The 70898-nt window shown below is 41.6% G+C and overlaps 3 protein-coding genes across 5 annotated transcripts in view; 2 read left to right on the plus strand and 1 right to left on the minus strand.

Moving 5' to 3' along the window:
* The first annotated feature begins 11903 nt into the window (after positions 1-11903).
* LRRC31 (leucine rich repeat containing 31) lies at positions 11904-36534 on the plus strand. Of its 2 annotated transcripts, XM_021702655.1 has the most exons (9): positions 11904-12093; positions 17290-17433; positions 19160-19327; positions 21967-22134; positions 22372-22539; positions 23317-23484; positions 25803-25970; positions 29884-30051; positions 36203-36534. In XM_021702655.1, the coding sequence occupies exons 1-9, from the start codon at positions 11904-11906 to the stop codon at positions 36532-36534; spliced, it is 1674 nt and encodes a 557-aa protein (XP_021558330.1). The 2 variants fall into 2 exon arrangements, with proteins under 2 accessions (XP_021558330.1, XP_021558331.1); XM_021702656.1 differs by lacking the exon at positions 19160-19327.
* Positions 36535-37449: 915 nt separating this feature from the next.
* On the minus strand, positions 37450-51576 carry LRRIQ4 (leucine rich repeats and IQ motif containing 4). The gene is made up of 6 exons (XM_021702637.1): positions 50554-51576; positions 46439-46612; positions 45059-45197; positions 43940-44136; positions 38799-38915; positions 37450-37503 (listed from the first exon to the last, which is right to left on the minus strand). Exons 1-6 carry the CDS (start codon positions 51574-51576, stop codon positions 37450-37452), a joined length of 1704 nt encoding a protein of 567 aa, XP_021558312.1.
* A 10545-nt stretch (positions 51577-62121) lies between these two features.
* Positions 62122-70898, plus strand: part of LRRC34 (leucine rich repeat containing 34) — a 9816-nt gene continuing 1039 nt past the window's right edge. Inside the window, exons 1-6 of one of the 2 annotated variants that reach the window (XM_021702636.2) lie at positions 62122-62216; positions 62908-63026; positions 63127-63191; positions 64232-64315; positions 66675-66803; positions 68521-68616. In XM_021702636.2, coding sequence (XP_021558311.2) covers positions 62143-62216; positions 62908-63026; positions 63127-63191; positions 64232-64315; positions 66675-66803; positions 68521-68616 — 567 coding nt within the window. In that variant the 5' untranslated portion in view covers positions 62122-62142. Of the gene's footprint in view, positions 62217-62907; positions 63027-63126; positions 63192-64231; positions 64316-66569; positions 66594-66674; positions 66804-68520; positions 68617-70898 lie in introns of those variants that run through there. The other variant, XR_006540070.1, reaches the window with a different exon arrangement.

A 70898-nucleotide genomic window follows, 5' to 3' on the forward strand; every position in this document is an offset into this window, starting at 1 on the left:
CTACTTACAGACTAATCAGTTCTTCTCCCTATCCCAGCCTTAATGTTTGGGTTAGCCTCTTGGGTGGGGAGCTGCAACAGGCCAATATTTGCAGTTCTCTTCCCATTCTTGATCACCCTTTTGAATGTAGATGGCCTCGTGACTTGCTTTGGCCAATGAAATGTTAGTGGGAAGGGATGCATGTCACTCCCACGCAGAAGCATTTAGGAACCTGTGGCCGATCCTGCAGGCTATCTTCCCTTGCTGCAGCAATCTGGGGGCAGGTATTCAGATAGGGATACAACAAAATTGAACCAGGAAGATGGAGCGCGTTCACTCAAACTACACTTATTGAGTACCAGCCATGTGCAAAGCATTGTTAGACACTTTGAATATGCTAGCCCACAATGTGTCTATTTTTAACTTCCATAAATCAGTCTTTAATTCTGGCTGTGACTTATTATGAAGGGAGATAGAACATGTCAAGAGAACACATAACATGAACATGCCAAGGTCTGAGATTTGATGGGAGGATTGACTTAAGAACAAGTAGGAGTTATCAGTTAAGAATGTCCCAGGCTGGGGTTCTGAGGCAGAGAAGGGCATAGTGAATCTGAAAAAGAAAAGGCCGGCATGGCTGGGCAAGAAAAAGTGGGGGAACAGTCCACCAGGCTTGTGAAACACAGAGAAACCACACTGGATGGGCCTTGTGGGCTTTGTTAAAGATCTCAATATCTTATTCTAAATTCATTTGGGTTTTCTTGAAACAAACAGTGGTCATGCATCACCCTTCTATAATCCTTCTCTTTACCCCAGCAGCCCCTGTGGAGCGGCACTGAGTTCCTCCTTGTTGGGAGGCACAGAACCAAGTTGAGAGATTGAGCATGTCCCCCTGTCCTGAGTTCAGCGAGTGGTGTCTCCCACTCCTTCAGAAGTTACCATCACCTCCTACCATCGGAGGTATCCAGCCTGATCCAATCTGGCTAGATTGGTAGAAAGGCATCTGTTACAGGTATTAAATGGCTTATGGAATCATGGAGAAATGGGTTCTACACTGTGTTTCCAGGAAGAACCTAGAGCCACCCCGCATGACTGGCCCAGCAAGAACGCCACTGCCCTGGAGCCATGAGGATGCTGCTTGTGAAACTGGAAGCAGCTGTCCCAGCTGCTGGCTTGAAATCACACAATCAGGAAATTGGGCATCACGTGACCTGCCCCTGTCCCCAAGTACCTCACTTGTAGAGTCAACGCTTGCACAAATGAGAGGGATCAGCAAGACCTAGATCACATCCAGAACCTCACTTCAGGGGAGGCTGGGAAAAGTCCTTTAATGTTTGTAGTCTCAGGGCTCCTGGGTGGCTCAGTTGGTTAAGCGTCTGACTCTTGCTTTCGGCTCAGGTCATGATCTCAGGGTCGTGAGCCCCGAGTGGGGCTCCACGCTCAGCATGGAGTCTGTGTGAGATTCTCTTGCTCCCTCTCCCCCTCCCCCCAGCTTGCATGTGCTCGCTCTCTCTCTCTAAAAAATAAATAAATAAATAAATCTTTTTTAAAAAAGAAAAAAAAAGCTTGTAGTCTCTGCAATATGGAAAAGCTGCTGGAAGAGGGTTGAAGGAGATTCTGAATGTGCAAATCATGGTGCTCATCACACCATGTCTCAGAGGAACCAAGTTTAAATAAGAGCCCTGCTTTCGAAAGCCTTCCCAGCCCTCACTTTAGCTTTTGCAAACCCTATACTGATCTGCATTTATTTTATGCAGAATTGACTCCCAGGCCATAAGTTTTTGTTTCTTCAGTTTCTTCTGGGATATCTTGTTCTTCTGTGCGACCTCCTCTTCTGGTTTAGGAACAACCTGCTCTTTTTCAGTAAGGATCATCATCTTGATGTGGCAGGGAGAGCTCATGCACAGGTTAATCTGACCAGGAGCCCCGTAAGTTCTACACTGCCTCGTAGGGGCTTTGTTTTCCTGGATGTGCTTGATGACCAGAGAATCTACATCTAAACCCTGAAGTTCAACATTACTCTCTGCATTTTTTAAGCATGCTCAGTACAAATTCAGCACTCCTTTTGAGCCCACAAGCCTGTGTCCAGTCCCACTGTTTGGCCCAGGCACACCTACTAGGTCCACCACTGTAGGGATGGAATGGCACACGTGGCTTCAGATACCTGGTGGCTTCTCGGATCTGCATACCCTTGATGGCCTGGGCAGTTTCACGTGTGTTCTTAAAGTGAACACGAAGATTTGAAACTCTTGCATGATTTTGTAAGGTTTTCTGGGTCAAGCGAATAGCGAACCATTTTCAGAGATCACCTCAGGCCACTTAGGGGAAGCTGAAAACCCTGTAAGGATCTAGTGCTGCACTTGTTGTCTTTCGTCTTTTCTCTGCCAAGAGTGAAACCACTGTCTTTCTCCATTTCTCCTGCATTTCATTAAAGCATGTACCCTTCTGTTTTTCGGTTCCTTATGTTAGGAATGTTAGAAGCTATAAGAGGACAAGTTCATCAAGGGTGAGCTTTGTCAGAACTCAGCGCTGTGTAGTGTACATACACATGCTTATCATACAAATGTTGTTTGTCTCATTAAGTTCCTCTGTAAGGGAGTCACTACTCCAGACTGCTTGGAGAAGGTTTAAAAGGGAGTATAAGGAATACAGTTGGGATGAGCTACACTGAGCATCTAGCTTAAGGACCAGAGGGGAGTAGATGTTTCAAACCTCTCTGGACCTATATAATTTTCTGTGACTAACCGGGCAGTGTTTTTACAGCTTTCTAATTCTCTTAAAGCATTTTCTTTACCTTAAGCTGATTTCACGATCAGGATTTGTCTAGATAGACCTTTGATGTTTGGGATTTTGTCTGAGTTTTAATGTTTTCCTGGCACTGAGCACAGGGGAACTGCTAGTTCATTGTCTAAAGTGATTGTGCCCCCCCCCCCAAGAAAACAAACAAAAACAACAAACAACAAAAAAAACCAAACAAAAACAAAAAAAGCGAACAAAGTGGTTGTGCCATTTTCTGTTCCCACCAGCAGTGTATGAGGGTTTTGAATTCTCCACATCCTTGTTATTATATGACTTTTTGATTCTAACCATCCTAGTGAATGTGAAGTGGTATCTCATTGTAGTCTAGGTTTGCATTTCTCTGGTGACTAATGATGTTGAGTGTCTTTTCATGAGCTTATTGGCCATCTGTCTGTTTTCTTAGGAAAAATGTATATTCAGATCATTTGCCCATTTTAAGTTACCAATTGGGTTAGTCTTTTTATTATTGAGTTGTAATAGTTCTTTATATGTTCTAGATACCAGTTTCTTATCACATAAATGATTTACAAGTATTTTTTCCTATTCTGTGAGTTTTTTCACTTTCTTGATAATATCCCCCCAAACTAAAAAGTTTTAAATTTTGATAAAGCCCAACTGATCTATTTCTTCCCTTTGTTGCTTTTGTTACTTGTGTTTTTGGTATCATATCTACGAATTGGCAAGTCAAAGTTTACAAAGATTTACTCCTATGTTACCTCTTAAGAATTTTATAGTTTTGCCTCTTACATTTTTTTTAAAAAGATTTTATTTTTAAGTAATCTCTACACCCAATATGGGGCTCAAACTTACAAACCCAACATCAAGAGTCACATGCTCTACTGACTGAGCCAGCCATGCGCCCCACCTCTTACATTTTAGGTCTTTGATGTGGATGGAACTAGAGGGTATTATGGTAAGTGAAATAAGTCTGTCAGAGAAAGACAGTTATCATATGATCTCACTCATATGTGGAATTTAAGAAACAAAACAGAGGAGCATAGGGGAAGGGACAAACTTAGTACTTCTAATAGTTTCTAATAATTGTTGCAGTTAATTTTTTAAAAAATGTTTCAAGTTTTTATTTAAATTCTAGTTAGTTAACAGATAGTGTAATATTAGTTTCAGGAGTGGGATTTCATGATTCATCACTTACATATAACACCTAGTGCTCATCACAAGTGCCCTCCTTAATACCCATCACCCATTTAGCCCATCCCCTTACCCCCCTCCCCTTCAACAACCCTCAGTGTGTTCTCTATAGTTAAGAATCGCTGCAGTTTAAGATTTGCTTTCTGTTGTACTTATTACTAATTCATGCACAGACTCTGGAAGAGCTTCAAAACTTCCTCCAATATGGCCAGATAAATCAGAAATCACTCCTGCCTGTTTTTTTGTTTTTTTTTTTTAACTGAAAAATCCCTCTTAAAATCCTCTGTTTTTGACCACTAATGGACTGATTGACCCTAAACCTAGGGCCTGTCATTCTGGGATTTCCCTTTGTAAACATCTTGGGACTTTTTCCTTTCTGGATCCTATGTTTTTTCTTTATCTTGGCTAATTGCCTCATTTTCATGGAGCACATAATCCATTGGCTTCCTGAGAAAGTATACATGAGAGGGAAATTTTTTTGAGACTTAATTTGTTTGAAAAGCTCTATCCCTTACCTTCCACAAAACAGGTTACTTGGGAATGTAGACTTCTACGTTGGAAATAACTTTCCATAGAGTTTTGAAGACACTATTCTATAGTCTTTTAGCTTTTTTAAAAAAAAAAGATTTTATTTATTTATTTGTCAGAGAGGAAGAGAGAGACAGAGAGAGAGAGAGAGAGAGAGCAAAAGCAGGGGGAACGGCAAGCAGAGGGAGAAGCAGGCTCTCCGCTGAGCAGGGAGCCCGATGCGGGACTCGATCCCAGGAGCCTGGGATCATGACTTGAGCTGAAGGCAGACGCTTCACTGACTGAGCCACCCAGGCATCCCTATAGTCTTCTAGCTTTTAAAGTTAATGCTAAAAGTCCAATGCCAGTTTGAGTCCTAATCTTTATGGACCTAAGTTTTTCCTCTATAGCAGCTTCTAGGATCCTCTATTAGTCATTGTTTAGAAATGCCAGGAACAAGTGCTTTGATACAAGTATTTTCTTCTTCATTCTTTTTTTTTTTTTTAAAGATTTTATTTATTTATTTGACAGAGAGAGACACAGCGAGAGAGGGAACACAAGCAGGGGGAGTGGGAGAGGCAGAAGCAGGCTTCCCGCCGACCAGGGAGCCTGATGCGGGGCTCGATCCCAGGACCCTGGGATCATGACCTGAGCCGAAGGCAGACGCTTAACGACTGAGCCACCCAGGCGCCCCATCTTCTTCATTCTTTTAATGACTACTCGGGAGGCTATTTCAATGTAGAAACTCATACTTTCCAGTTCTGGGAAATTTTCTTAAAAAATTTCTTTGCTTTTTTTCTCTTTCTGGAGAGAATAGACTATTATTGATAGTTTTACTTGCAGCTATTTCTTTTTAGCTTTTTCTGTAATACAGAAACCATATTCTGTTATACTATAGTTGCTATTTCTTTTTCATAGTTTTCATAATTTAATATTCATAATGTCAGAGCACACAACCATTAAATACTTGGTCTCCCTTAAATGTATCAATTATTCCTAGACCCACACATAAGTATACATTCAGTGATCAACATCAGTTAGTCCTTATGCTGATGTCATTTCAATTACTTTTGTTGTCTAAAGATCATTCTTTAGATTAAGATTCCCCCAGGAGGAGTTCATGGCAACAGTATTTCCTTATTCTTAAATGTTCATAGCAGAGTTCAACTTGGCTAATTATAAAATCCTTGGCTCATTTTCTTCCTTGAGTATTTTAAATATGTATCCCACTATCTGGAAAAAATAGTAAACTATTGTTGAAAAGTCTGCTGACAGTCTGATTACTTTCCTTTACAAATGACCTCATCTTTTTGCCTATTCTTTATTTCTTTTTTTAAAGTTCATTTGTCTTACTCGAATATGTCTTGGTGTTATCCATTCCCGGTAGATTGTCCTAGGTATGCTCTATGCCATTTAAATATGCCAGTTTAAGTCTTCGTTGAGAAGTAGTTTCATGAATTAAAGGTTTTAGTATTAGCTTTGGGTTTCTTCAGGGAATCCTCTTATGCAGATATTGGTTTGTCTTTGCCTATCATCTATTTATATCTCTCACTTTCTAATTTTTTTTAATATTGTAGGACAGTTTCTAATGTCCAAAAATTCTTTTATACTCCTTCCTTGAAGGGGTAGAACCTAATTTCCCTTATCTTGTGTGAGGGCAGGACTTAGTGACTTACTTTTAATGAATAGAATATGATGGAATGGATGGTGAGTTACTAGGGCACCAGAGGCCTCACAGCTTTCTCCTAGTTCTCACTCATGAATCATGTGCTCTTTTTGTGAGCTGCCATTTTGTAAGAACACATCAAACAGCCCTATGAAGAGGCCTGCAAGGTGTACCTTAGGAGAGGAGAGTGGGCCAGGACTGCTTCCCTAGCTCAATGGCTATTCTGTTGTTATTAGAAAGAGTCAAACCTGGGTGCCTGGATGGCTCAGTCAGTGAAGTGTCTGCCTTTGGCTCAGGTCATGATCCCGGGGCCCTGGGATCAAGTCCCACATCAGGCTCCCTGCTCAGCAGCGGGTCTGCTTCTCCCTCTCCCTCTGCCGCTCTCTCTCTCTGACAAATAAATAAATAAAATCTTAAAAAAATATTGCCTTGTGCTTTTTGAAACTACCTTTTCTGCCTCCTCCCCCACTTTATCTGGATCTTCTCTTGCCTTTGCCCACAGTGTCTCTGTGCTGCTCTATTTAGATTCTACTCAGCAGACTCTCCTCTGAGAGGGACTTTGTTCTGCAAAGGAGATTCCATTGGTTAGTGCTGAGACTTAAGAGGGCCTAGACCATCCCATACAATGTAACCTTTCTTTTGCCTTCACCCTCAGGAATCCCTTTCCAGCTCTGGCACCGCTCCCCAAAAAGTTCAATTAGCTTTCAATGCCGAGTGGGAACATTTACATTTTGGGATAAATACCTTTGGCAGTTTGATTATGAGTTTGCTGGCCCTCAGTGCCACCAGAAATCCTTTCTTTGCCTGCTTTCTACTGTCTCCTTCCACTTGATGATAGCATGTGGGTCTTGCTGCTGCCAGTTAATCAGCCCTCTCCTTGTACTTGGAAACTCACAGGATACCTTATTGCTTTTATAGTAGGTCACCGTTGTGCATTTGTGGTGGTGATGGCTATTGTTGGAGGATTAGGTAGATTCAAAACAATACCACTTGACTCTTATACAGAAAATATCACATTTTTCATTTCTAGAAGTCCTTCTGTTCTCTGGATTTTCCCTTTCTTACATCTTCTGGTTCTTGGTTTATGGACCCTCCATCAACTCTTAACTCTCTAATAGTGATTTTTTAAAAATCTTTTAGTCTCCCTACATTGTCCTTATTTTCTCTAAGTTCCCTTTCTCTTCTTGTTTCTGCATCTCATTTGCATGTCAGTCTTCCCTCCACTATCTTGAGATTTTTGGCCCTCCAAGCATATACAGAATTTAGGCATTTTTTCAGGAGCTCTGTGTATATATTTGGAACTTCTCAATCAGTGAGCATCTCTGTAATTGCTTGGCAGAGACAGATTTATGTAGTTGAGGGATGCTGCACAGTCAGTATTCGTTTCCCCAGATTGGTGTCCTCCCATATGCCGCTTTGGGTTGGGGAAGTGGGGGATCAAGCTTGGTTGCCAGTGTATTCTTAGTGGAACTGAAGGGGGAGTAGGGAGGAGTCTCATGGTTCAATATACAGACCTTACTTAACTTCCCTATCCAATAAGGTACTCAAAACATGACCAGTGTTTGAGTCCAGATCCTCTATGTTTCAACCTGTCCTGAAAATAAACTTTCTATCTTTTGCCAGGGTGGGGGAGAGGCCATCTCTTGTCTGCCCTGGTGTGAGAAATAAAATTTAATTGTTTAACCTCTCACAGATTGGGGCACCTGGCTGCTCAGGTGGCAGAGCGTGTAACTCTTGATCTCGGGTTTGTGGGTTTGGGCCCCATGTTGGGTGTAGAGATAACTTAAAAATAAAATCTTAAAAAAATAAAAACCAAAAAAAGGTCTTACAAATTTTTAACTAATCACTCTGTTTTCAGTCCACCCATACTCACCTCTTCCTTCAGAGTTACCTGGTACAGTTATTGGTTCATTTACCAGTCTTTCGGGATACTGAATTTTTAAAAATTTGTTCCCCAACTCTTGCACACACTTAACTATAAAGTCAGTTCAATTCTTCTTATGCTCTCTAGATTCCAAAACTTTGCTGGCATCTATCCAGTTCTCTTTATCCTTAGAGATTTATGAAGTGGGTTTTTTTTTAACCCCTTAATTATTATTTAAGTGGGGTTCAAAAGGATGCAGGCAAATACATGTTTACCTCTGCCATCCTCTTAATAAATTCTTTTTCTGCTTAAACTGAGAATAGTAATATTAACAATAATGCTAGAAATATATCTACAAATAGTGTGTTTTCTAGAGAAGAGTTCTGAATAGGGCTGAACTAAGTCCATCAGATATATAACTCAAGACACCATAATACTTTTTTAAACAATTACCTAGGATTTTTACTTTGTACTCAATAAAATATATTTTAAAAAATCATATCACTTTTGTACATACATAAGGAAAATAAAAGCAGAAATTAAGGTATTTCTAAAACTTCCTTGCATTTAGTGTTCTAGTCCTCTGAGTCATATATAAAATGTGTAATTGTGGTAAAAAACCCACATTACATAAAAGTTACCATCTTCACATTTTTTTTAAAGATTTTATTTTAAAGCAATCTCTACACCCAACATGGGGCTTGAACCCACAACCCCAAGATTTGCATGCTCCACTCACTGAGTCAGCCAGGTGCCCCCCATCTTAACCATTTTTAAGGGTACAGTTCAGTAGTTTTAAATATATTCACATTGTTGTGCAACCCATCTCCAGAACTTTGTCATCTCATAAAACTGAAACTCTGTACCCATTAAACAACTCCCCATTTTCCCCTCCCCTCTACCTCTGGTAACCACCATTCTATTTTCTGTTTCTATGAATTTGACTAGGTTAGATCCCTCAAGTAAGTGGAATCATACTGCATTTGTCTTTTTGCGACTGGCTTATTTCACTTAGTATAATGTCTTCAAGGTTCATTCATGCTGTAACACGTGTCAGGACTTCCCCTTTAATGAAGCACATTTTGTGGAGAAAGAAAAATGCAATTCCCTTTAACAAGCCACAGTGGAAATATGATTCACTCTGCAACACTGGATCAGAAATGTTAAGTAAGTGTTAAGCCCAAACCTGAGGATGGAAAAGAAAGAAAAGGCATTTCTCACTTTTGCAAAAATAAATAAAAACAGCTTAGATGCAAGAGAAACAACATGCCAAATATGTATTATCCTTGGGGTTTCATGGCAAATAACCTTATCTAGTGATAATATAGTAAATATAAAAAAATAACCGATCAATTAATGTTGTTAAGTTGACTTGGAGTACCAGCCCTTAGTTTTCCCAAAGGGCTCTTAAATGAATATGTCTGATCCTAGGAGAAGAGACAAAGCCCAGTTTTTAGCTGCTGTAGTCTGGTTGTTATGTTGTGATCTGCAAATTTCCCAATTCTGTTTCCAGGCTTTGCCTTCACACAGTAAAACCCAGCGCAGGGACAAGGGGAAAATGGAAGGTCTGTGTAAGCCTGAATTGGTACCGGAAGCTGGAGTACTTGTTCAAGTTTGTATACAGAGAGAAATTTCCTGAACACATATTGGAAAAAAAAAAAAAGATGTTTTTAGAGTGAGCATGGTAACCTACTACTCACCCACTGTAAGTTAAGCAACGTGCAAATGCTTTCTGCTTGACATTGACATGTCTGCCTTCCTTATACTTGGTCCTTTTCTATCTCTCTGGCTTCCTGTCTGTTGTTTCTTACCCTTGCCTTTCTCTTCTTTCTGCCTTCCCCCACCGAACTTCTGTTTGCTCTTCTGTCCCCTGAGTCCTGAGTCCTGCATCCTGGGTTGTGTCTTGCCTCCCCCGCCCCCCTGGCCCTTCCCATTCTGCCTGCAAGGGCTCTCCTCTGCAGAGGACCTGGAGGGGCCTCCCAAGCTGGGTGGGGTTTCACTTGGCTAAATTACCACATCCTGGAGCACTATCCAGCAGTGTTTTCTTAAGACTTGGAAATTGAAGTCAGCGCAGTTAGTGGGAGGGAAAAGTGAAACCATTTCGTGGGATGACACTCCAGAGAATGGCTCTGTGTTCATCTCTAAAAGGTGCAGTTGCATGACAATGACCATGGAGGTAAATCTTTGTTGTGGGGGAGGGCAGAGGACCAGCCAAAGGACAAAGGCCCCTGAGGTGAGGCTGGAATCAGGATGGGACAGCCAGTGCTGCTGGTTGTGGCTAGGTTCATGGCCAGTGGTCTTTTTTTCTTTCCCACCTAACCCACTGACCTTGGTCAGCTGTGGGGCTGTAGGGGGGGGCTACTGTCTGGTTCCATTGCTGTCTGTTCCTGGGTAAACCTGGGCCACACCCTGCTCTAATTTGAAAAGAAAATGCAAAAAGAAAAAGATGCCCAATTGTGACTTCTAAAATAGTACTCCAGGTATTTTGAATATTCCATCTCCCTGGAATGGAGGTGGGCTCTCCAAGGTCATTTTTAGGAGCTCCTATGCAAAGGTTCTTGAGTCATTCTAGAACACAGTATTACAGAAAGACCTATTTTATAGGGAAGAAGCCATGAACAATGTAATTTCAAGAATACCTATTAGGCTCTGTCCCAAGGACAGGATCTAAATTTTATTAACAAAATCTAAAATTCCAGGAGGGAGTGGGGGATGGAGTAACTGGGTGATGGACATTAAGAGGGCACGAGATGTAATGAGCACTGGGTGTTGTATAAGACTGATGAATCATTGAACTCTACCTCTGAAACTAATAATACACTACATGTTAATTAATTGGATTTTAATTTTTTTTAAATGCCAAAAAAAAATCTAAAATTCCATTGATGGTTTTAACCCCAGTTTAAGCATTCAACCCTCCCTTAAAATGTAAGCAAATCCCAGGGGGGACAATAGACTGACCCTTATAAATCTTTAGCCTCAAATCACACAGACCCATTCCTTACCTCCATCCCCTACATCTTTTGCGCCAGGTAAACCAGAATTCACTGCTGGAGCCAACCCTAGGCTTTTTCCAGCCTTCATTCCTGGAGACTTTTGAGCTTGTTTTTTCTACCTGGGACACTCTTCCCTCTCCTCTTTTTTTACCTAACTCCCCAGGCTAAAAATCCAGGCTCCAAATTTGTTCTCCAAGGCAGGCATAGTCCATTGGAGCCTTCCCTGACTATCTGGGTCCCTCCTCCCTGGCGGCCCTTACCCCGGGGTGTTCTCTGGCTTACAGGTTAAGCCTCCATCAAAGACAGGAGCTGTGTCTTGCTCCTCTTCGAATCTCCCATCTGGAACAGTATCCGACCCGGAGTAGGCTCTGCTTATGGAGTGAGTGAACGTTTTACTGCCAGTGTGTTTTTTGTGGGGTGGCAGAGAAGGGCTGGAGTGGAAAAGGGAAGATGCCAGGAGAAAAAGCAGCAATACGTGAAGAGAGGAGGCCGGGCTCACTGAAGTCAGACTCTTCTGGGCGACAGTTTTGCAAAGGGCCAGATAGTTGAGAGACATGCTAAAATCCTCCTTTACTGTCGTCCCTTAGAAGGTAACTGTAATTGACTGTTGAAATAGCAAATGTATTGACATATTTGATGCATTTGCCGGAGTGGTTTTAAATGACCTGTATCTCACACAATAAAATAGGGCAAAGTTAAAAACCAAGTTTGCTTTAGATTTGTATCTGCCACCATCTGTTGGTTCCCAGATCCTGGCTTACGTCATTCTTATTTTTACATTAAACATTACCAGTAATAAAAACAAAGGAAGGGGGGAAATAAAAACTCATGTAGGGAAATTCTGATTTCACACAGGCTTGACAGTCATTTTCTTCTCAGTAATCCTAGAAACAGAAAACAACAGGAAGATGTCTTACTGAGAAAGACCCCCTTTAACTTCACCATGAGTCAAACACGGAAGAAAAATTCTTCAGATGGAGAAACTAAACCCGGGACTTCATTTGTCAACAAATTCCTCAGGGGCTCAAAACTTATGTCCTCCAAAGCTGAAAGCAGAAAAGAGAGCAATGACCTTGCAACAACTGATTTCCAACCCAGCTACGACGCACAGAAAACAGCCACTTTAGATACGGGTAAACTGACTGCTGTTATTTCTTTACTTTTTTAGAGTAATGTTTTTCCCTACAGAGATCATATGGGTTAAACTAAACCTAATCTGAGTCTCTATTCTAAGCATTTACTGTGTGACTTAAATGCTTTAAATACTTGCCTAATTTGACTTTTAAATTATCAAAAGTAACACTACAGGAAGGTATAGAGAAAATACCTTGTTTCCTTTCATTCTAACACAAATGATCATTTCTTCAAGATTCTTTTCAGTCTTTTGTTCATATGCATGCATTTACGGTCAGTCAGCCAGTCAACACTGACTGAGTACCTACTGTATGTCAGCTACTGTTGTAAGTGTTAGAAATGCAGCCACGAAAAACAGGACCTCATGTACACAAAGAACCGAATGCAGACATAATTTCAGTGTGATAAGTGATAGGAAGAAAAATAAAGCAGGCTAAGGAGACAGAGGATGGATGGGGTCCTACTCTAGGTGGGGTTGCAGGGAAGGAGTCTCTGATTTGGTGGCATTTGAGCAGAGATCTGAATAAAGTAAGCCAAGTAGAATGAATGAATCAAGCCAGTCCCATGGATATCTATGGCAATGGCTTCCCAGGCAAAGGGAACTGTAAATGCAAAGGTCCAAGGTGGGACTGGGCCTGGCATGCTTGAGAGTGAGCCCAAGGTCAGGGGTGCTGAAGCAAGATGAGAGAGGAGAGAGGACAAGAGCAGTAGAACAGTCACCCACCCCCCCAGGGGTTCCTGGGGGCCAGAGCGGGCATCTTTTGTAGTTATAATAGCTTACAAATCCCTCTTGAGCTTACATGGAGCTGATATCCTACTTCTGGAACATATGATTATATTGCTCAATCCCCACATGGCAGACATACATAAAATGATGTTCGTATGCCTAATTTTAACAGCTGCATAATATTCTATTCCATGCATATGCCATAATTACTTAAGTTCCTTTTTTGCCCTTCAGTGAATATTTTTATCTTTCCCTCTTGCTTATTCCCAGCTTCATTGTATTTCAGCCTTTTTCTTAGAACAGAGATTAAAAATTCAAGGGTTATGAAAATAAATATTGGCAGGTCTCTCCCTAAAGCTATGTGTCATACACAATGCCATTAATATAGTATCTATTAGATTAAATGTATTTTTTAAACATCTATATACACAGAAGTAGAGAGAACAGTCTAAGAACTCCCCATGATCACTTCCCTCTAACAATTATCAACCCGTGGCCAATCTTGATTTATTTATACCTACCCTCAATTCTATCAGATTATTTGTATCAAATACCAAAAATAGTATTATTTTATGTGAAAGCAGATTAAGTATCTTTTTAAATCTATTTTGGAAATAGGAAGTTAAAGTCTACTTTTTAAAAAAAGGACAACCTCTATCAGAAAATTGTTGATACTTGTTCTAAAGTAGGAATCGAACCTTCAGGAACATGGTTCATGAATACCTGTAACCATGATGAAATTAACAGTGCAAGGCTAGGCACTGGTTATCCCGGCTGGGCAACACTGGCCCCTCAACCTTGCATGGCTTCTCCATTTCCATAATTCAGTGGCTCCTGGAGTCATGTCAATTCTGCCCCCAAAATGGCTCTCAGACCTGGTTCCTCTTCTCCGTTGCTGTTCTGGCTTTCATTGTTTTTTGACCGGACCACTGGGCCAGCTTCCTAATTGGTTTCTCTACTTCTAGTCTGGCTTTCTTTCCAACTTGTCCTCCACAGTGCCATGGGGTGCTCTGTCTAAATCACAGACATGATGTCTCTCCCCTGCTTAAAATCTTTCCCTGAGTCTTTCTTGCCTTGAAAAGAAAGTCTACACTCCCAAGCATGGTCTTCAAGGTATTTGTGATCAGATGGATCTCTCTTCATGACCTCTGCCTTCCCCCAACCTCATGTTCATCCTCGACTCCTGAAATTCAGATTCACTTGCAGTTTCCTGAGCTGGCCATATTCTTCCAAAAGGGTTCCCTGGGCTTATAAAGACCTTCCCTTGTGTCACCATGCTCCTTCTGCACCCCTCCCCCATTTATTCCTCCTTCCTGTCCACCCACCTGCCTGACTATTGCTCACCCTTAAGGTGCAATTCATGTACCCCTTTCTCTTGAAAGCTTGCCAAGACCTGCCCATGGGACCTGAGGTACTTATTGTCACTACCGTGTGTTCTCATGCACCCTCCACATGCCTCCATCGTTGCACGTCTCCTCTGTACTGTAAGCATGGCTTTCGTGTCTGTCTCTTCCATTAGACAGGTAGCTCCTTGAAAACAGGAACTTGTTATCTTGGTTCCCTGTACAGCTCCACCCATGTTACAAACATGTAATCATGTTTTATGAAACCACTGGGATTCTTGGTTGTTTATAACCAAGAAACCAACCCTTAGAGCTTTAGGTTAGAAAAGAACTTAATGTGAAGATACTGCTTAGCTCACAGAATCCCGTGGAGAAGGCAGAAGCTCAGTTCAGCAGTAAAGCAGCCAGGAAAAGGCCCTGAGTCACTCCACAGAACTGCTCACGTGTGATAACTTTGTCCTCTTCATGATGTGCCCATCATCCTACCTCAGCCAACGGGTAGCAACTCTGACTCAACCGTTTTATGTCTTGAGCTGTGATATAAGCTATCCTTTGAAGAAAGGGTTTTATGTATTTAAAAAAATTGAAATATGTGGTCTGTAAGGACATGTCCAGGGATCTCATAAATTGGTACTCATATTTATACTTAGGCGTTTGATAAAGATTTACCATGTTGATTTATTTTGGTCATTAAGGAGCTTTAAAGCTAATATTCCTTCCTTCCTTCCTTCCTTCCTTCCTTCCTTCCTTCCTTCCTTCAATTATCTGTGCATTCAACAAATATTTACAGAATACCTCTCATATAAAAGGCACTGCAGAGTCCCATCTCCCTGGGAAGCCCCAATAAATGAGAAGTGAACCAGGCAGGAATTATAATCTCTACTTTATAGATGAGTAAACCAAGGCTCAAAGAAGTTCAGTGACTTGCTCACCTGAGGGACCCGTGATTTGAACCAGGTCTTCCACTTATGCTGTCTTAGTCTTGCCAGTCCTATCAAACATTACGGAGTGCCCAAGTAGGATGCGGTCTGAGAAGAGATTCCTTGATCTGTCAATTGGTAGGTCACTGCTGGTGACCTTTGAGAATGTGAATGTGGTCACCAGAACATAGAGGGTTAATTGGCAAATGTGGTGAATTGGGACCAGCAAGTACAAACCACCCTTTCCAAACATATGACAGTAATCATTTCCTAATGATAGACAAAACAGTGGCTTGAGAAAACAAAGAAGCTTTTGTGAGGCTGGAACTTGAGCATGATTGTAAGTTGAGCCTATGGAGATAAAAAGTTCAAAAAGAGAAGGGAGAAAGCATCAGGTAGCATGCAGAGAGATTTTTTTAACACAAAAATTCAAAAACACACACATATATATAATGGGCTTTGGAGCAGACTATTCTGGGTTCAAATTCTGACTCTGCTACTTACTAATTGACAGTCTCTCTGTGTCTCAGGTTCCAAACTTATGAAATAGTGCGATTGTGTCTCCTTGCATGAAGTTTACACAAAATGTCCTGGCACATAAGAGTTAGTCCCTCTGCATCCCCCACCCACCATTCTCTTCTGCTCCACCCAAAATTAGAGTTGCCAGATAAAATACATGCAATATTTGGGATATAGTTTTACTAAGCAATGATTCCTTGTTTACTTGAAGTTTAAATTTAATTGGACAGGCTGTTTTTGTTTTTCCTAAATCTGGCAACCCTACCCAAAATGAAATACGTTTTATTTACCAGTGCATGATACAAGTGGAAGACCAGAATGAAGAGGTAAAATGGTGGTTGGTGCTGTCTCCTACTGGCGGAATGTGGCAACACCAGCCATCCCTGCAAAGATGTACACCCTACGGGCGTCTGGGCGTGTTTTCTTAAAAATAGCCAGCCACCAGACACACCGCGGAGGAGAGGTTGAGTTTGTATTACTCTCCTAATATTTAAGTCTAAGTTGATTACTACTGAAATCCTACTATTAATTTTCACTGGTACCAGTATATTTCTTTTTAGTGATGTGGTTTTATACTTTGGAAGGTATAGTAGAATATCACTGCATATTTGGAACTTAACACTTTCATATTGGATTCCAGTATACTCTTTTTATATGTTTTAAATTGTACATTTTCATCTACAAAACCTCCTTAAAGTCACTGTCAGTACCTGCATATTCGTTTCTCCTTACAAAAGTATGATGTGTGTGTTTTTTTTTTTAAGATCTTATTTATTTATTTGAGAGAGAGAGAATGAGAGAGAGAGAACACCTGAGAGGGGATAGGGTCTGAGGACGAAGCAGACTCCCTGCCGAGCAGGAAGCCCGATGCGGGACTCGATCCAGGGACTCCAGGATCATGACCTGAGCCAAAGGCAGTCGCTTAACCAACTGAGCCACCCAGGTGCCCAAGTATGATGTGTTTTATATGTGTCTTAAATGCTGGCACATACTGGGACATAATAGGTGTTCAATAAAAGTAAAGCTTTTCTTATTTTAGTGTTCGCATGTTAGCACAGCGTTAGTACAGAGGAACTTGATGAGGGTGCCATGTAAGTGGTCTCTAATAACAAGAAGGATAAACCGGGCTTTCTGAGCATATTCTCTGGCAGGGGTGGAGACAAGCTCTCCCGGGCACTCCCCTCTCTGGATCTGTCAACTGAATGGTCTAGGAGACGAGCAGTGTTTCATTAGCTCCCAGTAGGCAACTGAAGCTCCCAGCCGGGTGACAACGCTTCCCCTTCTTCACCTGTTTGGTCAAATACCTGTGCTCCCCACCTGGCGTGCACCCGGCTGTGTGTCCCTCAGCAGCGCTCGGCTTAAACGCTGTGCTAACAAGTTCGCCACTTCGTTCAGGAAGACACTTTCTAAACGCTGAGAACCCTCTCAGGCCGTGAAAGAAAAGCCCCTGAGTGCCTCAGTTTCATCGCTAAGAAGAGGGTCACTGGAGAGATCAGTGTCCAGCACCTGGAGGCAGGACAGCGGTCAAGTTCTGTCTCTGGTAAATGTTTCCCCTTCAGGGTTGAGGCTTCACAAAGGACCTACTCAGGATTGTTGTTAGTCTGTTGACTTGTCTTACTGCGATCACTGTGCATCTTTAACACGATCTGTCATTCACGCAAGTTCTTCTTTATTCTTATAATATAGCTCAGCCTCTCACTTCAGACGAGGAATGGGGATCCAGGATGGAGAAAAATGAGCAGTTCCTGCAGAAGCTGGGCAGAACGGCTGTGGACAAGTGTCTAGATCTGAATAACTGCAGACTAACGGCGGCGGACGTGAGGGAAGTGGGTCTGTATGCAGTTGACTTCGCGCAGAGGGCCACGGGAGCCCTCAGGTTGAGATGAGCAGGCAAAACACGCTCATTACTCACCTGGCAACTCAAGGTCTCAGGGTGGCCCCAGACAACTCAGGAATAGCAGCTGTACCACTAAAACAAACAAACAAACAAAAAAACAAAAAACAAGTTAATTGATCCTTCTTCAAACTTCAAAGATTTGAGCTGAGTTTAGGAGGAAGTTTCATTTGTCTGTTTGTTCTTCCTGAGCATTTTACCTCCCTACTGATGACTCCTTACTCCCTGAAAAACATTTGTCTTGCACACAATATGAGATATAAACTCGTGCAACTCATCCATTAAGCTGAGCCCCGCTGGGAATGTAACGGGGTGTTGTGCTCAGTTGTCTGTGGAATGAAAGAGGAACTACCAGCAATTATTGCTTACAACTTGTGTACTCAACAGCGTAATTACCACTTGTCACACGTAAGCGGGCGTCTGGTTGTGAAGACGCCCCTCCCCACACAACTATTACCACCTTTCTTTTCTCTTTTTCTCAGAGACCTTAAGTCGAGTCTTTCATCAAACTAGATGTGTCTACCAGCACAGAGGTATCAAAAAAACTGAATCGTGAGTGAGGGGTCCTTGACTATTTTAATTAAAATCCATGCCACTGTATTTTGGACAATTCTCTGAAGAGAGAACCCTAACCGTGTCTGTGTTTCCAGGTGCCTGTGTGTCAGAATCACTAGCAGAGCTCGTGTTCACTGCAGCTCAACCCAAGCCCACCAACTTGGAGTCTCTGAGAGCGGGCCCCAGCAATCTTGTTTTTAATTTTTTTTTTCCTTCTTAATGTGTTCAAAAGACTTTCAGGCTTGATAAAGTTAGGATTTTGGCGAACAAGTTGAAATTGAAGGCTAGTAAAAAACCAAAAAGCAAAAACAATTTCACTCCTAATCATGGGCTCAGAATTTTGGACGCAGCTGTGTCTGTAACTGTAAAAGCTCAGCTTGCTACTTCTGATGGCTGCCCTTAACCTTCAAGACAGAGATTTAAAAGCAAACAAAGAGTTTTCATCCACTCTTCGTTGGCATTTCCACTCTTGAGTCTCGTTGCTTCAGGAGATAAAGATGGCCTTAGCAAATCTTTTTTCACAGACAGTAAGGTCACTTAATGGGCGATGGCAGATACTCAGAGAAGGTTCCGGCCAGGCTTTGTGCCTGTCTAAACCTCTACATGTTGGTCTATTTAAATATAATGGGAGCTTTTTAAGGTGATGATACCCAGGTAATCAAGATATAAAAGAAAGGGTAACAGGTACCCTCAATCTCAGCAATCCTGGCCAACAGAGAGTCCTCTGGCTTTCAGCCCGAGGGTCCAATAGGATGAAGGGGTGAGGAATTATTTTTGCAAAATAAAGGACTAGTATACATATCACAGTGGCAGTGGTAGTAACAGTAGAATTACCATTTCTGCTACAATAAAGGAGCTCCTATGAAATCTTATGAAGATACCACTCCATTTTTGGAGTACATTTATTTGGCAGAAATAGAAAATATCCTAGGAAATAGGAAATATAAAGGTCACATTCTCCCCAGTTGCCTGGCTGAGGGATCCCTGCTTTGCTGAAAGCCAATACATCCACCCCTCCCTTCTTACAGTGCAATAGGCATTGGATCCTATTTACTACCAGTCGCACATTACATATGCAAATCTGTATATCCTCTTGTTCTTTTCCAGTTGCTTTGCTGCCTTTTCTCCCAGACTTGGAAAAACTGGATATTTCCTGGAATGATTCTGTAGGTGGAAACCTCCATTCAATCACCCAGCAAATGCATCTCGTCAGCAAGTTAAAAATCCTGAGGCTGGGAAGTTGCAGACTTACCACGGATGATGTTCGAGCCCTGGGTATGATGAATGCTTCACTGGAAGCAGCTTTGAAGTGTCAAGGGCAAACTATCTGGGTCACAGCCCCTCGGGTGCTCATGGATGAGAGCACATGGATGATGGAATGCCATGCTGAGCACTTGCGTAACTTCTAAAAGGCTACACAGCCTGTACCTACTAGCACTGTGGTAAGCCCCGGGATAGAGAAGGGAACAAGGCTGGCCAGATAGATACCTGCTCTCATGGAATTGAAATGGAGATAATTTGTCAAATTTGCTTACTCTCGGTCTGTTACTCGTCTGTAAAATTGAGGAGTTGGGGTAGGTAATGATTATTTTCCAATTCCAAAATAATCTCTTCTATTTTTCCACTCCCATTTTAAAAAATGGATCAAAACAAGATATTTAAATTAAAAGCAATGGTTTAAATAGAACTAGAACCTCAATTAATTTATATACTGAACATAGAATTTAGGATAAAATTTGTCATGCTACTAATCCAACTCTTTACTATGATCCTTGATGGTTTTAGATGCCATTCATATTTTTAAAAGTCCTTTTGGTCTGAAGTTTCTTATTTCAGTGATTATTTTGATCATTTACATCTTGGCAAACATTTCTGTAAAAACAACACAACTCATGTCAAATGTCTTCTCTCTGATGCCTCTGTAGAAAATCAGGATCCGTTTATGCCCCCTGGCCCACACTTCCTGTAGCTGAGGAGAAACACCATACATCTCAGAGCCAGGTCTCAGTTCAAATTCTATCCTCACTTCTAACTAGCTTTGTGACAATGGACAATTATTTAAACTTCCTAAGCCTCAGCTTTCTTATCTCTGAAATAAGTTTGATATCCACCTCAAAAAACTACTGTGAGGATTAAATAATTTCTGTGACGCACTTACTACATGCCTGGCACATAGTACGTGCTCAGTAATTGAGCACAGTTCCTCCTTTCACTGCTCCCACTGAAATTAACTTTCAGTGGTTTTATGTGACCAGTTGAGCCCCACTGGTTAGCAGCTGGTTATTGTGCAGTGGAGTTGCAAATTTAACTCACTGCTACTCAGGGGTGAAAAGAAAATGTAGTTTCTTTATTTCCTATGATTAATCTAAATTTTGTTCATGGTCTTCCATCCTTAAAAAATGGGGAAATGGGGACGCCTGGTTGGCTCAGTCGTTAAGTCCTGGGATGGAGCCCCGCATCGGGCTCCCTGCTCTGCGGGAAGCCTGCTTCTCCCTCTCCCACTCCCCCTGCTTGTGTTCCCTCTCTCGCTGTCTCTCTCTGTCTGTCAAATAAATAAATAAATAAAAATCTTTAAAAAAGAAGAAGAAATGGGGAAATGGAATTTCTCTCCTGGGACTCACTCCAAACTTATCCGGTTCAGGAGAGAGTCTGCATCTTCGTTGCTGTGATGTTTTGTAACCTGCTCCCTCTCCCAGACTCCCTCTCCACTCTGGAAGGGCTTCTGCATCTTCTCCATCAGAAGGGACTTTCCTTAACATTGATGGCAGATGGGGTACAGGGAGAATAAATGGTTTAATGAAAAGAGACCATAAATCAGGAGGCATTCCAACATTATTATACCTGTTACAACTGCTGAGTGTGGGATGACAGAAGCATGGCTCCCCAGTACCATGTGCACTGCAGACATGGCTGATCAGTCATGTACTCTCTGTCCCTAATGCTGAGGAGTGCTTCAGGGCTATCGAAAGCCACCCCAACTGACTGGTGATGGCACACAAAATGGCACCTGTGCTGGGAGAACATGCATTTTAACGTGAGGCTCCTGGACTCCCGAAACCTCAGTCCTCACAATGAATAGCCAATGGCAGAAGTCCACGTCCAGTAGTGGACCATGGAGGAGAGGCTTCTAGACACAGGGGACTTTCCAGTACTCTTAACTCTTCGGTGTTGAGATCGACCCTGCACATTGCGTAAGTGCATTTTCCATGTGTGTGCCTCTCCGCCCTGTTCTCCCCAAGGCAGTGGAAGTCATTCCTAAGGCTGATTTCCCTGGTGACTTCCCTGTTCTCACCCAGCCTCCATTCTAGCCCTTGGTTGCTTTCCTCTGCTGAAGGGTTTCAGAAATGTGAAGTTCCACCCCTTTCTCACTGCATCCTCCTCTACCCTCCAAGGCTGCATGGCTGTTATGAGCTGCTAGTGCCTTATGCTTTATTACTAGTTCTCTGGAGGGCTCGGTTCAGTTGTACGTGATATTCTTGATGTCAAAGTGAGCTTTACCCCCGTGGCGGCCAGGGCTCTGCGTGGCCTCACCTCGTCCTCTGGTCCAGCTTCCCAGTGATGCTGACCCCAGACAAGGTGGGCGAGAGAAAGGAGTTGGAATAGTACATGTATTTACTACCATAAAAACAACTCTGTGAAACCACCCTACTGACAGGTGGGGTTTTCTTGACAATAATTTTTGTACAGAGGCATGGCTTCTGAACCTTGGAGGGTCTAGAATTGCTGTGCCTGTAAATATAGGGGCTTAGCCTGCTGGGAGCGGGCGGTAACTGGGTCTGCTCTGTTCCTCGGCACCTGACCAGTCCCTGGCCCAGCCATTATCATTCCATAAATCACGCTTGTGCTGATTTCTAGGTGGATTCCCTGCTTTGTGGATTAGCAGTCGACCCCATCTTCGGGCTCTTTTGTAACAGGAGAAGCACTCGAGGTGATACTTGAACTGAAAGAGCTGAACTTGTCCTGGAACAGTGAAGTGGGAGGAAATTTGCCTCTGACCCTCCAGAAGTTCCAAGAAGGGAGCAAGATACAAACACTTGAGCTTGTGGATTGTGACCTCACATCTGAAGATGGGGCATTTGTGGGTAAGTGGAAATCGGAAGGGTCCTTCCCAGAATATAAATGTGAAGACACCCACAAGCAGACAGCCTGAGAGTCAAAGGGTCAAAGTTGGCTGTGCTTTGTTTCACCCTGAATGGGAGGAGTGGCTCACTATAGCCCCGGGGTCACATGAGGCTGCCCTCCCTTTCCTGCCCCAACATTCACAACCTGGGTTTTTACTGAGTTGCTCTTCTCATTTGGATTCACTTCCTTCCCTCTAGGTCAGTTGCTACCCATGATGCAAAATCTCGAAGTCCTTGATCTTTCCATTAACAGAAACATTGGTGCCAGTCTGAACAGTATTGCTCAGGGATTAAAAAGTACCTCAAATCTGAAAGTACTGAAGTTACACTCATGTGGACTATCACAAGAGAGTGTCAAACTACTGGGTGAGTTAGCAGTGACTGGGGTTTTTACATACACATGTAATTTTAGTTTATATTTAATTTTTTAAGGTGTTAGGAAATTCAACAAAATATACACAGTGGTTATGTTGGGGAATGAGATTATAGGTAATTTAAATCTTCTTTCTTTTATCCTTTTCAGAGTCTTTTACAGTAAGCACATACTTTCATGATTCTAAAAATAACCTCTTAAAATGGCTGCCTCTGAAAAGGCCAGGATATTCTGGGTTTGAGATAGACACTGGGCAAAAGAAAAGTTATGTGGTACAAAAGCTCTCCATTTTTCTCTTACTTCTGAAAATGTCAGCATTATTTTATGCTCAGTAGTAGGAAGGAATTGGTACTGATAAAAAGAATAGCTCCAGTGGCATCTGTGGGGAGAACATGACATGAAATTGTGTGTTCCCCTTTGACTTACAGAGTCTATAATATCCTTCTCACTGGCAGTTTGAGGAAGTCTAGAATTCTGTGAAATGCCAATGCCTCCAGTGTAGGAGGAGGAGAACCAACCGTTGCAGGGTTCCACCAAAGCCATTGGCAGTCAACGCAGATCACGGGGTGCTGGGGGCGGGGTGTTTGAAGCCATGGTCAAGTCCAAAGAGGGCCAGATGGCAGGGAGTCTAAAGTTATTCCTCTGTCTTGGCTTTTCCCAACCCAGTGTATTTTCTCCATCTCCATTCTGCACACCTGCCCCCTCCCCTGTTCCACACCTGCCTTCTACCTTCTAACCTGTCAGAATGGAACTTTTGACTTTCTTTGTAGATGCTGCTTTTAGGTCCTTGTGTGAACTGAAGAAATTAGACCTTTCCTGCAACAGGGAGCTGGGTGGGGGTTTTGAAGACTCATCAGCTCAGCTGGCCACGTTGGAGCATCTAGAAGTTTTGGATCTTCACCAGTGCTCGCTAACGGCAGATGATGTGATGTCACTGAGTAAGTGTGAACGATAGAGCCAAGGAAGGACTTTTGGAACCTCAGTATATGTTTGGAACTTGGCAAATTTGAGGTGTCCCCTGAAACTTACTTAAACTTAACCAAAAGCATCAAATCATAAAAGTTCTGTGAATGCCCCAATATTGTATTTGGCATATATTACGTGCCCAGTAAATGTTAGTGAATCTAAATTCCTCCTATACATGTTTGTAAATGATGGATGTGGCACTTGGTGGAGAACATTTTGAATATATGTTACTGTTTAGAAATGACTCTGTTAGTCACAAAGGTTGTTTCAAACAGGGATGTAGAGAGAAAGCCAAACAAAGGGCGTTGAGGCTTACTGACTAACAAGTGAAGTCAAGCCCCTTAGATACAAATGAAATTACAGAAGAATTTAGGGTGGTGCATCACAGGTGTACATTTTAACTTTAGGTGCCTACGCTTAACTTCCCACTGTAGGCATAATCCTGTAATTATAAAACGTAATGTATAAATGCAGTTTCCCATAACAAGCAGTGTAAGTGCAGCCTTGCCATTAAGGGTTTTACTCCATCTGTGGCCACAGTAAACTTTCAAAATACCTCCAGGATCTCACCACAGCTCACCATCTAGACGTTTACCACCCTGGTTCAGGCTACTGTGATCTCGTGCCCAGATTATTACGAGTCCAAATGGTCTTACTCTTCCTCCTCTGTCATTCTGACTTCGTTCCCTAGCCTTCCCCTCCTGGACTCCACCCCAGCCACTTGTCTGGGCTGACCCTCTGTCCCTGGGGCCTTTGTCCTTGCTCCCTCTCCAGATCGCGGGCCCCTCCTGTGTTGGGAGCCCCTTCAGCATCTCTCCTCTGTTCAGGTACGGGGGTTGGTACATAATTGGCACCCAGGAAATGATTGTTGAATATGATCGAATGAATGAATCAATTAAGAACAAGAATAAAAAGAATTTTTTAGTTGTTTTTAGTACAATTTGGGAAGGAAAAGAGTAAAATAGGTTCTTGGGTCTAACATCTGTATTTTAGACCTGCTAAATTACATTTGGGACTCATGCCTCAATTTGGAAAACAGAAAAGTTCAAGGCTTTCATAAGGATTTTAAAGGAACAAAACAATCCGTTTCTGAGCTCCAGGTGGAGCGTATGGGGTATCACCATCCCCTTTACTTCTGAGCATCATACCTGGAGGAAACACTCTTGGATTATCAGCGACCAGATTCCAAAGAATGAATTTCCCTTGGTACAACGGAGTAACATGAATATCACCTCTCATCTTGTTACTCAGAGGAAGGTTCCAGGGCCAGAGGGACCTCAACTGTTACCAATAGCCTAAGAGGGGGATCAGCTTCTCTTACCAGATTCACCGCCACCAACATGGGTGAAAGGCCCTGGAAAGCTCATGATTTATTTAAGAACTATAGCAAACTGCATCGTTCTACTGCCTAATTTTGAAAAGATGGAAATGAAAATACATTCCGTTTATACCTTAGGAGGCTAAATAACTCACCATTCTTTTATCTGATCATTCTAGATAGCTCCAAAGAAATGGAATTACAGATTGTTTAGCCAACAACTTTTGATTAACCATCTAGTTGTACGAGGCACTGTGCCATGCGCTAAGGGAAATTCACAGTCTGGGAGCCTCCGTCTGGTAGGGACAGGAATAAACCAACTACATGGTGAAGAGGAAGAAACCGTGACATCTCTTGGGATCCCACCTGCCTGCCTTCCTTTCCTTCCCATCTTCCTTCCCTCCTTCCACAAATGTCTGTGCCTCCAGTGTTCTAGATTCTTCTGCACACTCTGGGGAGGAAGCAGGCCCTACAGACAGAGCTCACATTTGGTGGGGGAGGACAGAAAACAAACACATAAGCAAAAATAAATAGGGTGATGTAACAGTGACCAAGGGCTTCTGTGGCTTAGGGGGCCCTGGAAGGCTCTGTGGAGGTGAGCCAGCCCAACAGAGATCCCAGCATACCTACCTATACCAAGTAATTTTTTTCTTCCCGGTGACCCTGTGAAGTACTGTTGTTATTATTATGGCGATAACTGAGGTTCAGAGAGGTTAAGTAACTTTCCTGAAATCACACAGTTCTTTAGCAGCAGAGGGAGGATTAGAACCCAGTTCTGTCTCCAAGGTCTTTGCTCTTAACGTCTAGCCTGGAGAGAGGCTTGGAAGTAGAACAGCCCAAGCTACACACTGGGGAGTGTGGCTGGTGTGCGTGTGTGTAAGGGACGGAGACTGTGGGACCGTGGGACCCAAATATCCAGAAGACTCTTTGTGAGATGGTGCCTAAAACATGTCACTGCTGACATTTTAACAGCCCAGGTAATCCCTTTACTCTCGAGTCTTCAAGAGTTGGATTTATCTGCCAACAAAAAGATGGGCAGCTCTTCTGAAAACCTCCTCAGCCGGCTCCGATTTTTACCAGCACTGAAGTCCTTACTCATCAACAGCTGTGCTCTGGAGAGTGAGACTTTTACCGCCCTCGGTAAGAGAATTCCCCAGATCCCTGCAGGCATGTACAGTAACACATGAGTCCACATATTCCTACATAGGAATTTCATGCCAAGCCTCTGCCAGAGGCAAAGTTGTGAATTACTAATTTGTCTTCTTCTCAGGAAATGTGCTTTCTTAAAAGTGGCTTTCTGGGGGCCAGATGAATGATTCTGGCTGGCATTTGCAAATTTAACATTTAAAATCTAAAGTGTATGTAGCCGACTCTGGAGGCCATATCCATGGTAACTTGGGATTTCACCGAGGTGCCAATATAAACTGGATTGCTGGGAGTCTGATGGGAAAAGTGAGGCAATTGCTAGTGTGTGAGCCTAGTTGACTGCCCAGCACTCACTTTCCAGCAGGATTTGTTGTCCTCTCTAGGAACCTGGGTCTGCTGGAAGGTCACAGACACAGTCCAGCTTAGATCAAGGGCCTACAGAATCTGGAATGTGCCTCTTCCGGGGCAAGAACGTCGTCTGCAAGTAGAGGGAGGTATTTTGAGGCAAAGGCACTTTGCATTATTTTGCAGAATCCGCCACCCAGGCAAAGAACTTTGGGCACACATTGCTGGATGGGGGTCCCCAACGCCACCTTTAGGTTCAGTGATTCGCTAGGAGGACTCACAGGTCTCAGCATAGAGTCGGACTCACTGTTGGGATTTATTACAACAAAAGGATACAAAGCAAAATCAGTGAAGGGAACAGGGCGTGGCACAAAGTTTAGAGGAAACCAAGTACAAGCTTCCAAGAGACCTCCGCCTGTGGAGTAACATGGGACACACTTCCTTCTCCCAGCGACTTCTGACAACACATGGGAAATGATGCCTTCCGGGGAAGCTCACCTGAACCTTCCATCTGGGGCTTTTACTGGGCGGTGGTCACACAGGCACCCTCTACCAAAATTCCAGAGCATAGAAGGAAAGCTGGTGTTCCACATAAGTCATGGAATTTGTAGACACACAGGGGAGGCACAGCGAGCCACTCTTATTAGGTAAGGAATGGCTGGAACAGAGCCAGACTGCAAGTGCCCAGATGCCAGCCAATCTTGCCAGGAAGCCTTTAGGGGGTCGCAGCCTCAGGCCTGGCAGGTTAGCTCTCGTTTTGCACACACACACAGACTAGAGAGCTTGCATTCCGGGGCTTCCTGGATAAGGATGAAAACAGAGTCCTTCTCTCTGACCCCCAAGTATTGTTTGTCAGTTGACACTTCTAGAAAAATGAATTGTACCATGGACCAAACATGGATTATTATTAATGAAATAAGCACATTCTAGTAATAAAATAAGCTACTTATTGATATCTATTAACAGAAATGAATGCATATAACTCACCCCAAATTCTAAGACCTCTATATTTAAGGCACTCTTGCCTCCCTTTCAGCCCAAGTATTTTGTTCAACCCACAGACTTGGTCTTTGCTGTGAACTGCGCCCACGCCTCTCCCAGCATTGCTCATCTCCTTGTCCCCATGTCTGGTTGGGGAAAATAGCAAGATATGTACCTTTCAGATCTGGAGTTCTCAACCTGGGTCAGAGAGTCAGTCTAGAGTTGTGCCCTGGGGGAGGGGACTGTGAACTCCCAGAAATTGATTGTAATTATTTTGTGGGGGACATATGTGGTACATTTTCTGGCTCCAAAGCACCTGGAATCAGGCTGCCTAAAATCAAATCCTGGCCCTGGCTCTTGTGACCTGAGATAGTTAACATCTCCGTGCTTCAGTCTCCTTGTCTGTAAAATGTAAAATGGAATAATAGTACATACTTCATGGGGTTGTAAGAATTAAATGTGTTGATACATGTAAAGTTCTTGAAAAGGTACCTGGCACATAGTAAATGCTCAGTGAATGTTAGTTGTTAATATTATTATGGGGAGGGAATCTATAAATTTCATTTACAAAGTAATTTGGATCTTATCACTACCCAGTTTAAAAAGACACAGTGGTGGCCCATAGCACCTCTGGTAAAATCCACATTCCTTCATGGGGTCTAAAAGGCCCAGGTGATCTGGCCCTAGTACTTCTTGGCCACTCTCCCCCTTGCTCCCTGCACAAGCCTTGGCGGGCTTCTTTCCATTCCTTCCTGTCACTGAGCAATCCCTTGTCTCCAGGACTTCCTGTTCTCTGGATGGAATGCCCCTCGCCCGCACCTGTCTCCTGTTCTTTCCTGGGGAGCTCTGACTTCAGGTCTCAGCATAAAGGCTCCCTGTTAGGACAGCATCTCTGATCTAAATGAGGAGGCCCTGTATCTTTTTTATAGCCTTTATTAGAATTTCTAATTATGTATTTATTTGTGTGTTTTTCTCAGTGTATGTATTTCCCACAGTTTATAACCTCCTTGAAGGCAGAGATTGCTTTTATTCTTCACTGCATACCCTAACCCCATTTTAGGTATTTCTGCATATTAGTTAAGCAAGTAAACAAACTAACTTTTCAAAGCGGTCTGTAATCCCCAAAATGATTAGGTAAACACACATATACACATCACACACACACACACACACACACACGACACATTACACTGTTCAGACTAATGTTCAGTTAGGAAAGTTCCACAAAAAATAAATTTAGGGACAACATGATGTCCCTAGTTGGAAAAAGTTGGATATTTTTTAAAGAAAATTTTGTTTTTAATTTTGTGTCTTTTGCCATCAGAAGATAGAGCTCTTTCCAATTATTGCTGCATAATGAATCATAATCAAGTAGATATTACATTAAATTATATAATCTGAAATAAATGTGTCATTCAATTTGAATTAAGAAGTAAATCAAGCAGGGGCACCTGGGTGGCTCAGTTGGTTAAGTGTCTGACGCTTGATTTTGGCTCAGGTCATAATCTCAGGGTCATGAGATCAAGCCCCACATGGAGCCTGCTTAAGATTCTCTCTCTCTTGCCCTCTGCCCTTCTCCCCCCACCCCCCCAACACTCTCATGCTCTCTCTCCCCTCCCCTCCAAAAAAAGAAGTTAGTCAAGTAAACATATAATTCTCCATATCACTTTTAGAAGAAAAAGTTCCATTTCTTATTGGTAGGTCTCTGCACCATGCAGGTGGGAGGGATTTTCTTAATAGATATCATAAAAGGATATATATTTGCCACTTGGACACCTGTTATTCTTTAGAAAGAAGAGTGGAGTTAAAGTGTAATTAACTATATCTTAGGAATAAGTTGTTAGGGTTAATTTCAGCATTAGGGGCAACTGAGAATTAAGCAGAACCTTTTATTTACTTATTTATTTATTTATTTAAAGATCTTATTTATTTATTTGAGAGAGAGAATGAGAGACAGAGAGCATGAGAGGGAAGAGTATCAGAGGGAGAAGCAGACTCCCTGCTGAGCGGGGAGCCCGATGCGGGACTCGATCCCGGGACTCCAGGATCATGACCTGAGCCGAAGGCAGTCGCTTAACCAACTGAGCCACCCAGGCGCCCCTAAGCAGAACCTTTTAAACCTCATTTAAAAATCTCTCCAAAATCCACTAGTTCTCTTCCTTGTTTCTATAACTGCAGGTAGGTCGACACAAACACATTTGGGTGTTTCAGAGTCCTGAGGAGGCTTGGCCCTATCTCTGAACTTCAGCCGTGACTGAACAGAAGAATATATAAAACCAGGACATGCTCTGGAAATCTCAACTAGCTGTCCAAATCCTCTGCCTCTTTCTCCTTCCTAGATGGGAACTAAAGGAGAAAAATCCCAATTGATAGTGAATTCCACTTAATCAAGTTTTACTTTTCTAAAGTTTCCAACATTTCTCCCAATTAAAACTAGACAGTGTAAGTTGTGGTCATGAATTTTGGGCAAAAGAAAACAGTCTCTGTAACTTTCTTATCTCAGTTGTATTAATATGTTGCCCCAGGTTCCTCAGTTTCAAAGAGGGAAACCTAACGATTGCTCTTCTGTTATCAATTTTAGCTGAAGCCTCCACTTACCTCCCTGCTCTGGAAATATTCGACCTTTCTTGGAATAAATGTGTTGGTGGCAACCTGAAGCTGCTTCTGGAAACACTGAAGTTTTTAGGGTCCCTTCGAGTGCTGAGACTGAGCAGCTGTGGCCTGGTGACAGAGGACGTCGCTCTCCTGGGTTGGTATCTACTGGTCCCAAAGCAGTCCCGGCCCGCGGAGCGCAGTGTGCCTCTGCCGCAGCCGAAGGGCGGGCGGGGAGCTGGGCCAGGCCTGTGGCTGAGCCCTCTGCGCAGCTTCCCTTCTTTCTCTCCCACATCTGCTTAGGAGAGAGCCGGCGAAAACGAAGAGGGGCAATCCCCAAGCCAGGAAGGCAGTGGAGGGCATTTCACAAAGGGAGAGATGAGCATAGACGTGGCAGCGGGTCGTTCCAGCTTCTGTTCCTTGCCTTCCGGGCACAGGCGAAGGATCCTGTTACCCGGCCAGCCCAGTGTTACTCAAACTTGGGTTACCTACAGTCTGCTTGCACAAAGTTTGCCCTGTCCACGTGGTACCCACACCGTTACTTAATTTTTTCTTTATATTGACTCTTTAACCTAAATGTTTTTATTTAAACAGGAAACTCATCATCACCATAACTGAAATATAGGAATCACTTCTCATAGACAGACATTATTAGACTGTTGCCAGCTGAAGGCTTTGAATAGAGGTTCATTCTCTCTCTGTTACAAAAAGGGGAAGAGAGGGCTTTAAAAGCATACTAGCATCAATCTGACCCTTTCTCCATGTCAATTTAGAAAGGTGGAAAGAGATTTGAATAAGGAATAACTTTTGCACTGCAGGATTCCAGAGTATATAATACCTTTCCCAAATATCCCCTAAAATCACCTCTATTATGTCCACTTCTCATTGGCAAACAGTGAATTGGAGAGTACGTCTGTGTCTCTCATCTACCCTCGTGCCTGCGTCCCCAGCACTATGCAGCCATCTACTCCCAGACCTCTGAAGCAATGAGCACCCCTCCAAAAATTTTTTCGTGAATAACAAGTATTACTATGTGCGGTTAGCCATTGCCACTTTTATATTGCTTGGGTTATTTTAACAAGCATTCTTTAAGAATTACTTAATCACTTGTAGCTTTTTTTCTTTTAAAATTAACAACACTTTCTCAGAGTAAACTACAAAAGTATTTCCATAACCTATGATCCTACTACTCAGATTTTAAAAATATATAATAAGTATAAAACAGTGAAATATAATAATTAGGATACTCACACGATTGGAAAATTCAAACAGTACAGGAAAGTTAAAACAATGTCTGGGATTTGTTTTAAAATACAGTAATATCATCTCAAAAATCATATAATCATCTCAGGACACGCAGAAAAAGCATTTGACAAGATTCAACATCGATTTGTGATAAAAACTCTCAACAAAGTGGGATTAGAGGGAACATACCTCAAAACAATAAAAGTCACATATGTCAAACCTACAGCTCACATCATACTCAATGGTGAAAAATGGAGAGGCTTTTCCTCTAAGATCTGGAACAAGAGAAGGATGTTTACTATTGCCACTTTTATTCAGCATAGTACTGGAAGTCCTAGCCACAGCAGTCAGACAGGAAATAAAAGACATCCAAATTGGTAAGGAAGAAGTAAAACTTTTACTATTTGCAGATGACTTAGTACTATATCTAGAAAACCTAAAGTCTCCACCCAAAACTATTAGAACTGATAAATGAATTCAGTAAAGCTGCAGGATACAAAATCAATATACAGAATTCTGTTGCATTTTTATACACTAATAATAAAGCAGCAGAAAGAGAAATTTAAGAAAATAATCCCATTTAAAATTACACCAAAAATAATAAAATACCTAGGAATAACTTAACCAAGGAAGTGAAAGACCTGTACTCGAAAACTATAGAACACTGATGGAAGAAATTGAAGATGACACAAACAAATGGAAAGATATTCCATGCTCATGGGCTGGGAGAACAAATATTGTTAAAATGTCCATACTGCCCAAAGCAATCTACAAATTTAATGCAACCCCTATCAAATTTCAACAGCATTTTTCACAGAACTAGAACAAATAATCCTAAAATTTGTATGGAACCACAGAAGATCCCAAATGGCCAAAACAATCAAGAAAAAGAACAAAATTGGAGTTATCACAATCCCAGATGTCAAGATATACTACAAAGTTGTAGTAATCGAAACAGTATGGTACTGGCACAAAAACAGACACGTAGATCAATAGAACAAAGACCGAAGGAAAAAAATCTATGCATATATGGTCGAGTAATCTATGACAAAGGAGGCAAGAATATACAATGGGGGAAAAGACAGTCTCTTCAACAACTGGTGCTGGGAAAACTAAACAGCTACATTCAGAAGAATGGAACTGGATCACTTTCTTACACCACACACAAAAACTCTAAATGGATTAGAGGCCTAATCTGAGACCTACAACCATAAAACTCTTGGAAGAAAACATAGGCAGTGATCTCTTTGACATTGGCCTTAGCAACACTTTCCTAGATGTCTCCTAGGGCAAGGGAAACAAAAGCAAAATTAAACTATTGGGACTACACAAAATAAAAAGCTTTTGAACAATGAAGGAAACCATCAAAAAACATGAAAAGGCAACTTACTGAATGGGAGAAAATACATGCAAGTGATATATTTAATAAGGCATTAATATCCAAAATATATAAAGAATTTATACAATTCAACACCAAAAAACAAAAACAAAAACAAAAACAAATAATCCAATTTAAAAATAGGGAAAGGAACTAAAGAGACACTTTTCCAAAGAAGACATATAGATGGCCAAAAGACACATGAAAAGATTCTCAACATCACTAATCATCAGGGGAATGCAAATCAAAATCACAATGAGAGAGCGGCTGGCTGGCTCAGTCGGTAGAGCATGTGACTCTTGATCTTAGGCTTGTATGTTTGAGCACCACATTGGGTGTAGAGAATACTTAAAAATAAAATCTTTAAAAAAAAACCCCACAACACTATGAAGTATCACCTTCAGAATGGCTAAAATAAAAAAGATAAGAAATAACAAGTCTTGGAGAAGATGTGGAGAAAAAGTAACCCTCATGCACTGTTGGTGGAAGTGTAAATTGGTGCAGCCATTCTGGAAAACCATATGGAGGCTCCTCAAAAAATTAAAAATAGAAATAGCAAATGATCCAGTAATCCTACCACTGGGTACTTACCCAAAGAAAACAAAAACACTAATTTGGAAAGGTATATGCACCTCTATGTTTATACCAGCATTATTTACAATATCCAAGATATGGAAGCAACCTAAGTATCCACAGATAGATGAATGGGTAGAGAAGAGTGGTACACACACACACATGAATATTACTCAGATATAAAAAAGAATGAGATCCTTTTTTTAAGATACACACATTTTATTTATTTATTTTTAAAGTAAGCTTTATGCCTAACATGGGGCTTAAAGTCATGACCCAACGATGGGATCATTGACTCAACAATCTTGAACTTTTGTAGAGTCACATGCTCTATAGACTGAGCCAGCCAGGTGCCCCAAGAATGAGATCCTGCCATTTGTGACAAAGTGGTTGGGCCTAGAGGGTATAATCCTAAGTGAAATAAGTCAGAGAAAGACAAATACTATATGACTTCATATATATGTGGAATCTAAAATACAAAAAAAAAGACAAAAAATGGACTCTTTTTAAAAATTTTTTTTTAATTTTTATTTTTTTAAAGATTTTATTTATTTATTTGAGTGAGAGAGAATGAGAGAGCACATGAGAGGGGGGAGGGTCAGAGGGAGAAGCAGGCTCCCCGCCGAGCAGGGAGCCCGATGCGGGACTCGATCCCGGGACTCCAGGATCATGACCTGAGCCGAAGGCAGTCGCTTAACCAACTGAGCCACCCAGGCGCCCCCAAAAATGAACTCTTAAATGCAGAGAACAAACTTATAGTTACCAGAGGGGAGGTGGTTGGGGATGGGTGAAATAGATAAAGGGAACTAAGTCGTACAAAAATAAGTCATGCAGATGAAAAGTATAGAGAATACAGTCAATAATACTGTAGGATAAATAAAAATAAAATACAGTCATATTTCAGAGATATTGTGGGTTTGGTTCCAGACTACCACAATAAAGCAAATATTGCAAAAAGGCAAGTCAAGTACATTTTCTGGTTTCCCAGTACATACAAAAGTTATGTGTACACTATACTGTGGTCTATTAAGCGTGCAGTTCATTATGTCTAAAAAAATGTACATACCTTAGTTCAAAAATACTTTATTGTGGGGTGCCTGGGTGGCTCAGTCAGTTTAGCATCTGATTCTTGATCTCAGCTCAGGTCATGATCTCAGGGTTGTGAGATCGAACCCCACTGGGCATGGAGCCTGCTTAGGATTCTCTCTCTCCCCTTCCCTCTGACCCTACTCCCCCTAAAAAAAAAAAATTCTTGCTAAAAAGTGCTAACCAACATCTGAGCTTTCAGCAAATCCTAATCACAGATCATCATAACAAATAAGGGAAAAGTTTGAAATATTGTGAGAATTACCAAAATGTGACACAGAGACACAAAGTGAGCAAATGCTGTTGGAAAAATAATGCTTGATGCAGCGTTGCCACAAAACTTCAATTTGTTAATTTAATAAAAGCAACATCTGTGAAGCACAGGAAAGCAAAGTACAATAAAATGAGGAATGCCTGTACTAAAAAAAAAAAAAAAAAGTAGAAAGGAGGGAAATAGGTGGAACAGATTGGTGTAATGAAGGTAAGTGTTGAAGCTGAGTGATGGGGACATGGGAGTTTATGCTCCTATTCTGTCTGCTTTTTGTACCCTTGCAAATTTCCATAGTAGAAAAAATTGTAAAAAGGAAAAGCATGTACATTGTCTTTAACAGTTAGGTCTTGAGAACATGGTGAGTAATGTTGCAGAGAGAGGAAGAGACACACATCAACATGGACACCTACGAATGGAGTGCAGCTCTTGAGTGTACAGAATGCTAAGCTTTCGAATGCACCAAACTGTGGGCAAAGGAAAGCAATGGGGATGGAGCATGCTGCTTGCTCTGGGAGCCAGGACACATGAAAAATGACTGAAGGATTCAGGGCACATTTAATCCTAAAGGGAGAGAACTTGAGGGAACTGACTGTCGTCCAACATTCCAAGGCTGGTGTGAGGAAGGAGCTGAAGTGTTCAGCAGGCTGTGGGGTAATCAGTGAACGTCACTGGAAGGCAGAAAGGGACCCAAAGGTTGGGGGCTTTCTCCTGCTGAGAGCCACCTCATTCTGTCAGGGCAACAGGAAAGTGTGCCTCAGGCAGGAGCTGGCTGGTGACCAGTAGAGAAGCTGTGAAAGAGTCATCTCTGATCATTGATCTGGAGGTTGAATGAGGAGACCTCCAGGGTCCCTGCCAACTCTGAGATCCCATGCTACTCATCTGATCTCTGTGGTCCATCACTGCATTTGGCTGGCAAGGGAAGCACGCGCTGCTTGCTTTGGGTAGCTCTCCTATATCCTCTTACAAGCGTTACTATCTTTTCTTAGCTTCATCACTATTATTTATTAAGTGCCATTTTAGGTAGTACTGTGATATGTGCTCTTCAAAGGGAAAATTGTTCTGTGAATTGGAGGTCCCTAAGGTGACTTAGAAATTACCCACGTGTTGGGGTGCTTGGGTGGCTCAGTCAGTTAAATGTCTGCCTTCGGCTCAGGTCATAATCTCAGGGTCCTGGGATTGAGTCCCATGTCGGGCTCCCTGCTCAGCGAGGAGCCTGCTTCTCCCCCTGCCCCTCCCTCTGCTTGTGCTCTTGCTCTCAAATAAATAAAATAAAATAAAAAAGAAATTACCCACGTGTATTTTGCACGTGAAAAGTGCTCAGTTAATTACTTGTTGAATGAAGAATGACTGAATGAGCAGTGAACAATTAAACAGTATTAAACAGCAAGATGACTATTTATAAATGGTCCTCAGTTAAAGCCAGAGAGCCATCACTCCTCACATTTAACTGGAGAGAGTCTGCAGGAAGAGCTGGGACTCTAGTGGAGCCAAGAGCAAAAAAGATATTCTTTGGGTTGGGATTTGGAAAGAGAAAAAAAAACAATTTTCAAGCTGTACCTGGGATGTGCAGAGAATAGATTTGGTACTAAAGTGATTTCGGATGTCCTGAATAAAGCTGCTCGCTAATAACAAATCATTACTAAGCACCAATCTTGTCATTTCTAATCTTGGAATGACTGTGTTATTGGAAGTGGCAAACAGCCACAGGAGAAAGTATTCTTGTATTTTAGCTTTTAGTGTGATTTTATTTTTCAGCTTCCGTAATACACACAGGTCACCTGGCCAAGCTACGGGAGCTCGACCTGAGTTATAATGACAGCATCTGTGATGCAGGATGGGCCATCTTCTGCCAAAATGTGCGGTTCCTCAAAGAGTTGACCGAGCTGGATATTAGCCTTCGGCCATCAACTTCTCGGGATTGCGGACAATGGTTTAGACACTTGTTATGTGCTGTCGCCAAATTTTCCGAGATCACGGAGATAGGAATGAAAAGATGGATCCTCCCCACTTCACAGGAGGAAGAACTAGAACATTTTCACCAAGATCACAGATGCAGCATTCACTTTGACCTTGGTGAGTTTCAGTAAGCTGATTTCCCAAGGCTTAACTAAGCTATAAACCATTATCTGGAGGAGGAAAAGAGCATGAATGAAACTTAGTGTAATCAAAGGAGTATCAGCTTCTGGGATGTTTAATGGGATTGATGTTACAAAAGTTTTGTAAATATGTATATGGTAATCTAATATAAGTACAACTCTACTTTCTAATGACACGGATGACATGTTTCCATGAAGTTTCATTTATTTTGGATATATAGTTCACTTACTGTTTAGAAGGCCTGCCAAAAATGTTTAGATTCTGGTAACACATTTCCTTTTTTCTTTTTTTTTTTTTAAAGATTTTATTTATTTATTTGAGAGAGAGAGCACATGAGAGGGGGGAGGGTCAGAGGGAGAAGCAGACTCCCTGGAGCAGGGAGCCCGATGTGGGACTAGATCCCGGGACTCCAGGATCATGACCTGAGCCGAAGGCAGTCACTTAACCAACAGAGCCACCCAGGTGCCCCTCCTTTTTTCTTGACCTGGAATTTTCTGTCTCTTCTTTTCCTACATGATAAATGTTCTAAATATAAGCATGCGTGAATGTGTGTATGTGTGAGTGTGTGTGTGAAATTCTACTGTGAAAGGCACTAGCTATGATAGTTTCATGTTATCTTTACTATTATATGTGTCTTCATGTAATCTATTTGCATTTTTGTCAGAAAGTATACCCTTCCATGGTTTATTATTTTATGTTCTGGTGCTTTTTATCTCAGATATAAACCATGAACACTAATAATGGTCACAGACATATAAATCTTAGTTAAAAGTGGTCAAAACTTCGAAACCCAGTATCAAAAACACATCTTATTAAAATAAAGTAAAATCTTCTATTGCTAAATAAAATAACATTAGCTCTGGGCATTTTTTGGCATGGAATATTCTATGTAAAATCTATTTAATTCATTGATTAAAGTTTTTGTCTTGTTCTAAGTGATTTTTGAAATTTCTGGTTATCTTTTGCAGGAGCGTGAAACTCATTACACAGCAGAAGTGTTTGTTTGCTCACACATTTCTATTCTGATACACTCTAAGCAAATTATGCTTGGTTTCTTAACGCTACACTGGTAATTTATATTGCAATTACTGCTTGAAAGACATGTAGAATTTGAAATCAATATTACTCCAAAAGAAAGTCATCAGGATGGGGAGATTTGGGGTGGTGTAGATGGGGATGTTTTAGGCAATCGTGGTATTCTTCATTCTCTGGGCATTCCCATGAATTCCATGAGGACCTCTGCTCATGTGTTTCCATGAATATATGCAAAGCCTATGAACAACTAGCCAAAAACTGGGAACAGTCCAATATTTTTCAATGGGTGGATGGTTAAACAAATTATGGTACTAGGTGATATTACTCAGCAACAAATTGATCCATGCAACAATGTGGATGGACTTTGAGTTATGTGGAATAAAAAAGCCAATCCCCAAAGGTTACACATTATGTGATTCCATTTACATGACATCCTTGAAACAACAAAATTATAAAGCTGGAGAAAAGTTTAGGGATCGGGAGATGGGGTGGACAGTAGGTGTGACTAAAAGGAATAGCACCAGGGAGATTTGTGGTGATGGCTACATAAAGCTTACATGTGACAAAACCGCATTGAACTACACACACATACACACGCACACATGTAAGTGCACCTACAACCCATAGAATCCGAATAAGCTCGGTTGATGGCACCAATATAAATTCTCTGGTTTTGGTATTGTATTAGGGTTATGCAAGATGTCCACACTGAGGGAGGGTGAAGGGTGCATGGACCTCCCTGTCCATTTCTTTGGAACTTCCTATGAGTATTTCAAAATTAAAAGTTTTAGGGGTGCCTGGCTGGCTCAGTCCAGGGGTCATGAGTTGGAGCCCCACATTGGGGGTAGAGATTACCTAAATAAATAAACTTAAAAAAAAAAGTTTTAAAGTAGACAGGATAGTACAATGAACCTCCATTTACCTATCCCATGCACCTACAATTATCAACTTATGGCCAATCCTGTTTCATTGGGATCTCCCACACTTACTTCTCCCTGATACTTTTCTGCTGCAGTTCCCAGGCATCATATCATTTTATCTATAAATATTTCAATAAAGTGAGAACCTTTATTTTTATACATAATCATGATTCTATGAATAATTTTAGTGTGATAGGCATCTAATTCCTACATATTTTGCTTTCTTAATCCAACAGGGTTCATTACCTCAATTCATTATAGAATTATTTCCTATTTTTCTTTGCAGTTTTTTCTTTTACATCCTTTTTTCCTTTCTTATCTTTTGGAGAATTCTTTCCCTTCTTTAGCAATTTTTGCAGTTCTTCAAATCTCCCCAATCCTTTCCGGACCATTATTCCACGCCACCATGCCTGAATCTGAAAACAAGATAAACCCAAACAGCATTAGCTGGTATCACTTAGGACTGGGGAAGGTTATCTCTTCATTCTGGTATGTAGTTTTAAAGATGTGAAGAATGGAATATCATTAGAACTCTACACCTTATTTTCTCTCTCAATTGGCCAATCATCCTGGCAAATGTAAAAAATAAAAATAAAAATAAATCAGTGCTTTTATGTCCCAGGCACTGCTGTAGACATTTAGGGAACAGCAGTTAAATGCCAACGTCCCAGACCTCACATTGCAGCGAGAAGAGACAAACACAGGGATGTACGATTTGATAGATGGTAGTAAATGCCACGGAGACAATAGTGCACAGTAAGGGGAATCAGGAGAGCCTGCATCTGCCCTCCCTCTCATCACTGGACTGCTGGGCTTCTACCTACAGCCAGCCCCCACTCCTTCCGAGATCCTATTCCCTCCCACCTACTCAGAAACATCCCTGCCCTAGTGGTAGGCTCTGAACCTCCCGGTGCCTCCCCACTTCTCTCCGAATAAAAGCTCAAGTCCTTACAATGGGCTTACAAGGCCCTATCTGATCTGCTCACTTCCTCTTGACCGCACGGACCTCTTTGCTCCTTCGCTCACTCTGCTCCAGCTGTGCGGGCCTGCTCACAGTCGGACACACCAAGCACAACCCCAGCTCCAGGCCTTTGCTTTTGCCGCTGTTTCTGCCTGGAATGCTCTTCCCAATATTCAGATGGTTTACCTTCCAGTTCTTCAAGTATTTGCTTAATTGGCACGGCTGTGGACTGAACTGTCTCCCCTCATCCCCAACTCATATTAAAAGCCCTAACCCCCAGTGTGATTGTCTTTGGAGATGGGCCCTTGGGAGGTAATTAGGCTTGGATGTGCTCAGGAAGGTAGGGTCTTCATGATGGGATTAGTGCTCTTATAAGAGACCCCAGACAACTTACTCTCCTCTCTATCTTGTGAGGGCACAGCAAGAAGACAGCCACGTGCGAGGCAGAAAGAGAGCTCTCACCAGAGACCGACCATGCTGGCACCCTAATCCTGGACCTCTTGTCTCTAGCACTGTGAGAAAATTTCTGTTGTTTGAGCCACCCAGTCTATGGTATAGTGTTATGGAAGCCAGAGCTGACTAAGCCAGTCATTTTTCCAATGAGGCCAACCTGACCATCTCATTTAAGTCGAACCCCCCCAACCCCCCCAACACACACACACACACACACACACGACTCCTGGGCATCTCAGTTCCCCTTAGCTTGAACTTTTTTCCAATGCCACTTATCACTTTCTAACAGACTATATAATTTTATGTTTTATATTTCATGTTTTTATTTCCATCATACTAGACTTTAAGCAATATGAGGATAGAAAAATTTGTTTTGTTCACTGATGTACTTCTAGTGCCTACAGCAGTGCCTGGCACATAGCAGAAGCTCAGTAAGGATTTGCTGAATGAATGAACAAATGAATGAATGAGGTGGGTGGGGGATGCTGTTTCATATAACGTGGATCAAGGGCAGGTATGAGGATATTTGAGCAGGGACTGAACTAGGTGAGGGCTGGAGTCTTGTCCATATCCGGGGGAAGCATCTCTGGGCAGAGGGAGAAGCAGGCTTGGACTTTGGGAAAACACCAAAGACCCGTTTGTGACGTGAAAATGGGATGGAGGAGATGGGGAGTGAGAGCAGCCTCACAGGAGTTCGGGTGGTGCTTTTCCAGGGGAACAGTACCGTCCCCTAGAGGCATTCTAGACTTTCGGGGCTTTTTGTTGTCTTGAGGTTTAGCAGTCTTCAATTGTGGGACGTGCGCCCTAGTGCACAAAGACTTTCCCAGGGTGTGCGTGCTTGCATAGTTTGGAGGCAATCCATTTCCAGAGCTTCAGCTTCCACATGCACCCCTTGCTACAATGTATCTGCCGAGGAACACAACTGCTGGTTCTCCTTCCCGCCTCTGCTTCACGACTGACCCTCTGGCAGGCCTCTCAGCCACCTGAATCTGACTCCGGTGTGTTGCCCTAGACTCCAAAACCCTCTGGGACACCGCAAATACAATACAAAATAGTAGTATCGAAAAAATAAGACGAACAAACAACAACAACATAAAACAGACTCTTAAATACAGAGAACTGTTGGTTGCGGGGCGGGGGGGGGTAGTTGGGTGGTGGGATGAGTAGAATAGGTGAAGGAATGAAGAGGTACAAACTTCCAGTTATAAAGTAAGTCATGGAGATGAAAAGTACAGCATAAGGGAACATAGTCAATAATATTGTAATAATGTCGTATGGTGACAGATGGGGACTACACTTGGGGTGAGCACTGTGTAATGCATAGAATTGTCAATATGTTGTGCACCTGAAACTAACATAAAATTGTATGTCGATTATATATCAATAATAAAAGACTAGCAGTATTGATGTTGGCCCTACGGATTAGGCAACCAATTCTTTTGTAAGGCAAGTGGTTCCCAGCTCTTTGCCTTCAAGAAAATTGAAAGAAGACCAGTTGATTTGCCAGCCATGAGCCCGCTATCTGGTTTTTGGGGATATAAATCTGGAAGAAGTTCAGAGAAGTGTGAAGCATTACCATTTAAAACAAAATAATATAAGCACACACACACAAAGGCTTCTTCCATTCTTGTCAACTTATCTGTGTCAACAAGGTTTCTCAGTGCTTCATCTGTAAAATGAAAAGTAGAAATAGAACCAATGTCAACCCTAGCAATAAGTAACATTTATGCAGGGATATATAAACTATGGGGGAAAGTCTCTCATTTGTGTATGTATTTTCCCCAAGTCCTTTAGGTCAAATAATTAAACACCAAAATTTGTAATGGATTTTATAGTGGTTTGGTCAATTTTATACCACTAATAATTGTAATATGACTTAATCCAGGACATTAAAAACCCTATGGTCACAGAAAAAAATTTTAATTTTAAAACTTAACTTGTATAAATATTTGTGTTGCCTGAAAATATGAAAGGTGATCTATAAATTACTTAAAATTATATACATTAAGCTCAATTCATAGGGGAAAGTGAAATAGAAATACATGTTCAAGAAGAAAAAGAAAGGATATAAAATTTCTGCTGGGCGCCTGGGTGGCTCAGTCGGTAAGCGTCTGCCTTCGGCTCGGGTCATGATCCTGGAGTCCCGGGATCGAGTCCCGCATCGGGCTCCCTGCTCGGCAGGGAGCCTGCTTCTCCCTCTCCCGCTCCCCCCTCTCATGTGTTCTCTCTCTCATTCTTTCTCTCAAATAAAAATAAAATAAAATCTTAAAAAAAAAAAAATTCTGCCTATGGTTGGCTCAAGTCCGACTGGTGATATCAGCTCAGGTCACCATCTCATGGGTTGTGAGACTGAGCCCACCCATGGGCTCTGCATTCAGCATGGAGTCTGCTTAAGTGATTCTTTCTCCCTCTTCCTCTGCCCCTCCCCGACTCAGCTACACACACACACACACACACACACACACACACACGCACACACACACACACTCTCTCTCTCTCTCTCTCTCAATCTCAAATAAATAAATCCTAAAAAAAAAATTTCTGGGGCGCCTCAGTGGCTCAGTCGTTAAGCTTCTGCCTTCGGCTCAGGTCATGATCCCAGGGTCCTGGGATCGAGCCCCGCATCGGGCTCCCTGCTCCGCGGGAAGCCTGCTTCTCCCTCCCCCACTCCCCCTGCTTGTGTTCCTGCTCTCACTATCTCTCTCTGTCAAATAAATAAAATCTTAAACAAACAAAAAATTCTGCCTATAAAATAAGAGCTTGCTCAAGTATTTTGTAAGTTGATATGACTGACATATCAAATCATAATGGTATTTAGATTCCACTGAGTGTGTTTAAAATACTGAACTAAGAGCTCTATTTTAAGATGTCAATATTTAAAAGTCACTGAAAAGTAAATCTTTTGCAATAATTTAAACTTAGTGGCAAAAGAATTTAAATACCAATTTCAAAATGTGCAAGAGTGTACATGGTTTTTCAAAATACTTTTAGGAAGTATCCAAAAAATATTATTTTCATTCTTCCAATGTAGCCACTCTTGAGTATATACATATTAAAATAAATATTTTAATATAAATTACTTTCCTTTCTCCTTTGTGTTGCAGCTAAGGCATTATTTTCATTTGTTAAAATGATGGGTTTTGGTAGGTTATATTATGTGAGTTTAATTTCAGAAGAGTAAAGAAGGTATCACATACTATTTATCATAAAAGAGAGGATATTAGGTTTGATATGGTTGAGGGCCATTGACAGAAGAGGGTCTTGCAAAGCAAAGACTCACTCTTGCTTCAGGTGAAAAAGAGAATCATGGATTTCAGTAGAGTAGTGATAAGATCCCCCCTGTATTTTAACAGCACTGGTCTGACTGCTGAGTGGAAAGTATACTGTAAGGGGAGCAGGTGTGGAAACAGGGATACTAGTTGGAGGACTAGGGTGGTCGTGAGGGGCTTGGACCACCTGCATAAAGAATATTGAATCCTGACTGAAATGGACACAGGCCTGGCCTGGACTGGCCTGTCTGGGGTATCCTATTATCTCCATGGGCTAGGTGGGCAAGGAGGAGATGACAAGGTTCTTTGCTGCCCCTCCCTTTTAAGGCTCTTTGCCCTTTGATGCTATTCGTGGCAGAGCAGAACTCTGGTCTCTACAGCCTTGCTCCATAAATACTTTCATTCCTAATTTTTCAGCCTTATCTTAGTGACTTTGTGAACATAAGCTTTCCAGTCCAGTGAACAGTCCAAGAATTTTAGACTGCTTTGGGATTGGAAGTTTGGGTTTCTTTTGCCTGTTTGTTGTCTTCTTAACTGACAAAGAGCTGAAGAACGAAAATGCAAAAACGCTAAGATGATGTTCAAAGACCCTCTTGCTTAATTCTGAGGTTAAAAAGGAAATAAGAGGGTCTACTCTCGACAAGGACAAGGTATAGATGTGTAAAGAGCTACCCCAGAATAGTCTGTAATATGTTTACCCCTGGCCCTTCTCCAAAGCAACTGTGAATGTGCTAGCCAGAATTTTTGCTGATTTTACCTTTGTTGCCATTATCTTCATGTTTCTTTTTTTCTTAAAGTCCGCCCATATAGCCTGGATGCTTTCAGTACGCACTTCTTTTGGGGGGTCATCCAGGGGGTTGTCCATCAGTGTCAAAACTTTTAGATTCACCAGACTATCTAAATTCTCTGGAAGACAGGTGATCAAGTTGTCTTCAAGCAGTAATTCTTTCAAAGCTGAAACAATTTGTTTTTAATGATAGATTTATCTTAAGAAGAAGCAAAGTTAGCATTCTTCAGTCCAGTGACTTTGAAATGTGTGTCTCCTGCTGTGTCATGTAATAAAAAACACAGGTTTAAGGAGGCAAACCAAGTTCTCTTCCTTATAACAATTCAAAGGTGTGGGAGCCAGTGTATATAAGGATTAGAGACAGAAAAGTAGTACACACGGAAAAAAATCTGACAATGTTTCAGTCCTTCAGTGACCAAGGACAGGATAAAAACGGATGGTCAGGAGCATTACTAAGGAGTACTGCATGCCCACCCTCACATCTATGGCAAAAATCACTTTTTTATTTGGTCCCACTGAAAGGTCAGCAAAAGGCTGTTACATGGATGGACAGATTGACACAGGTACGAATAAAGAATGGTTTAGCCTAGTGTAAAATGTTTGGGTGTTTAAATATGGATCATATATGATTCTTCATGCCAATCATACAGCTCCAAAAGTCCTCCCTTGCTGATTTCACGACTCTGGGTCAACACTTTTCCTTTTATTGAAGTGACTTAGTGACCTAATGCAAATTTGCTGCAGGACCCCAACTCCAAATTCTGGCATATAGTAGGTAGGCAGTAAAGTATGATTAGTGGTAAAATGACCGTGTGGATGAATGCTAATTTTCTTAGCAGGTCCTATTTACTCCTCTATTCAGTTCCAAATAAACAATCTAACTGCCTTTGTGAAGTTCTTAGCTGTCCTAATCAAGCACCTGGCCTTCCCTGTCTCACCAGTGAGGTCTGCAAGGAGGTGATGGGCTAGGGCTACGCTCTCTAAACATTGAGATTGGTCTTCAGTGAATCAAGGAAATGGGAAACGCTTCATCATGGGAAATGCTGACCTCACGCTTCACTAGGCTGAGCATCTACTAAGATCCCTCACCTTGTGCTTGGCAAATGGAATCTGGAAGTTGCTTAAGCCGGTTGTGGCGGCAGTCAAGAATTTCCAGGTTAGGCATTGATCCCAAGGAGGTGGGCAGGTACTCCAAATAGTTGTTCTCTATATACAGCTCTTTAAGACTCTGCAAAACATGACAGTAGACCATAATGATCCTTGCATTGATAAAAGAATTAAAATAACCAGAATCACTGGTGAGTTCCCATACTCTTTCAATGGGGGATACTATGCATTGGGATCAAGGGAAAAACATACTTATTTAAAGAACCATCATCAAACATAAAATTATTTTTGGGTAAAACCATTAGACATGGTTCCCATCTATGCAGGGAAAAGAAAACATGGGAATCTAGTGTTTGTTTCACATGAACTTTATGGAAAAATAATTGTGATAATTTAACTATATATATCATTTGCTCCCTTTCAATAGCTAATTATCCGCAGCAGTTGATATAGAACTGAAATCGCATCAAGTATCAACCTAACGTTGCCCAGGTTTGAGGTAACCAAAATGTGCAGATAACAAGTTAGATATTTTCAAATCCGCTGAGGAAAAATGTAGTGTTTGCATCTGACCCAAAGACTTCAGAGAGTGTCACATGGCCTGTCAAGGAGCCAGATGATGAGAAGGGTTCTGAACACAGGGCAAAGCACTGGAGAATCAGGAACCGGACCTTTGAGTCACAGGTAAGAAGGACCCATGCTACATATGCTGTTGCTCAGTTCCACGACTTGGGGGGCGAGGGGGGGGTGTCGCGGCCGTATCTACTTTATCGTTAGTAAGAGTGCAGTACCACAAACATGGAAAAAATCTCAGTTCTTCATGCATACATTGAGACGTATGGGTATGGCTAGTTTGAATGAAGTTATCTTGTTGCTTTGCTAGGATTTAGCACAGGGCTGTGGACCCATCTCCATAGGAACCTGGGACAATGTTAAATATACCCTGATTTGCCTGCCATCATGCAGGGAGGGAGGTCACCTTGCCCCATCCAAAATGCAGGCTCCTAGCCATGTCACCTGTATGATACTTTAACTTCAAAATAGTACAATTTTCAGGGGCCTCTTACAAAAAGGTAGAGATCGAATGGAAAGCAGAATGACTCAATTTCTGTAAATAAAACATGCCAAACCACACAGTGGAAAGGAGTATGGCATGGCATAGCCTCTTGGCTATGTTCTTTGAGGATGGATCCAGGGGCTCAGGAAAACAATGTTAGAATTACCGCTTGTTTGGGGTTGGAAATCTAGTATGGATGATTCCACAGGCAGCCTACAGGGACACCACCATGTTTTCTCAGTATCAACCAACTTAAGGAATCAGTGGGCACGTACTTCTTTGCCTACTCGTTTGGAGAAGCTTACCTGTAGTTTACTAATGTGTTCTGGCAAAGAGGTGAACTTGGCTCCCTGATCTTGCCCAATGTATAATTTCTCTAAAGACTCTAAAGAAAGGATTTCTTCTGGAAATGAAAGGAACTGATTTCCTGTTAATCCAAGCATCTTCAGCTTTGAAAGTGAACCGAAGTCTGAGGGTAACTAGAAGTATTCCAAAAAGATAAGTTTCAGGTCAAGGTTATTTTAAACCGTAAGATAATAAATGGGGTTTTTAGTTTTGAGGCCAATTGATAAACATAAAGTAGAGCAATTTAGCAATTCCTACTGGTGAAAAGTTGGCACACATGTTTGCATATAGAGTATTTATATTTGTAGATCTAAAGTCTGGAGTCCCATTCTTTCCCCAAGCCTCTCTGCTCTTCACTTTTAGGCACTGCTTTAAATAGAAGCAATTTTTAACCTACGTTATTGGACATTTTTGAACTGTAGTGTAGCAAATGCTTGACAAAACCGAAAAAGTACTTTTTTAGTGTAATATTGCAACTATAATATTAATAAGTTCAGTTATTGGAACTGATCAATTTAGGAGCATGACCTCTCACCCTGAAAGGCTTTAGGTCAGCAATTTAGAGACTTCAGTTGAATTTTCAGTTGGGGGTACCTGGGTGGCTTAGTTGGTTAAGTGTCTGCCTTCAGCTCAGGTCATGATCCCAGAGTCTTGGGATCCCATGTCATGCTCTCTGCTTAGTGCAGAGTCTGCTTCTCCCTCCCACTTTGCCTCTCCCCCTGCTCCTCCTCCTCTCTCTCTCACTCTTTCTCTCTCAAATAAATAAAATCTTAAAATCTCAGTTGGAAGAAAACAGTGAAGACTACTCTGATTTTTATCTTATCATATTCTGCCCTCCAATGAACACCAAGGCTTATGTGCCCTTTGTAGGTATTGGGTAGCCATTTCCCAGACTCCCAGACTGTCAGGCTTAGGAGGCCTTAGAAAGGTTATCTATTCTAGTCCTTTAATAGGATGGTTGAATATATTCCACAGCTAGCCATCCAGCATACATTTAAACACCACCTCCTGGAATGAAAAGCTCATTACTTGGATGGAGACCTCTAATCATCAGATTTCCTTCTTCTGTCAAGTCAAAATTTGTGTCACTATTATGTTCACCTATTGGTCTCTTTCTAGCCCTCTAGAACCACATGGAAAAATCTCATTCTTAAAATGTGTGACAGTCTCCCTATTGTTTATGTTACAGAGACACCTATTTTCTTATAGAAAAAAAAAAAGCCCAGCTATATATCTCTAGAGCTTCTTAACTCACTTTGAACGACCTTCCTTTATCTGGCTTTATTCCTAACAGGGAAATCATTCCCCACAGTTGCCTGTCCTAATCCCGGGCTTCTCCTCCACCCATTTCTCTCTTCTTCATGAGAATGGTTACAGTTCAACTCAGCCTGATCTCTCCATAAATGGGGGGATAGATAAATAATTGGGGAGTAGGTCAAAAGAAAGCCCCTTAGAGGGATAACATAACAGTAAGTCTCACACACCTGCAATCTTGCGTAAGATATTTTTCTCTTCATTGTGTAGGGTGAGGGCTCATTTTCCTAAAAATGCTATAAAATGTGTATAGTTTTATTTATTTTTTTTAATCAGAGGAAGTCAATCTCCAGAGAAACTGATGTTTAAGCTTTCCTTCTTGGCTATTTCAAAATTCTTCATCAGGCACTTAGATCCCTTTAATACAAAGCATCTGCATCAGTGCAGTCCAAAATAATAGGAAAGGGTTTTTCAATCTAACCCCTTCATTATAATCTAGTAATGTCCCTCTTACTGCTGTTCAGTTAGCTCATAGGTTTAGCTTTTCTTTTTCAAAGCACATTGAATGTTTAAATATTTTTTTTTCAGGATATTCAAGATCCAATAATTAATCCCATTACAGTCACATTAAAGTAGCAGGAATAAATCTGGAGGTAGAGAAAACCTACAGAGCATCGAATGAGGACAATCATTATGGATGCTCTAACTGAGCTTTAGTCATTTGAGGTTGAGTTGTCCCTTAACAGAAATGTACCATACAAATAAAATCCATCTAGATACACACTGAAAGTCAGCTACTTTTGCATCCACCTAGGCAAGAAAAAGCTACTGGCCAGGCTCCAAAAGCCAGAAACCCATCAGGTAAGTCTTTCGGGTAGGAGAGGTAAGGAGCTGGCTTAAAAACCATGTGTCATTATACAGAGAGATGCACTGGGAAGTTACTGGAGGGATTAGCATAATAGGAAATGAGAGAAGAAGACAAAAAAACACAGAAATACCTTCATACGAACTGAAGAATAACAAGCAATGGTACATAGAGATTTTCACATTCAACATAATGATACTGAACATGTCCACATTTCAGCACAGCTTGATTTGTGGTAAAACCTGGTATTGGATGAGGCTTATTTCTATTAATGCACCATCTGTGTGTGATTCCCTCCTCTATTCTGATCTCTGAAAAAGTCTCACAGGAAAGGATTACGTATCATTCAAGACTCAGTAGGAATTAAGTCAATATGTTATTCTTCCCAAGGGCACTTTATATTTTGAGACTTTCACTCCCAGTGTAGAACTGGACAGACTTTGTCCACCGTAAAAGGAATTTCTTACCTCAATGGTGGAATAGCTGGGGGGTTGGGCAGAGGGCCTCTGATAAACCTCTGAAATCCTCCAGTGGAGATCAAGCCCTAGATTCTCTTCCTAAATCCTAAATTACCAGCAGAATGGTTACTTCCTGAAAAGCAGTTTTAAAACTATAGCGACTAGGAAAAACAACAGCACCCCCCATGAAGTTCTAAATGAAAAATCGAGTAAGAGATTAAACAAAAACAAAAACACCCCTAACAAACCTTTAAGGCCTAGGACTAGTATAAAGTATGGTGAGCACAGGAGATCCGAGTCCATGGCCAGGAAAAGCAGACCTATTATTAGATAACAGTCGTGGATTTCCAAATCTCCTGATTTCTCCCTCTACATTTGTAACAGAACTAACTGTTCTTTTTAACTTTCAAATATTAAAAATAAAGAGGGGCGCCTGGGTGGCTCAGTCGGTAAGCGTCTGCCTTCGGCTCAGGTCATGATCCCAGGGTCCTGGGATTGAGCCCCGCATCGGGCTCCTTGCTCAGCGGGGAGCCTGCTTCTCCCTCTCCCATTCCCCCTGCTTGTGTTCCCTCTCTCACTGTGTCTCTCTCTATAAATCTTTAAAAAAAAATAAACAAACACATGTGTATGCACCACCCAAACCATTTGTTAATAAACAAAATGAAATTTGTGTCAACTCTACTCAAATAAAAGGAATTTTCAAATCAATAAAATGAAATGCTGCAGTTAAAACTGAGCTTCCCCGGTGACCCCCTCCTCATTTCCTTCACTTCCTTCCTCTTCCCACAGGCAGCCACTATTAAGAATTGAGCGAGTGTTTTCCTAGTTCATATGTTTTATACTTTTATTACATATATACATATCCACAAAATAGGTGTTGTGTGTGTATGTATACAGTTTTGTGTAAGAATTTATAGTGTCAGGTTCTGCAATTTAGTGTTTTCCTTTTTAATAAATATCACAATTTTGAGGTCTATCTGCCCAGGCACACAGTGCTCTAGTTCAGTTAAATTATTGTAGGGTTTTTTAATTTTATGAATATAGCACCATCTGTTTGCTCATCGCTCTACTGACATTTGGGTTGTCTCCCATACTTCCTGACTGTCAATAGCACTATGATGAACATTTTTGCACACGCCACCCTGCACACATGGGACAGAGTTTCTTTAGGGACTGCTTTTGCAGTTCACCAGAGTGGAACATTAAGGCCTGAGGTTGTAGGTGTCAGGAAAAACCCCTGCCGTGTGAGGAACCCCCATTAGGAGGTGGTCTCGGTTCAGAATACAGACTCTGGGGCCCAGGCGCTCTGGGTTGGAACACGGCTCCGGCTCGTACAGGGGTGTGGCCTCGGCAAGTCAGTTAAGCTCCCCGTGCCTCGCTTTCCCCATGTATCACTGAGGATAATAGCACCCACAACAAAATGAGGACATCAACACCAGCTCAGGGGCAGGAAAAGCCCTTGTGGAAGCACCGTGACAGCCAGGAAAGGAACCAGTACCTGCCATATCTTATTATCATCCAGCGCCAGGATTTCCAGGTTCTTCAGCGCACCGATCTCCGACGGACAGCGCTCCAGATGGTTCTGGCTGAGGTCCAGGAAGCGCAAGTTGGCCAACCGCCGGAAGGAGCGCCGCAGCCCCCGCAGGCCGGTGTCGCGGAGGTAGAGCAGGTGCATGGAGGGCCACTTGCAGAGGAGGCGCGGCACCTTCTCCAGGTGGTTGCCGCTCAGCCCGATCTCCGTCATCCCCGTTAGCTCGGCTAGGGTGTGCGGGATCGAGTGGAGGCGGTTGTGGGACAAATCCAGCACCGACAGTTTGCTGCAGTGGCCCAGCGACTCGGGGAGAACGGGCAGGCTGTTAGAAGCGACAAAGAACTTCTGCAGCCTCGTCAGGCTCCCAATCTCTTCTGGGATGACAGTTAGTTTGTTCTCATCCAGGTCAATGATCTCCAGGTTGTAGAGAACACAGAGCTCCGCAGGAAAGACTTCAAATTGGTTTTGCTTCAGGTAGATCTCCCTCAGTTTGGTCTGATTCACTATTTCCCTGGGCAGAGACTTCAGGTTGTTGCCGGTCAGCCCGAGCAGCTCGAGGTGGTGCAGGAGTTTGCAGATGGCGATGTGGATCTCGGCCAGGCCGGTGTGGTAGAGGCGCAGCTCGCGCAGCGTGCGCAGGCCGCTCAGGACCGGAAGGGACGAGGGCAGCAGCGGGTTGTGGCTCAGGTCCAGGCCCTCCAAGCTGCTCAGCTTGCCCAGCTCCGGGCACAGCTCGGTCAGCTTGTTCTTGTTCAGGTAGAGGATCCGGGCGTTCTTTAAATGCTCAATCCCTTGGGGGATTGCTTCAAGCTGGTTGTTTTCCAGATGCGCTTCTTCTAAGTCTTCTAATTCTAAGATCTCTGAGGGAATGGTAGTCAAGTTCTGATGAGAAGCATCAATGAAAAATGTTCTACCAGAGGCCTGTTGTGGATCACCTTTCTGATGAATTCTAGATGCACATCCTATTGATTTTATGATGTCATTTGACATTGTGTTGATGGAAAGTTCAAGTATTCAAAATCTGAAATATTGGGAAAAGAAAAAAAATCTGTTTACTTGCCGTGAGATTCCATATTCTTAAGAGAGATAAAATTTAAGCTTAGTTGATTGAATCTAGGGCTTGACATTCTAACAGGGCATGAAATGTAGGTTTTTGTGTTTTGTGTTGGGAGATGAATTCAAGTATAGACTCCTCCTAACAGATTGACTTATGTGAAAAGAAAAAAGATTGTCTAATTTCAATTTTTTAAAAAATCCCTATCTTGATTCTATTTCCAGGTAGAATGGAGAAGATAGCCAAAGATCGCTCTTACCATAAACACTGAGAGAACACTAGGAAAAAATAATATTTTAAAATATTGCATTTTTTTTCTTGAAGCCACCAGAGAGTTGTGGATGTAAAGAAGGCCGAAAGAATTAAATTCTAGAGATGGACTCTTTCCTAAGTAAGTAGAGACCAGTGGGCACTTTGATGCCCGGTGGCATTTTTCAACTTTGGGGACCGGCAGGAAGAGAAGCCAGCCTTCCATATGCACAAGCAAAGGAACTTCTGAGACAAGGAGAAACCAGCCAAACTTTTTAAAGCCATGTATGGATTAGCATGGAAGGGCCTCAAATGCAGAGCCGGTCCTCCCCCGCTAGACTGGGGCTGACTCAGTGGCCTAGGAAAAGTTGCAGGCTAGGTGAAAGAGCAGAGAGACCTCGTGGTCTTAGATCCCTAAGCCTGGCTGGGGGTAGGGGCTTAAATCCCTAGGCAAGATAATCTGAAATTGCCTCGAATTGAAATGAACTACAGCAGCAACCTAGAAAGAAATTAAATGAGAAGTAAATCATGTCCATGGATTAGAACACTCAGTGTTAAGAGGTTAATATATTCCCTAAATTGATCTTTTGTTTCAGTACAATCTCAATCAAAATCTCAGTAGGCTTTTTCTTTTTTGGTAGAACTTAACAAGCTGATTCTAAAATTTATATGAAAATGCAAAGAATGTAGAATTGCAAAAGACAATCTTGAATAATAACAAAATTGGCAGACTTGCACTATTGGATTTATAAATCTTATAAATCTAAGATGTTAATATTGTGTTACAGAAGACTAAGTCCTTGGTCATTAACACACACACACACACCTCAAAGCCTAACAAGGAAGGCCGAGAAGACGATGAGGCGATGGTGGCCCTGTTAATTGTAGCATCTTTGACTTGCCTTCTAGGATGGGGGCTTTCCTGCTGAAGTACTGGACCTCTCCTCCCACACACAGCCTAGGCCCTAGATGGAGGTGATGTGCTTCGAGCCCCACACTTAATATTACTGCGCCTTGCAACACAAAGTATGTGGTCTAGGTCCTCATTACTATATGTCTAGCCTCCAACAGAGTTCTGGGACAGTGTTGCTCTCTGTTATTTAGAGAAAGGAAAAGACTTATCATTGATTAAATCATGTCTAGAATAAGCTGTCTCCAACATTTCTCATTTGATCATTAGATTGGTTTAATACTGTTCAGTCCTGTGGATAAAATTTCCAATGTCCTGAATATAAACTACGGACAACGCTGAAGACTCCTAAACAATCTGTGGTGTATGGACTAAGGCCATGGTAGAAATGAAAATAGAGAACACTCGGGACACTATATGCTCTAAGCTTTACTTAATGTATGTAATCCTCACTAGAACCCTAAGCAGCAGGCACCATTATGATCTTCGTTTTACAGATACAGAAACTAACCAAAAGGGCTTTTCTCAGAACCTAGTAGGAAGTGGGGGCAGGAGCGAAGAATTTGCCTTAACCTCACAGAGGATATTAACATCATTTGTTTACAAGAAGCCTGGTTTTTATTAAAATCAGCCTTGGGTGTGAGCATTCAGGCTTGATTTTCTTTTGCGGCCTTCCGGCGGACTAGCCATCTGATTAGGGTTAGCACAAGTGCATCTGGGCTTCCAGACACATAAAAGAACTTATTTCTCCTAACATTCGTCTTGTTCCATGATGAGACCTGCCTAGAATGTCTGAATGTGTGTGTACATATGTTATCTTGCCAGAATCATTTATCCCACATGTGTCTGGAACCAATTTGATGGACTCTGAAAGCTATATATATTGCATATCCATTAACGGACTTCATAAAAGGAGGTTGTAAAGTCAGATTTGCAACAGGTTGGCCAGTAATTCAGCCACAGTAAATAAGAACGGAGAAGATTGATTCCTTATTGGCTATTTTTTTTCATAAGGATTGCTACCGCAACGTGGTCAAATTAACTTGTTATAACCCAATATTACTGTGGAATTTCTAGGTGTAATAACTGTGGTGTCATTTCAAGGAGTCAGGGTTTGGATAGTTTAATAATTGGCCCTTTTTCTTGTAATTTTAATGCCCGAGAAAAACCATTTAGGAAAATGATCAACCTTCTCAAATTTCTATCAAGTGTTGGACACTTTTGTTTCCAAGTCTGTTTACACACCAACTGGATAGGTAAGACTAGGGTCCTGAGGTTAACATGGCTCTCTCTGATAGCATAAATAACCATTTCTAGTTAAAATAATTTCAAGATTTTACTTAAAGCTTCACCTGGGAGATCTTCTCCCTCTAACACAGACAAGCCAAAAACCTCAAAATACCTAGGATGGAGAACCATGTAATGGTGATGGTAACACCCTTTCTTTGATAAAAATTTCTGGGAAACTAAAATCCCAGGAAAAATTTTTCGGTCTCCTCTCAAGTAATACTGAGTAATAAACTAGAGACTTGAGTGGAAAACTTTTATAAGCAAGCAACTTTAGATTTGGCAGGGGCAAGGGAGAATCTAAAGGGCTCAGCCAATAATAAAGGCAAGATGTTGTGATATAGTAATAAATATATATTTGGTCTTTGTTCCCAAGTTCCTGATACAAGAGCTTCTAAAACCTTTGGTATTTTCTGAGGAGTTGGAGAGGAGTGTCTTTTGTTATTCATAATAAGCCCCAGTCAACCGCACCTGAGCCCATACTAAGGGGTCACCCTCCTTAGGCCCCCAGATAGCCTCACAAGGCAGCTGTTTGCCAGAGGAACCATCCGTGCGATTAGAGGGGTGGAACTTGCAGCCCCAGCCCATGACCTCAAGAAGGGGTCACTGGGAGAGGGGCTGGAGGTTGAGTTAATCACCACTGGCCAGTGATTTAATCAATCGTGTCTTGGGAATGGAACCTCTATAAAAACCCTAAACAACAGGGTTGGGGGAGCTTTTGGGTTGGTGAGCACATCAAGGTGCTGTAAGGATAAAGTGCCCAGAGAAGGCGTGGAAACTCTTCGCCCTCTCCTCCTACCCTTTCTTCCCCACGTGCATCTCTTCCATTTGGCTGTTCCTGAACCATAGTTTTTAGAATACAGCGGTAATGGTAAGTAAAGTGTTTCTCTGAGTTCTGTAAACCATTAAAGCAAATTATCGAACGTCAGGAGAGAGCTGTGGGCACCCCTGATCTGTAGTCCACTGGTACCAGTGACCACCTGGGACTTGTGACTGGCATCTCAGGTGGGAAGCAGTCTTGTGGGACTGAGCCCTCAACCTGTAGGGTCTGGCTAACTCTGGGTGTGTCGTGTCATAATCAAACCTTAGGACACCTACTTGGCATCTGCAGAGAACTGGAGACTGGCTTGTTTGGAAAACCCACACCGTTGGTGTCAGGTGTTTTGTAAGTAGAAACTTCCTAATTAGAACTGGGTTACGGAGATGTTTGGTATGTTAAGAGAAATAGAAGGGAAAGAAGTCTATAATCTGATAATGAACTCTGAAAGTTTTGTAGAGTGGAGTCTTCCAAGCATGGGCCCAGTGACTCTGGCCTTTGGAAAACCTCAGATCAGTCACCTAAAGGTAAAAGAGGCCTTAGAGAAACATTCGTTTCCCAGAATTGTTAGCCGTGTTGCACGGTGTGCCCCCATCCCCGTTGTCACCAAATAATTAATCTAAAATAGCTTCTCAGGACTTGTTTTCTTTAAATAGACTCAGACGGGCATTTTACCCATTTTCAAAAATGTTTCTACCCTTTATTCCTCTACGTGTACCACCAAACTATAGATCTAGTAATTCCTAGGCAAAACTTTTTATTCTTTTAGAATGCGGTTTTTTAGATTATTGTCTTGCACAATGAATAAGAAGGTTTGAGGTGCTATTCTATTACTAATCACCAATACTTTGTCTCGTCAGATAATAAAAATGTAAACTTTTCAGACCACTCACTCTTTTATCCATGGGCCAAATCAGTTTTTTTAATAACACTAATTTTTCCGCCTGCATATTTAGTACCTAAACAGCACATATGCATGAACAACACGGGAAGTCAGCACTTCAGATACTTATCAGAAAATTCAACCAGGAATTTGCTCTGTTCTGACACTTGCTAGCAGCTCAGATGAGCCTTCTGGTAGTTGGGGAAAAATAGCTAATGGGTGTGTTAAATATTAATTCTCCCAGATCCTTTGAGTTCAATCTCCATGTTAGCAAGAAACAACTTACCTAGACCTTATTATCTGTGTTTCCTCAAGACAGGAGGATCATAATTAGATCCTAATAAAGCCTCATGCTGTTGGGCTTTTTAAATAGTTACAATAAAAGAAACATTTGAAAAATATTTCTGGATTTTCTATAAAACTATAGTCAAAGACCTGTCTATTAAGATGTAGGTATAGGGCGCCTGGGTGGCTCAGTTGGTTAAGCGACTGCCTTCGGCTCAGGTCATGATCCTGGAGTCCCTGGATCGAGTCCCGCATCAGGCTCCCTGCTCCAGGGAGCCTGCTTCTCCCTCTGACCCTCTCCCCTCTCATGTGCTCTCTGTCTCTCATTCTCTCTGTCTCAAATAAATAAATAAAATCTTAAAAAAAAAAAAAGATGTAGGTGTATCTTTATATACACCTACTAAAACTTCCTACAATAAGGTGCCAGAGAAATGTAAATGCTGCCTTTTATTGAAGAATGGGGATTACATACCCTCCTATATTCTCTTTGGCTCTGACTTCTAGAAAGCTGAGATTCAAGTTAGACCTCCACTCTGGGTTCTTGACACCTAAGCACCCAGCGAATCCACTTAAGTCTCCTTGAAACCAGCTCAGCAACATCTGTTTCCCCCACCACCCTCCCCTCCCCTCCCCTCCCCCCCAGTCAGTGATTCTCAAGGGGAGGGTTTTTTTTTTTTTTTAAAGATTTTATTTATTTGACAGAGAGAGATACAGCGAGAGAGGGAACACAAGCAGGGGGAGTGGGAGAGGGAGAAGCAGGCTTCCCGCTGAGCCAGGAGCCCGATGTGGGACTCGATCCCAGGACCCTGGGATCATGACCTGAGCCGAAGGCAGTCGCTTAACCAACTGAGCCACCCAGGCGCCCTCAAGGGGAGGGTTTTTAAAATTACATCCCTCCTCCATCTGGAAATCATGGGGTTAATGAAAAATGTACTGATGGAAATGAATTGTACATGTGGTCAGTTTTTTTTTGACCATCCTACTTGATACGCATTTTGACGTGCAGGCTGTAGTTGTATGCAAATACGGTTGTTGTGTTGTGTTTTTTGCTAAGGTGGATAGGGAGAACAGTGCTTTAAGTGCTGTTTGTCTAGTTAAAAGCAGCTCTTTTCTGTTTATTCTGTTCTGACGCTGTTTTTTAGTCACTCTCTAGAACAAAAGTGATTGGCACTTCTTGATCCCTTAGAAGAGTATCCCTCCCTTCCCCTAGAGCAGCAATTAATAAATCCTGAACCTCTCTTTACTTTCCCTACTTCACTCCAAATACTCTGAAAGGGGTTGGGAGGGTAGATGCTGAACTGTGCCCACACGCATGCTTTAGTATTTCAAGCTACCTCTCGGCTTTGTTGGTAGAACATGGGGTAAATGAAAACAATATTTTCTATTCATGTTTAACCTGAAAGAATTCAAGTGATGTTTAAAATCTGTGGGTTACACAGGGTGTGAAGAGACCCCTGCCTTGCCCAGCACAATTTCTTAGCAGTGGAGTGCTGTTCTGGAATTGCCTAGTGGGGTAGCTTCAGGGACAGAGGTCCTGGACGTTTTTGTTTTTCACCTTTGAACTGTGTTCAGAAACGTCCTGGTTTCACCTTGAGGGTCTCCCTTCCTTCTCCCAGGCAAGGAGTCTCTGGTTGGCTCCAGAGCTCTCTACAGGGGCCCTTCAACTACTTCCCCTATGGTCTATGGTAACCCCAAACAGAAGACCTTTCCTTCCCTCTTTCCTCTTTTTCTCTCTCCCACGTCCAATTACCTGAGCATGTTGCCCTGTAACTATGGCTGGGTTTTGTCCCCTTCTCCTCCTTTCCCCAAGTCCAGCCTCAGCTGGATCTTCTCTCGGATGGGCTACTGCAGGTGCTTCAGACCTCATCTCCTCTAGGTCCTGTCAAATCCACCCTCCACCAGCTGCTCCCTGTCTGAGGGCTCCCAGCATCCTTGTCCCATAACAGCTGTGCTGCTCAGGGGATGCTCCACGTGGGTCCGACCCTGCCTGCCACCCTTTCCCCCCCCACCCACACTCATCTGGGCGGCCCCAAGTTCAGTTTCCTGGGAAACTGCGCTTCTCCAGCACCCACCAAGCAGTTCCGCCCTGGGGTGGATTCACTGGGACCACTCAGGAAGTTACGTCCTACAGAAAGCCCTCCCTGATACCCCCGCCGCTCCACAAGACTATCTACATACCCCTTTAAGCTCCCTTAGCTCCGTGCCTTATCGGTGCTGGTGCTACTATCTGCTTCTGCACTTGGCCCCCACAGGTATGTACACACTTTGGGGAGGAGACTGTGTCATAATCGTCTTTGTAGCCCCGGCCCCTGACCCATCAGCCGTGCCCCCTAAACCTCAAGAACTTCCCTCTGCAGAGGAGCCGGAGCACCCTCCCTCTGTGTTTTTCACCCGGGTCTGGGTGATCCGGAGCCAGAGGGGGTGGCCAAGGAACTTCCATAGCATTGGCAATCACCGCCTGCCCAGTCAGGCTTCAGAGCCCAAGTGGGTAATGGCAGGGAATGCGCGGCTGGCTGGAGGTGGCGCTCAGGGTCTGGCGGTCATCCGAGCCCAGACGCGGCAGGCGGGTGGCCTGGGACTGGGCAGGCGCATGCGCACCGTCGTCATGACAACGCCTGCGCGGCGGCCTCGGAGTGAAAAGGAGCATGTGGGGCAGCGGGAAGGAGGCCGCCTGCGCGGGGCCCCGGTCCTCCCTTCCCGCTCCCACTACGACCCCTAATCCGTCCTGGGCCCTGGCCGACGGTAGTGGTAAGAACTAGGGTGTCCTTTGGCGCCTGCCTGGCCCACCGGAAGCGCACGAGGGACTCCGGCCCCAGCTGCAGGGTTGCTCGCGCCCGCCCATTCCTCTGAGCAGGCTGCCGGCTCGAGGCGGTGTGGCAGGAGGGTGCCCCTGGGAACCCCAGCTTTGGCCAGAACTCTGGGGCCCCCCAAATGTGGGCGGGAAGGGAGCCCCAAGTCCCCCTGGTGGGTCTGCCCTTCACATGAGCCCTTGTCCTGGAGGAAGGTGTGTCTGTTGCTTTGCTCTTACGGTCTCCGGGAAGGGTGTCTAGGTGCTCTTCTAGGGCTCTTTTTTGTGGAAGCTCCAGAAAGCAGGGCCTAGGTGGGCAAGAGGGTCTTGAGACAGCTCTGACTTTGCCTCTCTATGCAGCCTCCGTTTTAAGTATTTCTTCTGCAGATGTGAATTATCTCTAGCAAGTTAAGCGTAGCCTGCATGCCCCTCCTCCTGCCACCGATTCCATTTTGGATGCTTGTGTTAAAGTGTGTGCTTGTAGATGGGGAACTGTGCTAGAAGCCTTACGTATTTCTCACTGCATCCTTGAGATGGGCACCGTGCTCTGCATTTAGCGTAAGAGGAAATTTAAGACGGGAGAATTAAGGTAACTTGTACAAAGGCACACAGGTGATCCTGGGTAGGTAGCCCAGTCTGACTCACTCCCAACCCTTGGATTTCCTACTACTTGGCTGTTCCTGTATAGAAGGGATAGGGGACCACCTCCGAAATGAGCCCTTTCTTTAGAAATTCTAACACGTGCTGCCAGGTGAAAAATATTTGGAATACAAGACTTTGGCATGGATGAAAAATTACATTTGAGTTAGAGTCTTGATATTTTCTTGTGTAACTGGCTAGTCCTAGTTTAAGCTTTACAATTTGAAGACGGATTTATTATTTTCCCCTAATATGAATACAGGAAATAAATTATTGGTGCCATAAAATCCTGACACACAACACTTAGGTGAATTTTAAATGAAAGAGAGCATAGCAGAAAAATATAGCAGAAACTTTTAAATACTTTAAATCCATGGTCAGGTAATAAGAATTTTCTTTCTTTTTTTTTTTTTTTTAAGATTTTATTTATTTATTTGAGAGAGGGAGAGCACAAGCTGGGGAGAGAGGCAGAGGGAGAAGCAGACTCCCCACTGAGCAAGGAACCCGATGGGAGACTCAATCCCAGGACCCCAGGATCATGACCTGAGCTGAAGACAGATGCTTAACCAACTGAGCCACCCAGGCACCCCAAGAATTTTCTTGTATTTTTCTTTAGCTATATTTAAGTTGTAGTCTAAGATTCCTTCCTTCAGAGAAACATGAGTTCTGACACATTTCTTCTGCATGTGTTGGGTTGGTGCGGCCAGCTGAGGGCAGGCACTGAACCTCAGAGATTCTCAGGCCGGTCTTTTTAATAGCAAGGAAGGTAGTATGCAAGAAGGGAGGAAAGAAGCCCAGAGGGAGCCCAGCTCCAACAAGTAAATTTGTTAAAGATCTATTTACTGTGTTTCCTGTGGAGAATGCTAAAGTAGCATTGTGTAGTTTGAATTCCATGTGAACCATGGTCACATAAGTCTGGGAAATGGAATATTTTTTTTCTCCCTTCTCTCCAGGCTCAACAATTTGAAGAGTCTTTGTGCACCTGAGTGTTGTAAATGTCCTGAGAAGTATTATAGAGGTCTGCTTAGGTTTAATTCAGCACTTCCCAAACTTACTTGACAATAAAATCTATTCTATTTAGAACATCTTTGATCATCTCCTGGAAGATTAGTGTTCTGAGGAACACAGTTTGGGAAATATTGTGCTAAAATGTTATATAAATTCATGGAAACTTCCTAAAATAAGTGAAGGGTTTCTTATGTACATCCACCCATAAGACAGGAAATTCTGTTGACATTAAAATTTTTCCCAGACCGACATGGGAAAGCTCACAATGTTAACTGGAATATTTCAGTACAGTCCTATATCTTTTCAATTTTTTTTTAAAAAACGGCTAATATGTACGTAGATGAGAAAAACAATGAGGAGGAAATACCCACAGACCTTAATTGTAATAGTTCTTTAGCAGTGGGATTGCTGATAAATATTTATTTCTTTTTGATATTGAAATTTCCAAGTTGTCTGGAATAAGTGGGCTGATTTTTTTAAAAGCTTATTTAAAAATAACTATTAAAAGTTTACTGCTTTCATTTTTAATGTAATGTTCCTCATTTTAAATCTTGTTCTGCAAGTTTGTTTAGCAAACTCTTGAGTTCATACAGTGCAGAAATCTCAGCAAAGAACATCTCTTGAGATGCAGAGACTTAGAGAGGCTGGCTCCTGAAGATACCAGGCTGGTTGAATAGCGAAATCTCTGAGCCAATTTTTTTTTTTTAAGAGACCTATACAAAAGATAGGACAGAAAACAAAGATAGTGGTATGTGCTTCTAAGAAGAGGGACATCATTTCCACCCCCAGAAGGCTTGGGTCTTGCAAAAGATCCTTTTAAGTTAGTATCAAAGACAGTAAGACCATTAAGGAAAGATGCAGGCATAACAGAGGAAGGAGATTTCAACTCCTGCTTTGTTTCTGTCTTCTTTATTAAGGACTGAACAGAGAAAAATCAACCTTTAGAAAGGAAATGGAAGGCCGGGGTAGGTGAAGAGCTTCTCTGAGTCAGGCCTCAAGTCCGTGTTAGGAGGAACCGACAGAGCTATAGCCAAAGATGCCATCAACTTGCATGTGTAGAGGGTATCCAAGGAGCCTCTGGGACTTGGGGATTTTTCAGATCCTTTTAGAGTTTAGGTTCTCTGATTAAAATTGCTTTTATTTGAAGTCATGATAAGAAAACGTGAGTCCCCCTAACCCGATGTGACGGAGTGGAAAGAGGCTTTGGAGTCCGTTTTCATACTCCATCCTAATTTATTAGCTGTATGATTTGGGACAAAATATTTAATTTCTTTGAATATCCTTTTACTCTGCTACCTCTGTTAGTTCTTCGTTTATGTCACTTCCAAGTTAGTGTCTGCCTACCCTCAGTGGGTGCTTCTATGGCCCTGCTTCTCCAAACAGCATTCTTATTCCCCCCAGTTCTTCTATTTCCCTCTTCTTTCTCTATTCTTAATTCTATTGCCTTTTCTTCCTCACCCCTGACTCTATGCATACACACATTCGTATCTTTGAAAGAAGTGTGTTTTGGGGGAGGGGAGGGAGGGTAACAGGAAAGGTCCTGGTATAATTTGTATGTGATGAAGAGTAATGCACTTATTTTTCAAAAGCTCCAGAAGTTATTGGCCATCTCCAGGAAAATTATTATAATCTCTGTATGGAAAAGTCCCAGAAAATTAATTTGTTTATATTGCATATACTCCAAGAACTGGATGAAGAAATTGAAAAGGGGTAAGGAAGACACTTACTTGACTACATAAGTAATATTCACTGACATCCATCTGTGTGAAAATCCTGGAATACTGAGTGATTTGTTTAAAGCCATTTGCCCGTGCTTTTTAAAACAGACCTACCTTTTGATTTAGGACAGTGGCTGATGGGCACTGTTAGCTGGTCTTGGAGGTAGTGGAGTACGTGGGGAAGAGCACTAGACCAGCCAACTCCGAGTCTAGCCTTCACATTTGTCCTAAACTCCTGTGAGCTGGATTGATTTATGAAAAACCTTGAAGTCTTTGATATCATTTATCTATCAAGTGGAGATACTTTTTTTTTTTTTAAGATTCCATTTATTTATTTGTCAGAGAGAGAGCACACAAGCAGGGGAAGCAGCAGGCTCCCCACTGGCTGAGCAAGGAGCCAGATGTGAGACCCGATCCCAGCAGAAGGCAGATGCTCAACTGACTGAGCCACCCAGGCATCCTGATACATTGGGGTTTTTTTGTTTTTTTTTTTTTGTGAAAAAAAAATTATATAGTATAAAAGTGTTTACAAAATCTATAGAATATTCAGTCATCTTAAGTTACTTAGTGTGAATCTGTATTGTGATACATACTTGGTTTCAGTAAATGCTATTCATGATGTTACTATTTATATAGGAGGAAAAAATACTTCTTTAGTGGGTTTCTTTTTTGTATTTTAATAGATCGGAAGGAATCACATTAAACATTGCTGGTAACAGTCGCTTAATGCCAGAAGAAAGAGTAACAGGTGAAGATTTTTGGATTCTTTTCAGAATTTTAAAGAAGAATCCATATATTAATGGTATATGTCTCCTTAACAATCATTACCTCTTGCTTTCATTTTGCTGATTTTAATTATTCAGTATAAGGAACATCAGCCTGTATTCATCTGTGTTCTTCAGGTTTGGATGTTAGATATAACTTCATAAGTGATGTTGGTGCATACTATGCTGCAAGACTGCTTCAGGTATTTTACTACAAAATGTTCTTAGTTCTTTTTGTTTTCTTCCAGGAGTCAGTTAAGAACCAGTCCTTTTTCTTTGGAATGTACAGGGTTTGAGCACCTCAAGCCTGCTAAGTTAACCCTTTATTGCAGCCTTCACTTTGGAGATGCCCATGCTGCATTGCGGTTCATTTTATTTAAGACAGACAGTGGGGTCAAAAAAACAAAAACAAAAACAAAGACAGTGTGGTCCACCAATCAGAGTAGGTGTACTTTAAGAAAAGGCTTTATTTCAGCGTCAGAAGATTGGCAAATATGGGTATATGTCTGTATTTTCACTTAAAATGTTTAAAGCAGCATATATCATTTTTTGATACCTCTCTTAAATTGGTTTTTTAAGTTCCTAACTACTTGTCCCAATCTCAGTTGCTAAATGTGCTTCCAATGAGCTTAAAAATGATCCTAAAATTCTCATATCCATGCGATGGCACACAGCACAAGAACAGAGTAAAGATTAAAAAATACGAACTAATTCTCAGCAACTACAAAAATGCTGCAAAAATAATCAAAATGTTCTTGAGTTTTCTTAGTTCTCTTTGTGGTGAAACCACCTACTCTAGTGGCGCACACACACAAAATGCTAGTTTTGTAAAATGTCCAGGGTCCTGACCTTGCACTATATTTATAACACTTGAAATAAGCGGAACACCCACTTGTGTATTTGTTACTGGTAGGTTGCTGGTACCTAGAGCTCCTGAGTCCTCTTTTGCAAACTTGTACACTATGGTTAAATCAAGGACATTCATACTTTGAATGATTGATCAAAATAGAATATAGTCTTTTTCTTTCATTTATATTGCAATTATGTTTAAATGAGCATGGTGACTCCCCCCCCCCCCCCCCCGCACACCTTAATGGTAGCTTCTTTTGCTGGACTTTCAGATTTTTCTGTTACAAAGATTTTCTTTGGAGGTAAATACTTTTACTTAAATAAAGCAGCTCCTATATTATTTTTTTTCCTAATAATTATATACGTAATAGCTTCTTTCCTTTCCTTATTATAGAAACAACATAACCTCATTTACTTAAACCTTATGTTTAATGATATTGGGCCCGAAGGTGGAGAACTGATTGCTAAAGCACTACATGTAAGCATTTATATACCTCAAACTAACATTTTCTTTGGGAATTTTAACTTCTGATGTCTTGTAATTAACAGAATGAAATGTAATTGTGATCTCATTGTGCAAATGTGTACTTTTATTACACTTCAATTTATTAAAATGTAACATGAGCACTTTTGAACTCCCTTAAAAAAAGCTTTATTAAGATACATCCAGCACATCCAGGTACATCGTCTCTACATCCAGCACTTGTTACTGTCCTCTTGATTTTAGCCATCCTAGTGGATATGCAGAGGTTTTTTGGTTTTGGTTTGCATTTCCATCATGAATAATGATGCTGAGCATCTTTTCATGTGCCATTCTTTGGAAAAAATGTTCAATGCCCATGTCTAGTTGTCTTTTTAAATTCTAAGAGTTCTTTATATGTTCTGGATATAAGTCCCTTATATATGATTTGCAAATGTTTTCTCTCATTCTGTAGGTTGCCTTTTCACTTCCTTAATGGTGTCTTTGGAAGCACAAAATTAATTTTGATAAAGCTCAACTTATTTTTTCTTTTGTTTGTGCTTTTGGTGTTATATCTAAGGCCTTGCCTAACTCAAAGTTATGAAGATTTACACTTGCATATTCTTCTAACAGTTTTTGTTTTAGCTCCTTTTAGTTCTTCGATCTGTTTTAAATTAACTTTTGTATATTATGTGAGGTAGGAGTCTAACTTCATTCTTTTGCATGTGGATATCCAGTTATCCCAACACTATTTAAGACTATTCCTCCCCCATTAATTTTCTTGATGCCCTTGTCAAAAATCTATTACAAATGGTTTATTTCTCTACTCCTCATTCTACTCTATTAACCTGTATGTCTATCCTTATTGTCAGTCCCACACTATCTTGATTACTCTGGTTTGTAGTCAGTTTTGAAGTCAAGAAGTGAATCCTTTTTGTTCTTGTTTCAAGATGTGGTGACTCTTCAGGGTCCCTTGCATTTCCAAATGAATTTTAAGATCAGTTTATCAATTTCTGCAAGAAAAACGAGGATTTTGAGAGGAATTGCTTTAAATCTTAATTTGGGGAGTACTGCCATCCTAACAGTATTGTCTTCTGATCCATGAACGTGGGATGTGTTTCCATTATTTATATCTTTCATTTCCTTCAACAGTGCTTTGTTTTTAATGTGCAAGTCTTGCTTTTGCTAAATTTATTCCTAATGCTTTATCCTTTTTGATGCTATTGTAAATGGGATAGTCTTAATTTCAATCTTGGATTGTTCATTGCTAGTGTGTAGAAATACAATTGATTTTTATATATTGATGTGTCCTGCGGTCTTGCTGAACTCACTAGTTCTAACAGCTTTTTTTGGGTGGATTCCTTAGGATTTTCCATATATAATATCATGTTATATGCAGACAGAGATAGTTTTCTTTTCCAATGTGGATGCATTTTTTTGTTACTTTTCCTTGCCTAATTGCCTCATCTAGAACCTCCAGTACACTTGAAGTATTAACAGTAGACATCCTGGGGCACCTGGGTGGCTCAGTGTGTTAAACGTCTGCCTTCAGCTCAGGTCATGATCCCAGGTTCCTGGGATCGAGCCCCACATCAGGTTTCCTGCTCAGTGGGGAGCCTGCTTCTCCCTCACCCTCTGCTGCTCCCCCTACTTGTTCTCTCTGTGAAATAAATAAAATCTTTAAAAAAACAAACAGTAGACATCCTTACCTTCTTCCTGCTCTTAAGGGGTTTCAATTAATAACTATTTGCAGTTATATATCCTCTAATATTCATTAGGACACTGAAACGTCTGCTTTTTCTTTGTGAAAGAATTATTAAGAGTGGAATGAGAGGAGTTAAAATTTTGCAAGTGTCTGAGGAATTATATTCCTTTAAAAGTGATACAGGGAGAATATGGAGTGATTGCTTAATGGGTGCAGGGTCTCCTTTGTGGGGAATGGGGGGAGTGAAGTACTTTGAAACTAGTTAGGTGATGATCATATAACATTGTGAATTTATTAAAAACCAGTGAATTGTATACTTTAAAATAGTTAACTTGGGGTTATATGAATTTCACCTCAATAAAAAAAAGTGGTATAATTTTCTTTGAAAACAAATTTAGATTTCCCAATTAAAGGAAAATTTATTAAAAATCTGCTTCATTTACTGGGCATTGTTTGGACATGTTTCCTGGGCATTCTTCCCAGTAAAAAACTAGATTTCTTATCTCTTATTGGGAAACTGAATGTTACCTTTAAGGAGTATATCTTATTCTATCTCCATGAAACCATGAAAAATTGAGGAGTCTGCAAATAGTAAGTCTCCTAACTCATGTACACCAAAGAGAATTCTATGGAATAAAAATTTAATGAAGTTTTGATTCTTTTCCTTTTCAGAAGAATGCAACTCTGAAATACCTAAGAATGACTGGAAACAAGATTGAAAATAAAGGCGGAATGTTTTTTGCTGCAATGCTACAAATTAATTCATCTTTAGAAAAATTAGATCTGGGTGACTGTGATCTGGTGAGTAAAATGGTTGAGAAAAATCACCCAGGTACTACATCATTCTCCTTGGAAACCAGGATAGGGAATTGTTAAAGAGACCAGCTAAATGACAGTCTTATGAATTATTAAGCTTGCCCCTAATATCTAATATCAGAGAAAAAGGTTTTTTTGTTTGTTTGTTTTTACTATTAGGCATAATAGTGCTATTAATCAGATTGTATTAAATAATACTGTAGAGGAATAACTAGAATAAAATTCTTCCTAAACTTCTATCTATAACCCTTCTTAACCTATGTGGGACTTCTTGAGAAATTGTTTAATTAAAAAAAAAAATGCTATTTCATTAGAAAGCCTATATTCTAGTTGGGAAAACATCAATAAAGAGAAAGGTGCTACAAAGATGGCCAAGTACTCTGGTAGGAGGTAATCTGCATGATAGGACAGTTGCCTAATATCTGAGGAGGTAATACTTGAGTCATGAAGGGTGAGAAAAAACTGCCTTGGAGAGGGTCCATGGCAGAACATTCCAGGCAGGGGTCCAGCACACATAGACTCTAAAAGATAGTGTTACCCCAAGTGTGATATAGGTAGCATTGCTATTATAGATTGAGGTAATTTTACTACTCATGTATTTATTTTTACAAATGCTCTATTTTGAGGAATTACAGTTTTCCATTTATGGTAGTGATAGAGCTTTAAAATAAAGTGGAAAAAGTGAGTTGATTTAATAGAGCACTATTAAGTAAATACTAAAACGGAGATTCCAATATGGCAAAAATCGTGAGTGGCACATGAATAATGAAATGTTGAGTCTGGCAGGTTTTAAGAACTGAAAAGCTAGAGTGGCTAGACAGAAGGAGTTAAGAGTATCTCAAGTGAAGGTGAGAGGTGTGCAGAGGCCAGATCCAGCAACGTTGTATGGGTTGTGGGTCACAGGCCAGGGGAAGAGGGGATCGTGTTATACGTATCATGGTAAGGCTTTGAGGGGTGACATGATTTGTCCTTTAAAAAGACCACTCTGGTTTCTATGGAGAATTAGAGGGTGGCGAGGAAGCTCACTGACCACTTAGGAAGTTACTATAGTCCAGGCGGGCAGTAAGGACTGGGGGTGGGGTGGTGGCACACAGATGTGTTAATTTGAGACCTCTTTTGGAGACAGAATCTCTAAGACTTATTAATTGGATGGGAGGGTGAGTAGACTGGCGGAGAGGAGGCCCAGATTTTCTGGCATAACAGATAGGGGTGTGTCGTGGTGTCCATCACAGAAATTGGAGAATTAGGCCCTTCCAATAAGGTAAAGAGGGAATCCTGTGGAAGCTGTGAAAAATGTGATTAGTAAACCTTTCCCACTGCACAGACACTGGAAGTGAGTATGCATATAAAAGAATGCTTGCACAAGGTCTGTTCTAAGTAGTGTAGAACCCTAGCTGGGATCCGCATCTGTGTCTGGGTATCTGAGGTCTGAAACACACAGAACCTTGAGGGCTTAGAAGCAAACCTGGAGGTGAACGTCCTAGGAAATGGATACCGAAACTTTAAGAACTCCCTGTGCATGTTATAGACTTTAGGGCAGGGAGAAAAGAACATAGTAACAATTCACTTCTGAATCTGACCAAACTATAATTCAGGGTTTACAATTTAAAATACAATTTATTTCTCGGAATCCAGATTACTAATTTTGAAATAGGGAGGTTATATACTTTGTCAGTTTCTTTAATGAATTTACTGTTTCTAGGGAATGCAAAGTGTGATAGCATTGGCTACAGTCCTAACTCAAAACCAAACAATTAAGGGAATAAACCTAAACCGACCTATACTGTATGGTGAACAGGTATGTATTCAAAGTGATGACAGCTAATATTACTACATGTGAATAAAATGAAGGTACTCTTTACTGAAGTTTATGTCAAGGTTCATATTTTTAGAATTTACTGCATTTACAAAGAAAAACTTATTTGAAGAAAAATTGAGTTAAATTACGATTTTAGATGTTGTTTATTTAAGCAGTAAACATGTCTTTTTTCTTCCTTTCTTTCTTGTAAACTCAGATTACAGTGAGTAAACCTGTAAAGAGGCAGAGTAGTTAAGGCGAGAACAGTGATTAAAAGTTTTAAAGGTTGGATAAGAGCTCAGTGTAAATTGTTTTGTTGTTTGTTATATTGATATCACTAAACTGCTTTGAAATCAAGAGTAACAGTGGCCAAATATGTGTGAAGAGCAGCGTGGGAAGTCTGGACTTGATCCTATAGGTAAGCTGCATGCTGGAGACAAAATGATGAGTAAAAACATTGTAGCTGCTTTTAAGGCTTCTCCTTGCTCTTTAACATTCTTTTAGAAGTGGCAGAGCAGGTTTTCAGATTGAGGACATGAGATTTGAAGGCTAAATCAAAATTTTCTGGATTAGACCTTGAGGAAATAAATCTGTTAAACTATATGGAAACCACACTAGAAGCATGATTTTTTTTTTTTTTAAGATTTGACAGAGAGACACAGCAAGAGAGGGAACACAAGTAGGGGGAGTGAGAGAGGGAGAAGCCGGCTTCCCTGATGTGGGTCTTGATCCCAGGACCGACCTGAGCTGAAGGCAGACGCTTACGACTGAGCCACCCAGGCACCCCAACGATTCCTCTTTTAAGTGTGTCAAGTGGTGTCATTATTCCCAAATCAGAGAATAGTTAAGAAAAGCCCAAGGTCTTTCTCAGGTCCAGGCCCTTGCTGTTAGCCTGGTGCTTCTAGCAGTCAGCTAAACTCCAGCCTGCTTTCTATTCCTCTCCAAGGCAGCCACTACCCTCTGTCCCTGTGAGTACTAGTCTCTTCAAGTGGCTGTGGAGTAGAGGCCTCCTGTGCTTCTTCCTACTTTGCTGTTCCCAAACATAAGCCCTGCAAACCTCTCTTCCATTTCACTATCTGGGGAGCCTGGAAAGATATGGATGCCAGGTGCCATCCTAGGCAAATTGTCAAAGTTGGTAAATGGATCTAAAAACACTACTATTTCTGATTTTAGTTCCTTCCTTAATAAGGGTGGTCCCTGAACCAGACTTCTTGAGGTAAAAAAAAAAAAAAAAATGCAATCAAAGCATAAAACACAAATATGTATCCTGTCCTCTGTTCCAGGCACCATGCAGAGCAATACTGGACCCCCTAAGTGGTCAGTTTGCATTTGTTAAGATCCCAAACTATAGCTTCCCTTTGGGTCTCTTTCAATGCCAGCAATAATTTAAACAAATCAGACATAGGATTATAGACTACTGAACAATAAAAAATGCTTTATAGTGTTCTACAGAACAGTTATTTTATGCCAGGTACTTTTTTGTTACTTGTGAGGGAAGTATAATTTTACCTATCTTACAGAAAAGAAAACTGAGACAGCTTTCTGAGACTAGACAGCTAGTATAAAGCTAGTATTTGGACAATTTTATTATAAAGCTCATATACTTTTATTATAAAACTCATGTACTATCTGCTACTGCTATGTGGTTTCATTTAACTTTTGTAGTTTTTCTCAGAGTTATTATGTAGAAGTACATAATTTGAGCATACGTAGTTATCCATGTTCGTGATCAGCATTTCCAGTGACTATAAAACTTATAAAAAGAGCAATCTTGGGGAACCTGGGTGGCTTGGTCAGTTAAGCGTCATACTCTTGATCTCAGCTCAGGTCTTGATCTCAGTTCAAGCCCTGCACTGGACTCCATGCTAGGCATGGAGCTTACTTTAAAAAGAAAAAAAATGCAGCAATCAAGTAAGAGGACTTTTCCTTACAATAAAATATTGACCCATTCATTTTAAGACCTGGTTTGACTTTGTTAAAAACTTAAAGTGCTTAGTATTCAAATCCTCATTGAAGTTATATACTTTTTGCCTGGAAGCAGCTAGAATTTGGAATTAAAAATAAGTCTTCCAGTGACTAGAACAGTAAAACATATTTAGAAATTTGGGATGATTATAAAACGGAAGAATTGGATATCACAGGACTAATGAGTATATTTTTAAAATAGAATCAACATTGAGAAATGTCTTTGTATTTTATCTATAAAGAGTAGAGATCAAGAGAAAAGTTCAGGAACATATGGAGGGTATAAGAAACATTTAGAGATTCTTGAGAGGACAGCA

The sequence above is a fragment of the Neomonachus schauinslandi genome, chromosome 1 (assembly GCF_002201575.2).
Source record: "Neomonachus schauinslandi chromosome 1, ASM220157v2, whole genome shotgun sequence".
Classification (NCBI taxonomy): domain Eukaryota; kingdom Metazoa; phylum Chordata; class Mammalia; order Carnivora; family Phocidae; genus Neomonachus; species Neomonachus schauinslandi.

What these genes read in the sequence shown, in the direction of transcription:
- LRRC31 (XM_021702655.1), top strand. Translation starts at nt 11,904, where the DNA reads ATGAGTCAAACACGGAAGAAAAATTCTTCAGATGGAGAAACTAAACCC. An exon ending in GGATGATGTTCGAGCCCTGG is followed by an intron (nt 19,328 to 21,966) that starts GTATGATGAATG and finishes CTTTTGTAACAG; the next exon opens with GAGAAGCACTCGAGGTGATA. An exon ending in TGAGACTTTTACCGCCCTCG is followed by an intron (nt 25,971 to 29,883) that starts GTAAGAGAATTC and finishes TATCAATTTTAG; the next exon opens with CTGAAGCCTCCACTTACCTC.
- LRRIQ4 (XM_021702637.1), bottom strand. Translation starts at nt 51,576, where the DNA reads ATGTCAAATGACATCATAAAATCAATAGGATGTGCATCTAGAATTCAT. An exon ending in ATGATAATAAGATATGGCAG is followed by an intron (nt 46,613 to 50,553) that starts GTACTGGTTCCT and finishes GAATACTTCTAG; the next exon opens with TTACCCTCAGACTTCGGTTC. An exon ending in ATAAGAAAGGAAAAAAGGAT is followed by an intron (nt 37,504 to 38,798) that starts GTAAAAGAAAAA and finishes CTCCTGCAAAAG; the next exon opens with ATAACCAGAAATTTCAAAAA.